Source organism: Ochotona princeps, chromosome 2 (genome assembly GCF_030435755.1).
Source record: "Ochotona princeps isolate mOchPri1 chromosome 2, mOchPri1.hap1, whole genome shotgun sequence".
Taxonomy (NCBI): Eukaryota; Metazoa; Chordata; class Mammalia; order Lagomorpha; family Ochotonidae; genus Ochotona; species Ochotona princeps.
The window spans coordinates 121,512,690-121,584,299 of NC_080833.1; the positions used below are offsets into that span (position 1 = coordinate 121,512,690).

Sequence of the window (71,610 nt, forward strand, 5' to 3'; positions counted from 1 at the left end):
CCTGTAGGCGTACATGCTGACTGGTTCATAGGATGGGGTGAGCTGAGCTAAGCTGCAACACCCATAGATTTGTGTGTGAGCCTGATTGTGATGCAGCACACACTAGTCTGCTGCACATACTGATATGTGCAGGAACCGGGACTAGAAGTAGGCCTGGTGGGGTTTATTGGGGGTCACCCCAACTAGGCTGCAGTTCCCACAGGCATGCACAGGGGCAAGATCTGTGGCAGGCTGGGCTGGGCTCGACCTCAATACTGATTGATTTGCATGGGATATGGGACTGGGGAGCAACTAAAATCACCCCTGTGTGTGTGTAGGCTAATACAGGTGACACACTGAACCTAACCCTGTACTAGCTGACATATGTAAGAATCATGTCTGGGGTCACCCCAGGTGTGGTTTCTTGGGGGATTCCTCCAACTGGACCACTTGTCTCAAATCTCCGGCCACAGAGAGAACCATAGGATTTGTGGTCTGGCTTCCTTAATTGCTAATGTGTGTGCAATGGACAACATGCCCAGTGCATATGGGGGACATGATGCCACCTCATTTAGGCCTACAGAGGCCATTGAGTGCCATATAAGAAAATAGAGAGCAGAACAGGTTGGACAACTCTCCTGGCTGTGCTTTGGCAGGAAGAGTCTGGGTGAGTGAAACACTAGGGTGGAGTCTGTCAGTCGGTGGACCTTGGAAGGATTTTCTCAACCTTGGAGCAGCGAAATGAACAGCATCTTGGAACTCTCAAAAACACTCAAGCAACACCCTCAGAACATTCTTCTCCATGTTGGGGTCTCTAAGGTGACATCAAGTGGACATTCCGATCCTCAGGTACTGATGTAGTTTGGCAGCTGGGAGTGCCCCCCCGCCTTTCCTTCACCCACCCCACATAGAAGAAAACAGAAGAAAAATTGAAACATTTGCCCCACTCATCTTACCCCATGCCAAGACCCTCCTCACCCTATTCAATAGTCCTCATGGGCCTACATTCTTGGCAATTATGTGAACAATATAAAAAAATAAAACTTTAAAAAAAAAGGGTCACTTGAGATTTAAGTAGTGTACCATTGGAGAAAGCCTAGCATTTGTGATTCAGATGGGTTACCACCATCTACTGGGGGCATCAAAGTTATGAATTCACTTTATTAATTCACATCTATCCTTTTATTTTTTTTCTAAAGATTTTTTTGAAAGGAATAAATCCACTGTTTCACTCCCCAGATAGCCACAATGACCAGAGCTGAGCCAATCTGAGGCTAGGAGCCAGAAACTTCTTTCAGGTCTCCCAAGCAGGTGCAGGGTACTAAGGTTTTGGGCCATCTCCCACTGCCTTCCCTGGCCATAAGCAGGAAGCTAGATGGGAAGTGGAGCACTCAGGATACAAACCGACTCCCATATGTGATCCTGGTGCTTTGTAAGGGGAAGATTAGCCAATCGAGCCTTTGAGCCTGACCCTCTAACAACCTTGTAAGACTTTTTTTTAAAGTTTTATTTTATTTTTATTTGAAGGTCAGAGTTAGAGAGGAGATGGGGGGGCGTGGGGAAGAGAGTGTCCTGTTCATGTCCCAAATGGCTGCACTGGCCAGAACTGAGCAGAGCCAAAATTAGGAGCTTGTTCCAGGTCTCCCATTTGGGTGTAGACCCAAAGCACTGAGCCGTCCTCCACTGCTTTCTCAGACCAAAAGCAGGGAGCTAGATCGAACGTGGAGCAACAGGGATACAAACCGGAACCCATACAGGATGCAGGCAGGGGTTTATCATACTACGTCATGGAACTGGGTCCTGTGTTCTTTTATTTGTATTTAAAGTGAGCTTTTCAATTTGCATTTGCTATCATAGCAGGGCAATGTTTTCGACTTTTCACCTACGAAGCCTTGTTCCGTCTGGTCTGAGCCTGCCTTTTCACCTTTATTTTGCCGGTGTCGTCTCTTATTCCTTCTTGCTGGAGGTCCCTACATTTGCTACTCCATCTGCCCGTATCATTCCTTGTTTGCCAAGTTGCCTTCCACTTAGCGTTCAGATACCAGCCTGCACCTAGCCTCCAGGAGGCCTGCCCTGGCCTCCCTGACTCCGTCTTGATGTGTTAAGCAAACTGGCAGTTCCATGGGGGCAGGCGCTGTGTCTGCTTCTGACCACCTTGGAGCTTACACCACTTAGGGTCTCGTGTCATAGAGAACAGACTAAAAAATATTTGTGGAGTGAGTGAAAGTAGGTAGAGGAGCTTGTGGACAAGTGGTTGGACAGCTGTTACCCTGCACCTGTTCTATTCCTGCACCCTGAACTCTCTCATTCCTTGACGTTTTTGGATGGACAAAGGACCTTGCATTTCCCTAGTTGGCCAGGCCCAGCCTTCTCTTGTGCCACGGGTGTGTTAGTGTGCCCTGGGGTACAGGAGCTGGAGGGTGACAGGGAAGGTCAAAGATCTTTGTCAACAGGGAGGCTCGGTCTTTCTCTAACTCTGGATTTGTTTGTTCTCATCATTGTAACAGAATGCATTACAGATACAACACATGGAAACCCAGTGCAGAAATCATGTTTGTGTGGTGTTTCTGGTGAAAACTCCCAGATTTTTGGGAGCCTGATAAATAGTTTGTCCACAGCCTTTCGGACATGGAAAGGGATGAGGTGTTGGCGTGGGAGGGTAGTTCTTATGACATTGTTCGGAACTGACCCCAGACACTAATGAAAGAGTAATCCTCCCTAAATCACCCCAAAGCTAGTAATCCCCAGCGCTGCACGCTGGTGATTAAAAAAGAGAGGTGGGAGCAGCTGTCTTTTTGTTCAGTTTAATTAGGACCAAGGACCTGGCTGAGTGTTAATTTCCTGGTGGCTGCTGAGCGATTGAGCCGGGTGGAGAAGGTGTTAGGTTTCTGCAGGACTGGATGTTCCGAAGGGGACTCTGCCTAGGGTGCACAGATCCCTGGGCACCGTCAAGGCACTCCAGCCTTGGAGCTCAGGTTGCATAGCTTCTGATGTCTGTTCTCCAGGTTGGGGACACAGGTTGCTCTGTGCCAGGGGACACAGCAGAACTATCGGGTGTCAGCTAGACTACACACCTTTAATTAGTTTGCTCATCACCTCTTCTTACCCCCAACACCAGGAGCAGGGCAGCTGCTTGTCCTGTGGGATAGAATTCAAGGCGCCAGATTCCAAGTGGAGCACGTCATTTAGCAGGATCAGTGAGGATTGGGGGTCACTATAGATGAGACATCCCCTTTCCCCAGCTCTCAGTGTACAAGGTGGTGCCCACCCTGGGCCCATCCTACTCATCAGCACTGATGATCCTGCTGGTGGTGAACGTGGATGCTCATGCCTCCCACTTTTCCTCTTCCTGTATCCATTCCATGCTCTCTCGGAGAATTCCTGCCCATGCTCCACGGCTTCCTGTTGCATGCCTGAGAGCTCTTTCCAGATGCTTCTTTCAAAGATATCTCAGTTGCTGCAATTCAGTTGCAGAGCAGGGATGGGAACACACCACCCCCTCTGAGCGTACTATCATGCTAAATGCCCACCCCATGATTTTTCTTACTATTGGTTTCCATCTTATTTCCTCTTGTATATTAAGAAGCAAATCAACAATACTAAGAACAGAGGGCCTATCTGTGCCATCTACTAGGCTTGATAGTTTAAAAAGCATGGGTTTATGATATTGGAGACAAACCAATTTAGCGATTTAACCATAAGACATAGATGTGGGACTTTGTCTTCCAGTGTTGAAGATGTGATGTTGAGTATCATTTCTCACTCGAGATTTTCACTCTATGTTTTGGGGAAGCATCAGGTGGCCAGGACTATGAAGAGAGCATAGGACAGGTGGCTTGTTTTCTAAAAGGCTTGAGTTGTGCTTTCTTACAGGGTCTATGCCGGGGACACACCTGATTCAGAAAGTGGTAACTCCTATGATGCAAAGGCAGAACGTCACAGAGTTTACAGTGACAGGGCCTTGGCTGGTAAGGGAAGCAGCCACTATAGCAGGCACACAAAGGGGTGCTAGACTGGGAGAGTAGGGGAACATCTAGGGCATCAAAACTCCAGGAGCTACCCTCCCATGCCAACAGCTCATCCCTTCCCAAGTCCGAAAGGCTGTGACCATCTATTTATCGGGCTCCCCCTGCCAGTTTCCACTGACCCAGTCCAACGAAGAGTCAAGGACCACTCATCCAAAAGTTTTCTTCCTGGTGCCCTAAAAATGATAGTTTGTACACTGGAGTACTGTTTATAGCTTTTTTCCCCCAGTTCATTGTTCCCTGCACATTAAAAGTTTTTTTTTTTTTTTCACTTGTACCATGGAGATAGTGTTTCCTGATTTTCTGATGAAATTGCTAGAAGAATACTTTCTTGCAGATAAACGGGATAACACAAACCTGTTTGGACTCTGGGACCTGACTTTAACTATTACTAAGTGTAGGCTTTTTAAAAAAAAACATTTTTTAACAGATTTATTTTATTGTTATTTGAAAGACAGTGTTACAGAGAGGAGGAGGAGGGAGAGGAAAAGATTGAGAGATCTTTCATTCACTGGTGCACTTCTCAAATGGCTGCAATGGCTGGAACTGGGCTGATTTGAAGATAAGAGCCAAGAGCTTCTTCTGGGCCTCCCACCTGGGTGCAGGGTCCCAAGGCTTTGGGCCGTCCTCTGCTGCTATCCCAGGCCATAAGGAAGGAGCTGGATTCTTTTTTCCTCTGCAGCCCACTCCTTCACATCTGTGTTTTTGCTGCATGGAGAAGGGAAACCCGTGACCTTGGTTTCCTGAAATAAAGGCCACCTAAATGCTTTTCATTAAAAAAAAAAAAAGAGCTGAATTGGAAGTGTAGTAGCTGGGACTAGAACTGGTACTCAAATCGGAAGTCAACACCACAGATGGAGGCGTAGCATCCTGTGCCATGGCACCAGTCCCTTCTAACATTTTTTTTAATTTATTTAATTATTTGAAAGGAATGGAAGGGAGGTAGAGACAGAGAAGCCTTGTATCTGCTGGTTTGCTCCTCAAATGGTCACAGTGGGCTGGAACAGAATGAAACTGGAAGCCCAGAACTGCAAACAAGAGCTTGAACTGATACTCCGATACGCCAGCATTGCAGCAACTTAACTGCTGTTGTACAAGCTTGACCTCTTTTTTAAATATTTTTATTTTTTAAAGATTTATTTTTATCGGAAATGTTAGATATACAGAGAGGAGGAGAGACAGAGAGGAGGAGAGACAGAGAGGAAGTGGAGCCACTGGGATTAGAACCAGCGGTCATATGGGATCAAGGCGAGGACCTTAGCCACTAGGCCATGCTGCCAGTCCCCAAGCTTGGCCTCTTTATGTCACATTATTAACTGAGAAAATAGGTGCCCTTTAAGATTAGGAAACTGGAAGAAGGATCCACCTCTGCAACTTGGGTGTCTAACGACTTCTTACCAAAAGCTATAGAATTATCCTTGTCCTGTGGGAAGAATGAGCAGGAACATTGTTGTGAAGGATTCTGTTGATTTCCTTGGTGTTTTTCTGCTAATTGGGTGACTTTCTCGTAGCACCCTCTTAATAAGCTAATGTTACTGTTCTTGGCCCTTCAAAAAGTCAACAAACAAAACTGCAAATTTTGTAAATTAGCCTTCCCTAATCTGCTCCATGACCTCTGGTCTTAACCTGTCTGCCTTGGCTTTGACTAGTCTGGGTCCAGGCCTTAGTAGCCACTGCTTTGATCGTGTTTTGTTCTTAGGGTCAGAACGATAAAGTCACATTTCCTCTATTACTGTTCTTCCAAAAATCGTTCCAAGACTGGATCCCAGTTGTGCAGAATTTCCATTGGAAGCTCTACTGTTGTCCGCAGCTGACCTGGGCACAACTGTTTCAGTACCTGTTGAGTGAAAAGTTTGCTTGGTTTTAATTTTTTCAGTCCAATTTTTTTTTAGCTGAACCGATGATCCGTCTATGAGAGATGTTTTCTGTGTTCATCATCCATCTTCTCTGATTAAGGCATAGACGAGATTGATCTTTTTGCACTCCAGTTGATGTGGATAATTTGCCATTGTGGATTTTATCTTTAGAATCATGTTATTCCTACTTAAAATCAGTTATCTATTCATAAACTGCTGGCTGTGTTTGGAGAATTATTACCACAAGTTTTTCTAAAGCATCAATGATTTCCATCTAAGCTCCACCATAAATCTGTCATTTTTTTTCACTTTGATTTTAACAGAATTCAAATAACTCAGAGAGGGATTCTTCACAACAATGTCTTCTTTAAATAAAGATTTATTTTTATTGAAAAGTCTGATTTAGAGAGAAGGAGAGACAGAGAAAGATCTTCCATTTGCTGGTTCATTCCCCAAGGGGCCACAAAGGCCAGAGCTGAGCTGATCCAAAGCCAGGAGCTACTTTTGAGTCTTCCATATGAGGCAGTGGTGCCAGTACCTGAGTCATTTTCTTCTGCTTTCTGAGGCACGTTAGCAGGAAGTTGGATTGGAAGAGAAGCATCCTGGATCTGAACCATTGCCCATATGGAATGCTGGCCGCTCTAACCACTACGCTACACCGCATTGCTGGGTCCTTGTGTGTATGTGTGTGTGTGTGTGTGTGTGTGTGTGTGTGTGTGTGTGTGAGTGAGTGTTTTACTTTTTATTTTATTTTAGACTTCTCTGGCTGCCCAGGTTTCTGTCCCTGGTGTACATGCTCTGTGTTACTGTCTTCTTGAGTGTTGACAGGACCTCTGAATTTGGTGGGATTATTATGTGACTGTTGATTTATTATGTGGTAAAAGGGACTTTGTGTATGTAATTAAGGTTTCTGGTCAGTCAACTTTGGGCTAATAAAACAGAGACTGTCTCAGGTGGATCTGACCTAATCGGATCAACCCTTGTGAGCGATAAGGAGATACAGAGTGTGTTTTCTTGCTGGCCTGAAAGAAGAACGCACGCTCTGTAGCTCCTTATCATTCACAAGGGCTCATTTGTTAAGGCTTCAGCAGGAACTGCAACCCCATCTGAGGCTTTGGTCCCCTTCCAGTTATATTCAGGTAGAAGCTTCTGCCAAATTCCTTTCCTCCTGGGTGTAGGACTGAGGCTTTCAGTGCCTAAAGGCTGTCTATCTCCATTAGCAACTTAGGGAGACAGCAGGTGTCCTATACAGCTAGGTTGTTGGTGGTGCTGATCTTGTCAGAACCTGTTGGCCGTTAGGTCTGGGTGCCACACAGACCTATTTTGACCAGTATGATGCCACAGTCGATATTATTTTCCTGTGGGACCAGTACAATCCACGGAACTCAGTGAGTTCTTGCGAGCTCAGCACATGCGCAGTTCACTGCAGTCCTAAAGCTATTGCCACAGTGTACAAAATGGTGCCTGATGTACCACTACTATAGTTCTTGATCTGCTGGCCGTCAGGTCTGAGGGCTACCCAGACCTGTCCTGGGTGGAATCTGTAGAATGCCATGTTGATGCAGTTCACTGAGTCAGAAATGAGTTCACTCCCAGCTCAGTGTATGCTCAGTCCTTTTCTTGCCTTTGCCTCCTTACGCAAAATGGTGCCCAATTCGGCTCCAGGGGGCTGACTGGGCTGTGAAATCCACCCTGTTCTCGCACTGCTCGTCTGGGATCTGCTACTCTGTCTCTGCTCCTGGTCAAATCAAACAGACCAGCAGGATGGACAGTTCTTTGTCTGGGTTCACCTCCCAAGATCCCAGTGAAAGTCCCTTCCCACCTGGTTGCTGGTGGAGTTTCAGCTGCTGGTGGAGTTCAGATCACCGTTAGCTAAACGCCGCTGGAGTATCAGTCTCTGCAACACCACACTGCTGTGGCCACTGCTTTCCTGTGTCAGTCTCCAGGTACCCCTCTGCTGTTGTTCTGTCTCTCCTATTTCCTGGAATGTGTCCTCTCTGCTTCATCCTGATTAAATGTTTCTCCGTTTGTTTTTTACAGATGACCTGCTTTTCCTTTAGAGTATTTTACTATTTTTCTCTTTATTGCCAATGTTTAAAAGTTCACAATGTGACTTGAAGTAATCTGTTTTCATTTATCGTGTCGTGCCCTGAATTCATCCTCTAATTTGGAAACAAATTCTTCAGTTCTGGGGACTTTCTGCCCTTTTGTTTTCTGCATTCTTTCCATTTGTAACTCTTCATCACTTCGCTTTACTGTCCAGGCTTTGCAACTCTGTCGTCCAAGTTTTTACTGATTTTTTTTTTTTAAGGTTTATTTATGTATTTGAAATGCAAAGTTACAGAGAGAGAAAGACAGAAAGAAATCTTCCATCTGCTGATTCCCTTTCCGAATGTCTGCAAACAGGTGGAAAGCAGGAGCCAGGAGTTCCATCTGGGTCTCCCATGTGGGTGGCAGGCATTCAAGTACTCGTGATATCTTTTACTGCTTTCCCAGGAGCAGTAGTAAGGCCTGATCAGGAGTGGAGCATCCAGGATCTTAGTTGGCACTCATATGAGATGCATTGTTCATATGAGATGTTACAATGCTGGCCCTTGATTTCAAATTCATGTTTTGATGTGTTTTTATTACCAAGAGCTCTATTTTATCCTCCAATTTTTTTCCTTTCTCTCTTCCTTTTCTCCTCCCTCCTTGCCTACCTGCCTGCCTATATCGTGTTTGCTTCCCCCTACGAAATGCAATATTTTGTTTTATTTTCTAGTGAAAGGCAATTACAGCGCTTGTTCTTTTTGGACTACTGTTATATTTTGCTCCTTGCATGAGCCTGTGTTTCCTTAGAAACCATTTCAAGATTTGTTAATTTTTAAAATTGTGTTCATTGAGGGGTAGAGAGAGAGAGTGAGAGAACACTGTTGTTTGCTGGCTCACGATGAAGTTTTGATGTGTTTTTATTACCAAGAGCTCTATTTTATCCTCTAATTTTTTCCTTCCTTCCTTTCTTTTCTCCTCCCTCCATGCCTACCTGCCTGCCTATATCCATTGCAGTTTTTTTTTCCCCACGATGGACATCTTTATGAACTTTTGAAAGATTTCATGTATAGCCAGCACTGGAATTCCCATACACATGAGTAGGGCTATACCCATGTTCGCTTTCCTTATAAGAATGCGGTAGTTGGTACCTGCAGATGGGCCAGTTCATTAAGGAACCCCCAAGCTTCTTACTTAAGAAATGTTCTTTGGGCCCCGCGGCGTGGCCTAGCCGCTAAAGTCCTCGCCTTGAAAGCCCTGGGATCCAATATGGGCGCTGGTTCTAATCCCGGCAGCTCCACTTCCCATCCAGCTCCCTGCTTGTGGCCTGGGAAAGCAGTTGAGGACGGTCCAATGCATTGGGACACTGCACCTGTGTGGGAGACCTGGAAGAGGTTCCTGGTTCCCGGCTTCAGATCGGCACGCACTGGGCCCGTTGTGGCTCACTTGGGGAGTGAATCATCGGACGGAAGATCTTACTCTCTGTCTCTCCTCCTCTGTGTATATCTGGCTGTAATAAAAAATGAATAAATAAAAAAAATAAAATAAATAAAAAAAGAAATGTTCTTTAAGCTCTTTCTCCAGCACGGCTCTCATCTCTACCCTCCAAGCAATGGCTGGGAGTTCTGAGTACAAACTTTTTCAAATCAATTGTCTTCAGAAAGCCAGTGTTATATTTTCTTCTGCAGTCTGGATGCAGGGGGATGGCTGCAGGGGATGGTTGCCTGGCTGAGGGGTGGAGATCTCAAAGGTTAACTGTTTCTCATACAAAGTACAAGATTTCAAGAAAAAAAATTTGTTTTAAAGATTTATTTTTAAAAAGTCAGTTGTACAGAGAGGAGGAGAGACAGAGAGGAAGATCTTCCATCCAATGATTCACTCCCCAAGTGACTGCAACGGCTGGTGCTGCGCCAATCTGAAGCCAGGAACCAGGAACCTCTTCTGGGTCTCCCACATAGGTGCAGGGTCCTAAGGCTTTGGGCCATCCTCGGCTGCTTTCCCAGGCCACAAGCAGGGAGCTGGATGGGAAGTGGAGCTTCCGGGATTAGAATCGGCACCCACATGGGATCTCGGGGTGTTCAAGGTGGGGATTTTAGCTGCTAGACCACGCCGACAGGCCCCCAAGAAATTGTTGTTGTTGTTGTTAGCACTGCTAACACTGCTCTCTTCCCTTTCCGAGCAGTGTGATGTGTCTAGTCCCTAAGATGGGTCGATTCCATGGCTTGCAACTGAGCTTTTGTGTTCTCTTCCTTTAGTTGATGCCCACCTGTTTGTTTCAGGAGTTTTCAAAATCCACTTGACGTCTCTTATCTGTTGCTGGCTCCTCTCCTAAGGCCCATGCCACTGGGGTCTGGTTTATATAAGCTTGGTGTCATTTTATTAGAGGGACTTAATGGGGGAACAGAGATACGACATGAGTAAAAGCAAAAGCATCCATTCAGATTACCTAGCTAGGAGCATTTTGGAAACCTATTTGTAAGGAAACTATGTACACGTATTTGCATAAGTAACAAAAAAATCTATGCTGGACTTATTAGCAGGTATCATCTCTGAATGTTGAGACTATGGGTGATTATTTTTCTCTCTATATAGAAAGATTTATTTATTTTTATTGCAAAGTCAGATATACAGAGAGGAGGAGAGACAGAGAAAATCTTCTGTCTGCTGATTCACTCCCCAAGTGACCTCAACAGTGAGTGCTGCGTTGATCTGAAGCCAGGAGCTCCTCTAGGTCTCCCACATGGGTGCAGGGTCCCAAAGCCTTGGGCCATCCTTGACTGCTTTCCTAGACCACAAGCAGGGAGCTGGATGGGAAGTGGAGCTGCCGGGATTAGAACCGGTGCCCATTTGGGATCCTGGCACGTTCAAATCAAGGACTTTATTGTACTGGGCCCCTCCTCTTTCTGTATTTTTAAAAATTGTATACACGGGGCAGGTGTTGTGGTCTACAGAGAGTACACTGCTATCTGGGATGCCTGTATCCCATGTAAAGTGCCAGTTCAAGTCCTGGTTATTCCATTTTGGTCCAACTTCAGGCTAATGTACCTGGGAACAACAGATAATGGGTTAAATAGTTGAATTTCTGCCACCCATGTGGGAGACCTAGATGGAATTCTAGGCTCCTGGCTTCAACATGCCTCGGCTCCAGATGTTGCAGTCATCTGGGGAGTGGATCAGTGGATGGAATGTGTGTCCCTCTCTGTCTTGTTCTCACTCTGTCACTCTGTCTTTCAAATAAATAAATCTTTGTAGTGAGATACTCATTAACTAACAAACAATTCAAAAGAAATGATATGAACACATTAGGGGATCTTAGAGGCCTGTTCAGGTTTTAAGCCCTACTGTTAGATTAAAGGATATGAAACCGTTGGGTGGCAAGTGACACCCAGGTCAAGTGTCAGCAGTTTCACGAGTTCAATGTAGTACATTTAAGCTAATGCTAATGATGATGTTGGGAGGGCGGGGTCCTTCTATACACACAGCCTGATATGTGGGACGGGCACACCATTTTTTGTTAGAAGGCTCTGTCTCTGTTGTTCACACACAGCCAGTGGACGTGTTGTTCTCTAAAAACTGTGCTTCCTGGATCTACTGACTGACGTCCTCTATCTGTTAACAGGAGCACACTGATAAGAACAAAAACAGTATTATTTCTTTCAATTCTCCCTTAGCGCTGCTTCCAAAATAATTCAGAGTTCTGTGCTGGAATTTCCTGGACTTCTGTCTCTTAGACTGTGCAACGCTTAGTTGTCAGGGCTTCTCCCCTCCCTGGTGTTCCTGGACTATCTGAGACATGTTTTTTCGTTGTATCGTACAGTGTCATAAAGATTTCTGGGAGGAGTTTGTCTCACGAAAGCGACTTGCTGTTATGTTAGAAACAAAGTGTAATGTACGGCAGGTTAGTTTTCTTTACACTGGCTCGGAGCTGCAGTCATACCCAGGGATGACTTCGGGAAATCTCCCATTCAATATTTTAGTTTGGCGCATTAGTTTCTTATTGGTACAGTAAGAACCATAAATGTAATGACTTTTTTTAATATATATATTTTAATTGTATTTTTGTTGACAATCTTTACATAGTTAATTACGGTAAAAAAAAAAGTTCAGGGGGTATAGGGAAGTGGGTAATACTATTATGTCCATATTGTTTCCATCATGTATCTGAGGTAAAGGGGGATATTGATGGAGAAGCCCCACCCAGTTTCCCACCCACCCCAAGTCCCAGATGTGAGGCATGCTCTGAGATCCTTGCTCAAATGGTTTTAATAGTTCTCCAGTTATGAATCGCTGCCAGTTTCACTCGATGAGGTCATCCACTGATTGACACAGTCCATCATAGAGTCTCCATTTGCCCAGTATTTCGCTGCCAATATATAGTTGAGGTGGTTGATTGACTTGCTCTGTCCTCTGTCTTTTCTTGGCTAGGGTTCTGAGTCCAGCAGTTCGATTGGGGAGATCTCCAAAGAAACTTTGAGGTATTCCCAGACCAGATTCTTGTATGCTCTAGCAAGCACAGGGCCCGGCACAGTCCGTCACCATGATCAGCTGTGTAGTGACTTTTAAAAAAATATTTGTTTTTATTGGAAAGTTAGATATACAGAGAGGAGGAGAAATGGAGAGGAAGATCTTACGTCCACTGATTCACTCCCCAAGCAGCTGCAATGGCTAGAGCTGAACCGATCTGAAGTCAGGAGCTGGGAGCCTCTTCCAGGTCTCCCACGCAGGTGCAGGGTCCCAAGGGGGTTTTGTATCATCCTCAACTGCTTTCCCAGGCCGCAAACAGAGAACTGGATAAGCAGCGGGGCTGCCAAGACACAATCCAGTGCCCACATAGGATCCGGGCCAGTTCAAGGCAAGGACTTTAGCCACTAGGCTATTGCACTGGGTCCATATGCAGTGACTTTTAAAATTAATTTATCATCTTAACAGTTTTGGAGAGCAAAAGTCTGAAATTGTGGTTTCCGCGGGGGGGGGGGGGAGTGTCTGAAGAACTCCTTCTCTTTGCTTCCTGCAGCCCCCAGAGGCCATGTGCATCCCTTGACTCGGAAACTTCTGCCCACCTGCAAACCAGCAGTGGAGTTTCTTCTCCCCCCGCCTCAACCTTCTCCACTTCTGCTTCTGGTCTTGACCCCTCTGCCTCCTTCCTGGAGGACCCTCATGATTCACCCAGGCTCTCCCAGTGATCCACCTGGTCTCCCTCTGTCAAGATCCTTACAGTGGCAAAGCCCCTTTTTGCTGTGTGGCGGCGCACCCATAGGTTCTGGGGCTTTCGATGTGGGAAGGGCCGTTCTCCAGCCAGCCCACCACATTCTTTCCAACATTAAACATCTGTAGCCACACTGTCCTGTGCCTACTCTTCTGGCCGCCTCCTCTGTCCTTTTTTTTCTTTTTTTTAAAGATTTATTATTATTGGAAAGCCGGATATACAGAGGAGGAGAGACAGAGAGGAAGATCTTCCATCCGATGATTCACTCCCCAAGTGAGCCGCAACGGGCCCGTTGCGCGCCGATCCGATGCCGGGAACCAGGAACCAGGAACCTCTTCCAGGTCTCCCACACGGGTGCAGGGTCCCAAAGCATTGGGCCGTCCTCGACTGCTTTCCCAGGCCACAAGCAGGGAGCTGGATGGGAAGTGGAGCTGCCGGGATTAGAACCGGCGCCCATATGGGATCCTGGGGCTTTCAAGGCGAGGACTTTAGCTGCTAGGCCACACCGCCGGGCCCCTCCTCTGTCCTTTCTTAGTAAATGACCCCAGCAGCTACTAATGGACCACATGTCATCATTGGTTTCTCTCTCTCGCTCACCTTCATGCTACGTGCTTGGTACAACTCCCTCACACTGTCTGCTGAATGTCTTTGAGACTCTACCCCAACCCTGTGTGGCTGCTGCCGCCTCCTTAGGGTAACCATCATCATCTCTAGCCTGACCGCTACCGTGACATCCTAACTTCTTTCTCTCTCTCTCGAAATGGTATTTATTTCCTTATCTTTATTTGCAAGGAGGGGAGGCAGAGGAGGAGCCCCTTCGAGCTGAGGTTCACTTCTTAAATGCCTGCAGCAGCTGGGGCTCAGGCAGCCCAGCCGGGAGTCTGGGATTCAGTCCAGGTTGCCAGCACGGCTCACAGGGATCCTGGTCCTGGAGTCTTCACCTCCTGCCTCCCAGAGCGTCAGTTAACAGGAAGCTGGATCAGAAGTGAACCCAGACACTGCAATACGGAGGAGCTGGACGTCTTAACTGCTGGCAAAATGCTGTCCCTCCCTCTTCCCTTTTAGTCTTCTCTTGCCTTTTTCCGATCTGTTGTCTAAAATCAACTGGATAGGGCCCCGCGGCGTGGCCTAGCAGCTAAAGTCCTCGCCTTGAAGCCCCGGGATCTCATATGGGCGCCGGTTCTAATCCCGGCAGCTCCACTTCCCATCCAGCTCCCTGCTTGTGGCCTGGGAAAGCAGTCGAGGACGGCCCAAAGCTTTGGGACCCTGCACCCGTGTGGGAGACCCAGAAGAGGTTCCTGGTTCCCGGCTTCGAATTGGCGCGCACCGGTCCGTTGCGGCTCACTTGGGGAGTGAATCATCGGATGGAAGATCTTCCTCTCTGTCTCTCCTCCTCTGTATATCCGGCTTTCCAATAATAATAAAATATTTTAAAAAAATAAAATCAACTGGATATGCTTTTTCCCTGCTTCACACTTTCCAGTAGTTTCCTTTGCTAGAGGCATAAGACCCTGACCTCGGGCCCTGCTCGTCTTTCACATCCTGCTCCCTCTGTCGCCACACTCCTGACCCAGCCGCTGCCCACATCTGTGACCTCTGCCTGGCCCTCTCCCCGGCTCTTTCATGTCTAGATCCTCACCAAGCATTCGGGACCAGCTGGAGTGTCCTATCCTCAGATGCCTGCGGAGTCAGGAGCCTCCCCGCCCAGCCTCAGACAGGGGTGTCGGTACCACTCACTCTTTCATGTGGTTTTTCAGACTTCACTGCCATGGGCAATTCCTTAGCTACTGTTCATGATATTTACTGTTTCTGTCAGATGAGTTCTACGAAGGCATGGCCATTTCTGTTTTGTTCAGGACCAGAGGTGATGCCTTACGGCACCAGTGTGTGTACTGCTGTGTTGAAATCAAATATACTTTCTTTTTTCTTTTTTAAAGATTTATTTATTTTATTACATATTCAGATATACAGAGGAGGAGAGACAGAGAGGAAGATATTCCATCCGATGATTCACTCCCCAAGTGAGCCGCAACGGCCGGTGCTGCGCCGATCTGAAGCCGGGAACCAGGAACTTCTTCCAAGTCTCCCACCGGGTGCAGGGTCCCAAGGCTTTGGGCTGTTCTCAACTGCTTTCCCAGGCCACAAGCAGAGAGCTGGATGGGAAGTGGAGCTGCCGGGATTAGAACCGGCGTCCATATGGGATCTCGGCGCGTTCAAGGTGAGGTCTTTAGCCACTAGGCCACGCTGCTGGGTCCTCTTGTTTCTTTTTAAAGATTTATTTATTTATTTGCTTGAAAAGCAGAGTCACAGAGAGAGGGAGAGAGAGATCTTCTATCCTCTTTTTCACTTCCTAATTGCCCACTGGGCTGGAGCTGGTCATTATGAACTCAGGATCGAGGAGCTTCTTTCAGATCTTTCATGTAGGTGCAGGAGTCCAAGAACTTGAGCCATCATTTGATGCTCTCCCAGGTACATTAGCAGGGAGCTGGACCAGCAGCGGAACAGCCATCGGCACCCGTATGTGATGGGGAGTGGCTTTACTAGCTAAACCTTAGTGCCTGTTTCTAGAAATATTTTCTGTAACTTCCTTATCCTCAATGTATCTCACTGTTTCTAAAAATTAAAAAAGATTTATTTGAAATTCAGATTTATAGAGAGAAGGAGAGACAGAGAGAAAGATCTACCATCCACTGGTTTACTCCTCAAGTGGCCACAATGGCTGGAGCTGAGTCGATCTAAACCCAGGAGCCTTGATCTTCTTCCAGGTCTCCCATGTAGGTGCAGGGTCCCAAGACTTTGAGCTGTCTTTGTCTGCTTTCCCAGGCCACAAGTAGGGGGCTGGATGAGAAGCTTCAGCAGCTGGGATGGGAACTGATGCCATATGGGATCCTGGCACGTGCAAGGCGAGGACTTTAGCCACTAGGCTATCATGCCGGGTGCCGGGTCTATTCTTTTTTTTTCTGTGACTTCCTTCTTTTTGGACTGTAATAGCAGGAAAAAACTCATAGCCCAGGCTCTACTCAGGTTAGGGGTTGGGAAAGCAGAGCTGCTTGTTCCTGCCCCTCCCCTCCCCCTTCATTGGTGCTGGGAGTTCTGGGCGAAAGAATCAGTTTTCAGCTCACTCTGCTTCCGTGGGCCTGTGGGGATTCACTGGGGACCATGGGAACAGGCCACTGTCTGAAGGGACAATCAGCATGCCTTCATTGCTCCACATCAGCATTTTCAGAGTTTATTTGAACTCACTGGACTTGAGGTGTCTCCTTAGAGAATCACATGATCTAACTGCTTTGTTCCCTCTGACTCTCACAGGGCTGAAGACAAGAAAAACTGGGACCCTGGCTTCTAGGGAGGCCTGGGCTGAGAGCCCTTCTGCTTGAGGGAGGCCAGCAGGGACTGAGTGTGTGTATGGGCTAGGGACAACCTGGAGGGGAAACCCTGGGGGAAAGGGTCCTTGCCCTGTTTCCTTCCTCCTGAGTTCTGATCCTTCCTGGGGGTGGCCAGACTGTCTTCCTTTCCTGTCTGGTTCAACGGTCAAGTAACTCTTGGCCCCAAGTCTTTGGCCTTCTGTGGACATCCTTCTACTCTGCAGGGTCCCATCGTCTGCCTGTGGTGCTGGAGAGTGGCTGGGGGACCTAGGCTCTCCATTGCCCGGCTTGGTCTCCAAGTTGGCCGATCCTCCCCGGCAGCCCCTTCCCTTCAGGTGCCACATGCCTTGATTTGTACACAAACATGATTTGCCTGATTGTTGCAGTCTGGGCCTGGAATAATTTTAATTAACGGGAAAATGGTCCTCAATACACCGATTAGACCTCTTCAGGTACAACAAGATAAAAGCCTGATAATTTGGATGGAGTACTCTTCTTAACGTCTACTCTAGGCGCATCAGCCAATGGGGAAGCCAGGCTCTCTTCCACCTGATCCAAAGAGTAATTAAGAGAGGTCTTTTTCTTCCCCACCTCTCCCCTCCCTCCACCCCGCTCCCCAACGCAAGCTTAACAGGTTGGTGGGATAATTTGGAGACTTTCAAAGGTGTCGTACTAGGGGCTTAGGCAAGAGCTGAGGTGTTTTCTCCCAGCTCCCTGGGCGCTGTCCAGCTGGGTTTGAAAAGCAGGCAAGAGAGGAACGGAAGAAAGAAGTGAGAAGCAGGCAAGGACGGCGAGGGCTCTCGGCAAAGCTGGAGAGGGGCCTGAGGCCATGAGCGAGCTGGTCTCCAAGCAGAGCAGCGAGGGCATGGTGTCCCGCCTGCTCCATGTGGTGGAGAGCGAGCTGCAGGCCGGGAGGGAGAAAGGCGACCCTACAGAGAAGCAGCTGCAGATCATCCTGGAGGATGCTCCGCTCTGGCAAAGATTCAAGGAAGTCACTAACGAGATGATCGTGACCAAGAACGGCAGGTGAGTCTGGCTCCAGCCCAGTAGCGGCTGGCAGGGCTTGGCTAGGGAGGTGGCAGCCCTTGGCAGAGCTGGTGAGGTCTGACTGAACACATTCGCCGGCAGGGTCAAATCCCTCGTTCCTCTCCAGCTAACTTGGTGAAGTTCTCTGAGAGCATCAGAGAGATGCCAGATGAAGCCACCTGTTTACCTTGCATTGTAAGTGGAGAAATTTGGAGAAGTTATCCCCGAAAGGGAGGGGGCCTGGCCAAGGGCTTGGGAAATGCACTCTTTGGACTGACCGCACGCCCTGAGCAGACCCTGAGTTCCAATTCCATCCAGATAAAACAAAAGCCAACTTTATTTGGCAGTGGGGCAGTTTTAAGTCTAGTAAACACGCCAGTCAGTTTTGACTGCAGGGCCTTTGGGAGCCCAAGGGCAAATGGAGTCCCGTTGTCTGTCGCTGCGAGTATTCATTTGAGGTGCTCTGTGTGTGTGATGAACAGTTGTGGCAGGAAGAGTGAATGGCCCATCATATTTTGTCTTAGACCGGAGAAGGGACCGTCTTCTTTCTCACTGCAGCTGACTAGGATGAACAGCCACTGGTCTCTGCTGTGTTTATGGGATTCTATTAACTCCAGTCTGCTAAGGGGTCATCAAGCTAATACTAGAAAGTTTCAATGCGATGTTGGTGCCAAACATTCAGTTGCTGTTCTCAGATCTTGGGGTGCACATGAACAGTGAAAGGCATCTGCCGCGGGTTTCGTTTTGTTTAATTGTGACACCCTCACGAGAACTGCTGCTAATAGCAGAAAGTCCAGACCACAGGCTTTTTTGTCCTTGTGCAAATTACTTCCAGTTCTGATCCCTTGCTTTTCTGCTTTTGATTAAGGTGCGGTATAGAAAAGAAAGTACTCCTTGACCATCTGGGTGAAACATGAACTTGTGAGCTCTTGCATCATGTTGAAATGCTTCTCAAGTGAGAGTTGAACCAGAATTAAGCTCATTTCAACACATGATCATTATGCTAGTGGCAGAAATGTCAGCCTTGCTTAGCAATTTATGTTTTCTTTCTTTAAATAGGTCCCATACTTATTTCATATAGATTTATTGCTTTTAATATTTGTAATTACATTTACACTAACTTCTTCAGCTGTGTCTATATATTTTCAGCCTCTGTTAGAAATGTAAGACATGTTTTTAGTTCTTTTTAAAGATTTATTTTTATTGGAAGGGCAGATATACAGAGAGGAGGAGAGACAGAGAGGAAGATCTTCTGTCCGATGATTCACTCCCCAAGTGAGCCGCAACGGTTGGAGTTGAGCCAATCCTAAGCCAGGAGTCTCTTCCTGGTCTCCCACGCGGGTGCAGGGTCCCAAGGCTTTGGGCCGTCCTCGACTGCTTTCCCAGGTCACAAACAGGGAGCTGGTTGGGAAGTGGAGCTGCCGGGATTAGAACCAGCGCCCGTATGGGATCCTGGCATGTTCAAGGCGAGGACTTTAGCCACTATGCTATCACGCCGGGCCCCAACATATTTTTAATTTGAAGAGTCACCCCAAAGTTTTAATTGGGTTCAGCCTTTTTCTTTTCCAAGAGGATTGTTGAGGCAATTAGGAAAGTGTCATTGTGCTTGGGACATAGAACTTTGTTTGATCTTGTTTGTGCATGTGGTTATGTGGATAACTGCTAACATTCATGCTGGTCTCTCAAAATGGTCATGTATTAAAGTAAAAGTAGGTGTAACAAATAAGTAAAAACACAGCTCCCCTATTTAAACAAGGAATGAACAAGACGAAGTTCTGAAACATCTTAAAATCTAGTTTAATGACGCTCTGTTGGAATATACTTTCACCATTTAAGAAATTTCTCTTGCCCTTTTGCACTGATATGAATGTTTCTCCTGATTTAAAATGTAATTTTTTTTTTTGTATTTTGAGGTTACTTAATAGTAACTCTGAAAAATAAGCCATGTGGCCGATGTCTAATCGTGGTCAGATCATTTCTCCCTGGTATTTGTAGCTGTCCTATGGATGGAGTCTTTACTGTGGGTCTCTTAAGGTCTTTGAACCTTGTAGGATCAGTCAAGATTTTAGCAGGAGATAAAGGTTCCCTTTACCCTTCTGATAAAGGGGAGAAGATCAGTCTTGAAGAGGTAGATCTGGTGAGTAATGAATGAGCTTGGTCTGGAATGACTCTCAGTCTGTTCAGTTTCTCAATGGAACCGCTAGCACACATTACCGTTTTTCATGAAGTCAGACTGTACATTTCCGTTTTGGGCTCTTTCCTCCTGTCCCCTCGTCCCTGCCGTCTGCTTCTCTGTGTTGGCTTTCCCTGTTCCCTCATCTAACCTTAGTGGTCTCCACATCCCTGCTCTCCGATCTGAGGCCTGAGGCTGGCCCAGAGCTCTGTGGCTCCTCTCAGCTGGAGCTGCTCCTAGTCCATTGTCCCTGCCTGGCCCTGGAGGTGGTCGACCTTTTAGATTTTTAGAGGAAGCTTCATGTGGGGGCAACTGAAGTTCTGGTGAGCTGATGGAGGAACTGGCAAGGGGAGGTCTACTTCCATACCTGCACAACACAAACTTGCCGGGAAATGATATCTTCCCTGAAAAATATTGAATTATCCCTTGATGGTAGGTATCTGGAATCAAACCACTACTTTACCTCCCTCCCTCCCTCTCTCCCTTCCTCCTTCTTTTTTCCCTTCCCTCATCCTATTTTCCTGCTTTCCTTGCCTCCTCCCCACTTTACTACTTCCTCCTTCAGATTTTTTTCATGTTTAGCTCTTAGTGGTCACTGGTGTTTCAGACACAGCGGTTGCAAGACCTTGGTAGAGTTTATTCCAGTCACTTCGAGTGGATCCCACCTGTATTTCTTTTCCTTTCCATCTTTTAAGCTACGAATTAGACTTCAGAGTGCAGAAGAAATTCATTTCTGACTTCAGAGGCAAATAAATTAAATCTCTTGCACCTGCAACTCTCATTCTCACACTCAACTCTGAAAACTCAGGTGAGAAGTTGACGCGTATTATGACATTGTGGGGAGAAGGCGGAAGCTGTGTATGAGTGACGTTTCTGAATTTCGCTTTGAGTCATTTCTGCTGCTCTGCCATCTACAAAATCTGCTTGTCCTCTGTCCCCTTGCTTTCTGAAACCCCACAGCCTTTCCCCACAGAGCTGAATTGCCTGACCACTAGGGCTCCTCCAAGTTTGGGTTCTTGGGGAGTGGTGTTTACCCTGCATCCCTGTGCCTACTGCCAGTCAACTTTTTTCCGGGGAGGGTTATGTATGGAGTTATGCTTTAAGAACTGACTTATGGGCCTGGCGGCATGGCCTAACGGCTAAAGTCCTGGCTTTGAACGCCCCAGGATCCCATATGGGCGCCGGTTCTAATCCCGGCAGCTCCACTTCCCATCCAGCTCCCTGCTTGTGGCCTGGGAAGGCAGTCCAGGACAACCCAAAGCTTTGGGATCCTGTACCCACGTGGGAGACCTGGAAAGAAGTTCCTGGTACCCAGCATCAGATCGGCACAGCACCGGCCGTTGTGGTCACTTGGGGAGTGAATCATTGGACGGAAGATATTCCTCTGTCTCTCCTCCTCTCTGTATATCTGCCTTTCCAATAAAAATAAATAAATCTTTTTTTTAAAAAAAGAACTGACTTATGTCATGTGTTAACTCCTCAAGGACTCTTGGGTTTCTGTGTGATTAGTCTCATCTTGGGAAAAATCAACTTGATTAGAAGTGCAACTCACTCTTAGTAATGAAGCTTGGCCAGAGGAGTGTCTTGGAAATTGTATCCTGGCCACTGTGAAGTGAGGCAGCAGAAACAGTGCAGGTGAGCTGGGAGGAAATAACCCTGCCTTAAAGACAGTGTGAGTTCTGCTCTCAGTTACTCTTATTTATTTCTCATTGGCATCATGGAGAGTAAAAACAAACAAACAAACAAAAAAAACACAACATTTCATGGTTCATTTATCTGGTGATTTAAAAGCAAAAATAAATTTCTTGGCAAATGAAATGCTGAAGACAAACAGCAATGAACATTTCTACTATTTTTCAAAAACCTGTTCCTGCTAAAATAACACTATAGCTTCTTTGTTTTCATTAAGCCTTATTGTGATGTAGTTCACCCATCATGCAACTCGTCTGTTTAAGGTACAGCATTCCATAATGTTTGTATACTCACAGAACACTGCTTTCATCTCCATGCTTAAGGAAAGGATATTTTCATTACTCCAGAAAGAAACCATGCATGTCGAAGCGTTATTTCCCAGTCCTGGCATCTATTAATCTACTTTCTGATTCTACAGATTCATCTATTCTGGGTTTTCACATCATTGGATTCACATGCTCTGTGTTCCTCTATAAATGGCTTTTTAAAAAAAACTCAGTATAATGTTTTCATGATTCATCCATGTTACAGCATAAGTCAGTGCTTTATTCTTCCTTTGTTATTGAGCAGTAATAATACTCCGTTTTTTATTCTGCAGCTGATGGACATATATGTTTTTCTGCCTTTTGATGATTGTGAGTATTGCTGCTATGAACATTTGTGTGTGTGTTTTTAGGCGGAACTATGTTTTAACTTTTCTGACTTTGCCTCGGAGTGGAATTGCTGGGTTGTTTAACGAGGCAAGGACTTCCACACGGTTTTGCCAAGTGACTACCATTGTACATTCCCATACGAGTTGTACGAGGGTTCCAGCTTTTTCTGTATCCTTGCCAATGCTTGTGGTGATTCAGCTTCCTGTTACAGTCACTCTTCACTGCACTTTGGGTTTGTATTTACCTGTTTGTGTTTATCTAGAGCTAACGCTGGGAAGCATCTTTTCATGTGGTCATGACTTCTTTGCAACATCAAGTATAGAGCTGAATGTAGCATGAAAGAAGAAAAGCTATTCACGCATTTTTAACTGGAGTGAAAAGTGTTTTGCATTCTCTGAGAGACCCTCAGCATGGCAGAGTTTTAACAGAGAGAGAGAGAGAGAGAGAGAGAGAGAGAATTTTTTACAATGCAGGTGAAAAATTTCCCTTCATTTTGCCTTAGTCACTCTGACCTTCTTGTTTAATTTATCAGTAGACCATCCTTATTTGAATTTCAAGGCTGTTATACTTGCTGTTCCCTTTGCCTGGCATTTAGCATGGCTCACTTCTCATTTTTTAGGTGCTAGCTGAAATGTCACTTTGCTAACCGACCCAAGGCCTGTTCCGATCTGGCTGAAGGAGCTCCAGTTCTCTTAGTCTGCCCCTGTGACATCGCTCATTTTAGTTCTTTCGTGGCATTCATGTGATCTAAACTGATTTCCTGCATTTAAAACTTGATAGCCATTTGCATTTTTGTGACCTGACTTCTTTATTAGAATGTAAACTTTGTAAGCTGAGCTTGTAATGTTTAAAATCATTGCATCTCTACTTAGAACAGCTCCTGGACTACAACAGGTGCCTAAAAAATCATTGTCAAATGAGTAAATAAGTCTATAATGAAGTATTAAGATTTGGAACAACATGGAAGGAGCTTTTCCTTTCGCTGTGGCCAGACCATGTGATAGACGTAATTCCAGAGGCAGCAGTGGAGGTGGAATACAGCAGAGCATGTGCCTATGTGTCCTGAGCCCCAGTATCTTCATCTGTTAAATGAGAGTAACAGAGCTTACCTCCTTGGGGTACAGGAAGACTTCAATGGAGTACAACATACCAATAAGTCCTAGGTATGGTGACTGTTAATAGTAGGTCCATGTCACAGAGCGATATGAAATGCTCTCCTAGCATTTCATACTGTAAAGATACCGTGTGTGCTGCTGTCCCTTTCGGCTTCCATTCTTCTTCTGGCGGTTCAGGACATGGGCAGGCAGGTGTGGGGACAGTGGGGGCAGGGGTGGAGCGAGGATGAGTGCGGGAACTAAGTGGGGGCGACGGGGGTGCGGTCATATGTTCTATGAGCTCTTTTTCTTTTTCTTCCTTTCTTTTTTATTTTATTTTTAAACTTTACTCACTTTCTACATTTCTACTGAGAAAACTTTGGCAGGTTTAAACTTTAGTGTACGAAATGGCAGCTATACACATAACTCTCGTATTTTTGAAAAAGGATTTATTTATTTGGAAGTTAGAGTTACAAAAAGTGAGAGAAAGAGAGAGCAAGCAAGCTTCCATCTGCTGGTTCACTTCCCAAATGGCCACAATGGCTAGAGCGGGGCTGGTTCGAAGCCAGGAGCCAGGAACCAGGAGCTTCTTCTGGGTCTCCCATGTGGGTGCAGGGGCTTAAGCACTTGAGCAATCAATCCTTTGATGTTTTCCCAGGCTTTAAGCAGGCCCCTGGATTGGCAGTAGAGCAGCCAGGACTCGAACTGGCACCCATATGCGATACTGGTATCACAGGTGTGGCTGTACTTAATAAGTCACAACATTGGCCCCAGATATTCTTATATTTCTAGAAAATACGTATTTTAGGGGTTATATAATGGAAGTGTAGCAGGGACTGATATGTTCAGATATGGAGGAAAAGTGCTGTATGTCTCTATGCGTACGGACCAAGGATGGACTCCCTGTGAAAGAGTTGAATACATCCTAACAGTAAGATGATGGACTCTCTGTCCATGCTTACATTGTCGGGAAACGCTTCAATAACAGCATGATGGACTTATGACTGTTTGTGAAGGGCATCCGTTGTAAAACTGGAGGAGAACTCAATGGGGAGGAGGGGAAAGGCTTGTGGAACTAGATCATAAAGTAAAATATTTTTAAATGTAAAAAACACAATAAAAATAGAAAAATAATAATCTTTAGCATTTTAGAAAAAGCGCTGGAGTGGGAGGCAGAGGTACACTGTGTGTACCTCGTAGAAACAGCCAGACAGGGATCCTGTGGTCATTGCTGCCGCCCACCTTCAGGATGCTTGGCACATGATGTCTGTACTTGCAGGGGGCCTTCTGGTGTTCACACCAGGCCAATACGATGGGGCTTCAAAAACCTTGTGGAAAACTGAAATGAAATTTAAAAGACAGTGCATGATGTGATCATTGAAAATATTAAAATATAAATGAAAATAGTTTAATCAGAAGTCAGAGGAAATGATGGAGAAAAACCTTCTAGGGAAGAAAGAACGCAGGCAAATGCGGTTGGGAAGATTTGATATGATGTGGGCAGCCGCCCTGAAGGAAGTCATCATCTTAATTGACAGTGCAGGGACAATAGTCTCTTCACTATGGGAGCTGAGTAAGGAGTCCTTACTGGATTGGGATGATTCCCTACTAGAAATTTCACTTGATTCATCTGCTTATACACAACTTGAACAAACCTAGAAAGCCTTGTAAAGTTCTTGGAGGAATTCTGTGGAGTAATTCCTGTGAGGTGTTGTTCCCGTACCGGGCTCCTAATAAGAGCTCTGAGTGTGTGGCTCTGTTGCCAGGACAGCCAGGCCCTCCAACTGGCCACGCTGTTCCTCCATGGTGTCTTGGCCAATGATTTTGGAAGCTGGAAGCACGACGAACATCAACTCTGCCACTCTTCTGCCTGTCTGGCAGGAATCATGTGTCTGTTTTCTTTCTAGAGGTAAGGGATCAAGGGTGCATATGGGAGAGACTGTTCATGATTATGGAGGTCCTTTTAGGGGTGGCGAAAATGTTCTAGAATGTTGGCTATTTGCATACCTTCTGCAAATATCTGTGAGCATGATCTTTCACTCTTAAGATTTTACATGAAAGTTAGAGAGAGACATCTCCTATGCTCTGGTTCACTCCCCAAATGGTTTCTATGGCTAGAGTTGGGCCAGTCAGAAGCTAGGAGTTAGTAGCTTTTTCCTGATATTTCACCTGGGTGCAGGGTCCCAAGGCTTTGGGCCATCCTCTGTTGTTTTCCAAGGCCAAAAGAAGGGAGCTGGATTCAAAGTGGAGCAGCCGGAACTTGAACTGATGCCCACACAGGATGCCAACACAATAGAGGATTAGCATGCAATGCCCATGCTGGGCCTTAGTCTCTCTCTCTCTTAAAAAAAAAACCTTATATATTTATATTTTTCACATGTCTACCACTTCATTAGGTAATGATGTCAACAAATGGCAAATAGAATATAATAATAATAACAAAAAAAAAAAACAGAAAAAAAGGCAAATAAACTCGAAGAACCTGTTATGCCTCAGGGTAATAAACAAGGGTTGTACAATATGGCCGAATGCAGAGTGTGTCATCTTACTGTTATTGCTCTAGAGGCTGGAAGAAGGCCCAATTCACAAACCCACATCCTCTTCTTCAAGGTTCACAGTATGCATTAGTATAATGAAGGCTCTGAGAAACTGTAAGAAAGGAACTAGTCTAGGGGCTTGATGCAGTGGCTCAACTGGCTGGTCCTCCATCTACGGGCATGCATCCCATACGGTGCCGGCTCACACCCCGGCTGCTCCACTTTCCTTCCAGCTCCCTGCCTGTTGCTTGGGAAAGCAGTGGAGAATGGCCTGAGTCCTTGGAACCCTGTGCTCACTTGGGAGACCCAGAGGAAGCTCCTGACCCCTGGCTTTGGATAGGCTTAGCTCTGGTCATTGTGGCCATTAGGGGAATGAATCAGCAGATGCAAGATCTTCCTGTATCTTCTCTCTGTAAATCTGCCTTCCCAATAAAAATAAATAAAATTTTTTTTCCCCTGAAAAAATATAGGAACTAGTCTAACTTTGCTTTACCAAGAAGAGTTCCTGTCACTTGCTTTACTATGAAATTAGGTTTTTGCTACTGTCGTGCAGTGGTAGCATTCTTTGTGAGATTGGGACGGGCTGGGGTGTGACACATGTTGCTAGGTAGAGAGCTTTGACAAAAGGCCTCTATGAGAGCATCTTGGCTGCAGGCTCCTCCGGCATCAGTGACTTTTAGATGTACAGCATTCTAGGTCAAATCCCTGCAGCAAGTGCCCTGATGAAAAGAGGCTCTGGAAGTGGATTGGAGGCTACTGGCTTGGCCCCTGTTTTCTCAGGCCTCCCCTCCCAGGGTATTCCTTGAAAGATCTTAGAGAGGACAGACCACTAGACAAGAAGAAGGAGTCTGCTAATATTCCTCCTGCCACTCCACGGATTGGTTAGCATTTTGTGGCATGTGAAGGAGCACCTGAGGCAGTTAACTAACCAAGAGAAAAGATGTATTTAGCTCATGGCGTGGGAGGTCCCCACTGATTTGGCATCTGACCTAAGTGGTGGCAGGAAGTGGCAGAGCTCAGCACAGGGTGGATCTCAAGAGGAGGGAGGGAGGGCAGTACAGCCCAAACTTCAGTGTTTGTAACAGTCCCCTGATGGGACACATCATCTGAGCCATGGTCCAGTGATCCAATGACCTCCCTGCAGGCCCTACCCTGTCCCCCATGGTGCCCTCCTGTGGACCCAGAATAACTCTTTGCAGGGTCATGGCAGGGATACCCAAACTGTATTGAAACCAGAGCCTAATTTTCTGCTTTTCTTTTAGACGGATGTTCCCTGTCCTAAAGATCAGCGTCACGGGGTTGGACCCCAATGCCATGTACTCCCTTCTGTTGGATTTTGTGCCCACGGACAGTCACCGCTGGAAGTACGTCAATGGCGAGTGGGTGCCTGCGGGGAAACCGGAGGTCTCCAGCCACAGCTGTGTCTACATCCATCCCGACTCCCCCAACTTTGGAGCCCATTGGATGAAAGCTCCCATCTCCTTCAGCAAAGTGAAACTGACCAACAAGCTCAACGGAGGTGGGCAGGTACGGGCAGGCCGCCTGGGCATTGGGCTTGACCTCCTCATCACACCAATCAAGAAATATCAAGGGTGCATTTAGGCAATTAGAGGGGTCCTCACTAGCCTCTTCTTCCACAGAAACCAATTATTCCCTGGAGCCCAAATGTAAACAGGAATAAACAGCTCTTAATTGGTGCTTTCAGTTTTTAATGGACTTCCTGATGTGGAGAGTGCGGGAGTGCAGTAGTTTACTTAATCATCAGGGCTCTTTTCATAGTTTTGTCTTGTGTGCCCTGCTTTTTACCCAGGCCCTGCAGAGAGATGTTTGCAGTACCAGGGTTTTGTTATTCCCCCCCTTCTTTTTTTTTTTTTTTTTTTGGTGTAAGTGGCATGTTGGCAAAAGACAAATACCTTAATAAAAGCTGCTCCTAAATGAAATAATTACTACCTCCACTTCGGCATTATGATAATTATCAATACAATATTCAATCAGCTTTAGTTTGTCAGAAAAAAAAAGATAATCCAAACCAACCTTAAATAAGGAAGGTTTTATGTAAGGTCTCCAATTAGAGTAAACAAGATTTGGGGGGGCTTTTTCCTCTCATTTTCTGTGGACAGACCATGAATGTTCATTTACAGGGTAAGGCTGGTTAGATATTCTACACCATGCAGATTGATACGGGGGATTGGAAATGTAGCTGGAAATGTGTGGCCCAAGTCCTCTTTGCTATCCCCCCTTCTTTGCTTGGCCTTGCCCTTGGTTTTGTGCCCTATCCTAACTTCCCCGAGCTTAGCTGGCAAGGAGACGTGGAATTCATGTGTTAGGCCACCCAAGCCTTTGTGAGATTCTGAAAGCTCCAGTTCTTTATCAAAGTAAGAAATAAAATTGTTATTGCCCAACAGACTTAGTCACCGGAGGCTTTGCATAAGCCCTTTACATGAATCATAAACCCAGCAATCGCTTGTAAAATGCAGCCATTGTCAGTGTTCTGAGTTATTAGGGTTTCTCATATGAAGGAAAAACCCAGTGTGTTTCAATGACTTGCGATCTATGTTGTACTAAAAAAATAAGGGAAGGTTTAAAAAGGAAGCCAGGCTGTAGGCAGAAAGTGGGACAGGCTGAAGAATGGCTGTTAGGCAACCCATCCCATGCACCTGCCTAAGTTTCAATGAAATGCCCCCTCCCTGGGATTTTTGAAAATAGTCTCTCCCCTCATTCGTTTCTTAGATGGGGGTGCTGGTGGCTCAGGTCATCTAGGATTTGGTTTTGTGTGTCCCAAACCAGGATGGGTGTTGATCTTGGGACTGGTCAAAGGTTTTAGTCCATTTATTAACTGTGAGACACAAGCTGTGGCTTGGTTTCTTTTCTTCTCCTGCCTCGACAGATAATGCTGAATTCTCTGCATAAATATGAGCCACAGGTTCACATAGTGCGCGTTGGAGGCACACACCGCATGGTCATGAACTGCTCCTTCCCTGAAACCCAGTTCATAGCGGTGACTGCCTATCAGAATGAAGAGGTAAGTGTGTGTGGGTGTGGGTGTGATGTCAACCCAGCGAGTGTGGCTGGGTAGGGCCAGAGAGGTCCTTTGATTGCCATGATCAAGCCTGGATGCTGATGCTTCCAGGCTTGAACTCCAGGGTAGCTATTCTCCACTTCCTCCTGCTTGTTTGCTCCAGTCTCAGCGTGGGTCCTGTCCTGATGCACAGCCAGGCACTGTTACACAACTGATTCTGCTGAAACTCAGGAGTCTTCATTCTTGGGTCCCGAGTGCTCTTGGTCTGCACAAAGCCGGGCAGTCTGGGATGGGTCGCCCGGGACTACATTCTCCTCTTCTATAAGCAAATCAATGGGACTGATCCACGGGACATTGTCCTTGGGGTTTTGCTAAATGATTACCCTATTAGTTTTTAATGTCTGAGCCTGGTCAGGGTCTTGCCTGCTCTCTGGCTGAGTGGTAGGAATGTGGAGTCTCTCTGAGCTGTTCTGGGGTCCAACCCTGTTTCGAGGGACTCCTAGGCATGATCATCTGGAGAGGCTTGGGCTTTTCTGATTTAGATCTAAAAACATTCAAAAGTAATATGTGTTTATTTGAAAATCATATAATAAACCAATAGTACTTCTGACATATGTATTATAAGAAAGGAAAAAAGGTAAAAAAATGCCCTACTTAAAAATGTTTATATATTTATTTGAGAGGCAGAGTTAGAGAGAGGGAGATCCTCCATCCTTGGGTTTACTTGTGTTGGGCCAGGTTGAAGCCAGGAGCTCCATCTGGGACTCCCACATGGGTAGCAGGGGCCCACGTATTCGGGCCATCTGCTGTGGATTATCCAGGCTCATTAGCAAGGAGCTGCACTGGAAGTGGGACTGCCAGGATTCGAACTCATAGGAGATGCCAGGTGTAGGTGACAGTAAAACTTGCTGTGCCCACAGTTCTGGTCCCCAATATGTACTATTTTTTTTTGCCTTTACAATCCTATTTCCTATGTACCTAACAGATAATAGCTCACTATGCTTTTTCCCTCGTTCATTTCCCATGTGTATATAAATATATGAGGGATCTTCAAAATGTTTGTGGAAAATTTCATCATTTTTAATGCCACTTTCCACAAACTTTTAAAAGCATCATAATATATACAACTATAGATTTTTTCCCCTATACATGGACTCATCTTCTAGATATTAAACTGCAAAATTTTCTCCCAATTTAGCAGTCCATTATGGATGTTTTCAATGTGGTCATATTCAGCTCTTTCTGCAAGACATGCACAGTATTAAATTACATGGATAATATGATATTTCATGTAATTGCCCCCCCCCCCCCACAAGTGACAGAGATCGAATTATTTCCAGTTGTTTGTTTTTTATTGTTAAGAATTGCTGCTCTGGGATGTCCTGGTATCTCTACCTCTTTGCTTACATGAGTGAACACTCAGATAAGGAACTGTCTGTCAGCGCAACAGGTGTTTGAGCTTACGGCAGACGCTGCTGCTTTGTCTCCCCCCAAAAACTGTGTCTGCCGAGAGTCCTCACCCCACGATCAACAGTGGCCATTGCCCATCTTTTGCAACTTGCATACTTTGAGCGGTCCAAACACAACATCTCACAGCTTGAATCTGCATGTCTCTATTTGAGAGCTTTCAAAGACCCAACCACATGAGGCCAAATCTCCAAGGATGCGCTCTAGAATCTGTGTTTTTAAGGACTCCGGGGATTGTCCAGGTTTGAAAACAACACTCTGGGTGATTAGGTTGCAGAGTTAGCTCCCAGCACTGAGGTCCTCCTTTGAAACACTACTTTGGCTGCCTGGCAGAGCCCCTGCCAGAGTTTGTGGGAGCAGAAATGAACCCACAGTTACTCAACAGGTGCCTGGCAGCCATCCCTACTCTGCTTCTTGTCTCCAGACAGATTCTGGGTGTAGGAGGGGAAGGTGTGGCTGTTGTCTGGTCTCCTCAGTCTCCAGGGAAAGCCCTCTTCCCATTCCTGTGGTGCTTATTCTCGTAGCTGAGAGTTGGCAGCTGGATGGGGAATACTTTCTTGAAGTGTTTTCTGGCTGCAGGTGCTGGATGGGCCTCTCTGATGCATGCACCTGCTTGAATCCCGCCACCTGATCAGCAAGCTTCCCTGCCTGGCGTGTCTACTGGGAGTTTTAAGCATGCCCCAGGACAACAAACTCTCGGCATCTGCCCCGGAACCCTTAGGCAGTGTTTACTGAGGCTTTGGCAGGGTGGGAACAGGGGCAAGGACAGCCTCTTCCCTGTGCCCATTGTTAGTGTTATTTTTCAGCCCGACCTCTTCAAGATTAGTGAAGAAAATGACCAGGTCATACCTATCTGACTCTGTAGTTCTTCCTCTAAATTCTCCCAATTTCTTTCCACAAGTTTTGGGCCAGAGAGGGATACGCTTTCATTTTACTTGGCCTCCTTCATCAGAGAGCAGTGATTCTCAGGCTGTTGGTGACAGAAATGTCCTTCCCAACGTTTATCTAAGTAGCCCATGTTTGTTGGGTATTGTTCTAGATGATGCAAATATTGGAATGGATACATAAATGTGTTCTTACCTCAGGGCGTGTATGTGGCAGTAGAGACAGATGACAAATAGCCCAGAGCCAAGTGGGACTGTGTCATAAAATAATAAAATAAATTAAAATATTTCTCTCATTTTGTCTCTGTGTCTCTCTCCCAGCATCCGCAGCCTCACCTCCATCCAACGTCTCCCTCTATCTCTCTCTCCATCTCTATTCACCCTTTATCTCTGCTTCTGTCTGTGCCTCTGCCTCCCTCTATCAAAATCTCCATCTTTCCCTCAGTTTCTAACTCTTTCTCTCTCTCCATCTTTGTCTCCATCTCCTCTGTTTTTTCCTCTCTGTCTTGGTCTCTTTCGTCTCCATCTTTCTCTGTCTCCCTCTGTTATCTCCTTTTTTTTTTTTTATTGGTCTCAGTGTCTAGCTGTGTCTTTATTTTCATGTCTATCTTCTGTATAAGCATCTCCATCTGCATGTCTCTCGCAGGATATATCTGCTTCTCTCTCTTCATCTTCACCCGCCTCTCCGTCTCTACCAATCCCCATCCTTATCTCTAGCTTGGTGTCTCTGTTCCCATCTCTGCCTCTTTCTCTATCTCCTCTATGTCATACAGCTCTAAGGAGGAATGAAGCAGACAAACCAAAGTGGAATAAAGCTGGTTACAGTGGATGGGAGCAATAGTTTATTTTTTCCCATTTTTTCTAATGCCCAGGGCATTAGTGGTTGTTTAAGCACGAGGAAATTGACGCTATGCTATACTCTCCGAGGTGAGGTCACACCTGTGCTATTCTCCCCTGACCTGGGCTGGTTGCTCAGTGATTGCTGAAAATGAATGATAAATTTAGTACGGAAGAGATTTGTTCCTTTCTAATGCTTTCCCTGTTCTTTGGTTACTTTAAATGCATTTACCATTTTCACCATGTGTCATGACAAAATGTCCTTTGTCAGAGATGGTGCAGCAGTGACTTATTGCAGGAATCAAAACAAAACATGAAGAGGTAGGGCATCCCGTCTGATCAAAATTCACAAGCGAAGACAAAGGGTTCTGTTACTCCTATGTCACTAACACTTCTTATCTTTGCAAATTCAAGATAACAGCTCTCAAAATCAAGTACAACCCATTTGCCAAAGCCTTCTTGGATGCCAAGGAAAGGTAAGTAGAGAAATTTTAGTAAAATCATATTAAGTTGACTACTAAAAATATCAAATGAATTAGACTATTTAGTGCTTACACTATCTTGACATAAATGTGTTTTTCAATGCTTCATTAAGTAGTCAATAAAACAAACAAAACTAAACTAAATTATAATGATCTGTTCCTTATAATAGATCTCAGAAGAACCCTTAGCTGGAAGTAGTTTTTCAGTCTGCCTTATTGTAGATTCTTGAAAGTAGTGCAACCACATTTTTAAAAAGTGATTTCCATTAAAAATATTTATTTAGCGGTTTGAAAGGCAGAGTAACGGGGGCAGTCATGGTAGTGGTGGGGATACAGAGATCATCTTCCATCCACTGGTTCTCTTCCCAAATGGTTCACCGTGGTTGGAGTTGGACCAAAGCAAGGCCAGGAAACTGGAATTCCTTCCGGTTTCTTCCATGTGGATGGCAGGGGCCCAAGCTCTTGCATCTTCTTCTGCTGCTTCCCCGGGTGCATCAGCAGGGAGCTGGATTGGAAGCGGAGCAGCTGGTGCTCACATGGATGCAGTGACAACTTGCTGTGCTAGGATGTCAACCCTGACTTAGATTTTCAAATAGTGTACTCTACCTTTCTCCCAATCACATCTGAATAACATGGCTTTAATAAATTGTTCTTTTTAAGGCCACATTTAGCATAGGCAACTATGAGGTGTGGTGGGAGGTTCATCTTGAGCAGGTGAGAGATGTCTGAGACTTCTGGGCATGTGAGAGATGATTCCAGCACTTTGGACCAATAACTTGACATCTCTGTATCTTTCCTTTCCATTCAAGGAAAGAGGGAAAAAGAATGGGGCTTATGTGTGATTTTCTTATGTTGATAGGATCTAACACGTAAATATAAATGCCTTTGAAGTCTACAGATTTCACTGAGTGTTGAATCATACTTGTAACTGTCTAACCTTTCCTTTTGTCTTAAAGGATCTGGATGAATGCAGAGAGGTTTATAATGATGTGTCACAGCAATTTGTCATTCAATATTTGAGGAAATTTTGATGATGCATCTATAACTTTTTCGGATTAAAAAAATTGGTGTTTTAGATGACAGAATTTATATTTAAAATGATAGCAGTGTAGACTCATGAAAGTAATTTAGGACTTTGAGGGAGAGGTTCTGAGTCTTAGCTTTGTCGTTTCCTGGCTGCTTGATCTTACAATTTGCCTACCGTTCTATTTTTCTTCATCCCCTTTTCTTATTTGTTATGCATTGCATTCCTAGGAAAAGAATCCCTGGATATTTCTTCCTCTGTGGTTTGCTCTTTTTTTTTCTTTGTGGCTATTGATGCCAGGTGAGGTGTCAGAACAATAAAACCCAGCTGGAAGGATGAAAGATTATTCTGCCATTTTTTCCCTAGATATTTGGGTTCCATGTCAGATCTGAGGATGATTGTTGCATACTTGTTTATCCTGTCTGTGAGGTTCATAACAGATTCTCCAGTTCAATGATTTAAATTTGACCCACTGAGCCCTGCTTCACCACCACAGTTAGCAACTGGTCTATGACTTCCTAAGAACCTGGATTTATTTATTCAATTTGAAAGAGTTGTTGTGGGGAAGTTGACACTCTAACTACCTGTTAGCCCATCTGACTCCTCACAGAATTACAGAGGGGTTGGGGGAAGAGAAAGAGAGAGAGAGAGAGAGAGAGAGACATTATTCTATCTGTGGGTTCACTTTCAGATGGCGCAACTGCTGGGCTGCCAGGTTGGGCCAGGCTGAAGCCAGCAGCCAGCTTCATTTGGGTCTCCCACATGGCTACAGGGACTCAAACACTTAGCTTATCTTCTGCTGCTTTTCTCAGGCCATGAGCAGGGATCTGGATTGGAAGTGGAACAGCTGGGACTTGAACTGGCACCCACATGGGATGCAGGCATCAAAAGTGGTGATATAACACTGGCCCCAGACCAACTTTTCCAATACAAAAAATGGAATCCTCTCAATGGTGGTTGGTATTTACACCATACCTGTGATTGTATCAGAAAGTCCTGTGCGAATCATACTTATTATTTGAATCTTTTCAGGCAGGGTAGCCTTTTTTTTTTAAGGATTTATTTATTCATGTTTGAAAATCAGATTTTACAGAGAAGAGAGAAAGATCTTCTATCTGCTGGTTTACTCCCCAAAAGCTAGAGCTGAGCTTATCCAAAGCCAGAAGCTTGGAGTTTACTCAGAGTCTCTCTTGTGGGTGCAGGGTCCCAAAGCCTTGGACTGTTCTCTGCCAGGCCACAAGAAGGCAGCTGGAAGGGAAGTGGAGCTTCTGGGATGTGAGCTGGTGCCCGTATAGGATGCTGTCGCTTGTAGGCTGAGGATTAGCCAATTGAGCCATTGTGTTGGCCCCAGGCAGGAGTATTAAACACAACTCAAGAAGACTAGAGTTAGTAGCTATAGAGTTAGTAAAAAGAGTAACAGTAAAAGTGCAACCCACAGAGCAAGTGTACTTCTTAGAAATAGTGACTTAGAGGAAAGATGAGGGAAGGACAATAGCTTCAAGTAAAAAAGGTCCTTTCTTATCTCAAGAAGCATTGCTTGGGCCTGCACTGTGGGGTAACAGGTTAAGCCACTGTCTCCAGCGCTTGCGTTTCACATGGGTGCCTGTTTGAGCCCTGGCTACTCTACTTCTTCTTTTCTTTTCTTTTCTTTTCTTTCCTTTCCTTTCCTTTCCTTTCCTTTCCTTTCCTTTCCTTTCCTTTCCTTTCCTTTCCTTTCCTTTCCTTTCCTTCTTTCTTTCTTTCAAGATTTTATTTTATTTCTATTGGAAAGTCAGATACACAGAGAGCAGGAGAGACAGAGAGGAAGATCTTCTGTCTGATAATTCACTCCCCGAGTGGCTGCAGCTGTGCCAATCTGAAGCCAGGAGCCCAGAGTCTCTTCTGGGTCTTCCACGCAGGTGCAGGGTCCCAAGGCTTTGGATTGTCCTCGACTGTTTTCCCAGGCCACAAGCAGGGAGCTGGATGGGAAGTGGGGCCACTGGGATTAGAATCGGCGCCCATATGGGATCCTGGCACATTCAAGGCGAGGACTTTAGATGCTAGGCTACTGTGCCAGGCCCCAAACTCTTTTCCTAGACTATGAAATCCCTTTGCCTCTCTCTCGCTCTCAGTCACCCCAACCCTAACAGATGGAAGACCTTGCTCACTCTCATTTTCCCTTTAAAATAAGGAAAAGCACATCTTAAAAAAAAACCAACTTATTTCTCTCCATAGACAATCTGCTTATGCTGGACTTGTAGAAAAGTCCACCCACAGTGCCGTTTCATTGCTTTTTCAGAAATCACCTCAAAGACGTCCCGGAAGCAGTCTCCGAGAGCCAGCATGTGACCTATTCTCACTGTGAGTTGGGTGAACACTGGCTGGGAAGTGAGTGGAGACGTTCCTGGGTTCACTCCCTTGCACACCCACACCACCTGGCACAGCTGTATAAGGTCTGCTCCCAATCTGGACTGGACATGGTATTCCGCTGCAGACAACTTCGTGCCCATTCCAGAATGCCCAGAGACCCTGTGCTCATCAGCTTATGGGGCTTCTGCGAGTCTAGATGGGGTATAAGAATGGAAATGATGAACCACTTGGGCTCTGCTTTCTTTTCTTTTTTTTTTTTAAAATGGTTTATTTATTTTTATTGTAAAGTCAGATATACAGAGAGGAGAGACAGACAGGAAGATCTTCCATCCAATGGTTCACTCCCTAAGTGACCGCTACAGTCAGTTCTGCGCCAGTCTGAAGCCAGGAGCCCGGAACTTCCTCTGGGTCTCCCACGCAGGTGCAGGGTCCCAAGGCTTTGGGCCATCCTTGACTGCTTTCCCGTGCCACAAGCAGGGAGCTGGATGGGAAGCAGGGCTGCTGGGATATGAACCAGCACCCATATAGTATACCAGTGCAAACAGCCAGATATGGGCCAGACTAAAGCCAGGAGTCAGGAAACAGATCTGTGTTCTCTCCCGTGGTACCAAGAACCACTCAGCTGGCACATCTTCTGTAGCTTCCCGAGGTGTATTATTAGGAAGCTGGGTGAGAAATGGAGCAGTCAGAACTCACACTGGCACTCTCAGCTGGGGTGCTGGCATCACCAGCAGCGCTCAACTTACTGCACCATCACACCAACCTGCACACTTTATTTTGTTGTCAAGAAAGTATTTGAAACCCATGCCTACTGGTTTCACACTATTGATTGTCTGTGAACTTTTTTTAAAAATAAATTTTATTATATTTTTAAAATAATGATTACATGGTTGATCAAGTTGGGAAGGGTCAAGGTTTAGGGAAAATTGGGTGAATTCATTGCTTCCAAATTGGCCATTTCTTCTTGTTGTTCCTGGGGGAAGGAGAGAGACAAACGGGGAAACCACTCACGCCTTTGCACACATCCCAGTACCCAGGGATGAGGAACCGCCACCTCGCATCAACCCAGAGTCTCAATGTGCACATATTCCGAGGGTTCTGTCCAGGTGGTTTGGATAGTTCTGAAATGCTGCCGATTTCGCCAGTGTGAGCGTCTGAACTTTTGAAAATCCTTCATAGGGATGAATTCCAAAAAAATTTTTGCACCAAATTAAGCTTGTCCTCATGCCTGTTTCCCCAAACTTTCTGAGATACCCTCATGCACGCTGCCTCCTGGACTTTTATTTAGTGCCAGTCCAAAGTAGCCCAAACTTTGGATTTCTATGAATGTCTGCATTCAGATAATACTTGGATATGCCCTGTTGTCATCTCCTGAGCGGCAGGTTCCCTGGGGAGGGGGCATGATGCCAGGTGTGGTGGTGTCTCTACAGGGGGTGGAGCTGGTTCCCTGACCCTGACTGTGGACTCTGTTTGTTCTAGTGGGAGGCTGGATCTTCTCCAATCCTGAGGGCGTGTGCACAACAGGAAACACCAACTATCAGTATGCTGCTCCTTTGCCTCTGCCTGCTCCCCACACCCACCCTGGCTGTGAGCACTTCTCCGGCCTCCGAGGACACCGGCCAGCTCCCTACCCCTCTGCGTACATGCATCGAAACCACTCTCCTTCAGGTGTGTGGCTCTGCTAATTAAACCCATGGGACGTGGGCGAGCAGGGAGAGGTGGACAAACACCCGGAAGGAAGGAAGGAGTGAAGAAGGAGCACCTTTCTTTCAACGAATGTGTTACGGGCACTGTTATTATGTATTGTTGTTGTATGTTTCATTTGATTGTTTATATGCTAATCAATGGTGACCTAGTTATACTATGTGGGTGTCTTGCAATTATTTTGTAAGAATGAGCATGAAAGTCCTCCTCTCTGGGCTCCCAGCAGCCTGGCAGTTTTGTGCTGATCTCTAAGAGCCGAGTTAGGTTGTGTGGGTCAGGGAGCTTGGCTCGTTGCTGCCACTTGGCTCTTCTCTACAGGTGTAATTGTGGCTCAGTGCAGAGATTGCTGGGTTCAGTGTCAGACATCTATTAGGGAGGCCTTGGGGAAACTGTATCACTGTACGTGCAGGCCTTAGCTTGGTTGACGTGAAGGTTGCAAACTCAACCTTGAGTACTTATTTTTTTTAAGATTTATTTATTTTATTACAAAATCAGATACACAGAGAGGAGGAGAGACAGAGAGGAAGATCTTCCATCCGATGATTCACTCCCCAAGTGAGCTGCAATGGGCCGGTGCTGCGCCGATCTGATGCCGGGAACCTGGAACCTCTTCCGGGTTTCCCACGAGGGTGCAGGGTCCCAAAGCTTTGGGCTGTCCTGGACTGCCTTCCCAGGCCACAAGCAGGGAGCTGGATGGGAAGTGGAGCTGCCGGGATCAGAACCGGCGCCCATATGGGATCCCGGGGCGTTCGAGGCGAGGACTTTAGGCGCCAGGCCCTAAGTACTTCTTGCAGTCATTATTTTTGTGAGTTGGGAGTACTGCTTGCATACCTTATTTGTTTATTTATTTATGCATTTTTATTATTTTTGTTTGAAATTTATTGTGCAATTCTTATAATCTGGGATTCTCCTCAATATCTACCCCCCCCCAGTTGACTTTTCTCTTATTGTCACAAGTCTTCATAAGGAGTTATAATTCCATCAGTCTGCTGTTGAAGTGTGCTCTGACATTGTTGATACAGACATTGTCCATCCTTCCATTGTCTAGATATATCCAACCCTTTGATTGTCAAAGAGTCAAAGGGTTCCTTTTATTTGGAAGCAGAGATGCATGTTGCAGTGTGTCTTCACATCTGGATATGACAGTCTCTATTACTTCACCAGTATACATTAAATCTGCATCATAAATTCCTTGTATTAGAGAGAACATGTGGTATTTCTCTTTTGGTGAGTGACTTATTTCACTGAGCATAATGGTCTCTAGTTGGGACCATCTAGTTGCAAATTGTATCATTTCATTCTTTCTTTTCTTTTCTTTTTTATTAATTACATTGTATTATGTGACACAGTTTTATAGGTACTGGGATTCCCCCATCCCTTCCCCAAACCCTCCCCCCATGATGGATATCTCCACCTTGTTGCATTACCACAGTTCAAGATCAGTTGAGATTCTTTCATTGCAAGCATATACCAAGCATAGATTCCAGCATCTTATTGTCCAGACAAATTCAATGGCTTGTTGGAGTGTTTATTTATTTTAAAGAGGAAGAAAGGGAGGGAGAGAGAGAGAAAGAGATGCTCCCGTTACTGGTTCACTCTCTAGATGCCTGGAATGGTGGACTGGCCAGCAGTGGGTCAAAGCTGGAAGCCAGAAGCTCCACCAGGTCTGCCATATGCCTGCCAGAAACCTAACATGAAGTGTCACACTGCCTAAGACTCTGTTAGCAGGAAGCTGGAGTCAGAAGCTGATCTGGGAGCAGAATCCAGGCACTTGGATGTAGAATGCAGGTGTCCTAACTGTTGCCTTATTTTTTTCCCTAAAGTTTAAATAGTTTCCTTTATTTATTTACTTGAATGGCAAAGTTAGGGAGAGAGATCTGTCATTCCCCAAATGGCTACAACAGTCTGTGTTGGGCCAAATGGGAGCCAGGAACTTGGAATTCCATTTGGGTCTGCAGCATGACTGGCAGGGGACCAAGCACTTGAACCATCACTGCTGCCGTCTCCCAGGATGGCCTTAGCAGGATGCTGGGCTGTAAGCAGATGGGCCAGGATCTGGACCAGGCACTTCTATGAGGTCTGTGATCCTCTAACCACCATCTTAAGCACTAGCCAGCTCCCTAACCCTGAGTGCATTTTCTTTTCATTGATGCTGTGTCTTGTGTGGCTTGGCCTTGTGTATGCCCAAATCTTGCCTTGCGTATGCCCAGTTTTGCATTCAGTTACTCAGGCAACAAATATGTATTGAGGAATGACTGTGTGCCAGGCTTTGTTTCAGGCACATGAACAAGGTGGATGAAGATTCTGCCATTATGGAGATTCTTTTATAATGTGGAAAGGTGGATACCAAAAGAGACAAATAACTACAGACCATGGCTAGGACATGGAAGAGAGTGTGGAGCTTCCCTCCTTTGTTAGGGATGCTCTGAGCTCTGCATCTGCAGGTGACTTTCCTGGTTACCAGCCACCTGTCCCTGTGTCCCTTAACCCACTCCTCCCAGCAACCTCAATAGCTGCTACCAATAGGGAAAGAATATGGGGCTTAATGATATCCGAAGCTGAGTGATGCCTCATCTCCTTCCTTGTTTCCTGTGGTCCTATAGAAAACACATGTTCTGAGCCCCTGCCTTGCACAGTTTTCTAGGCGGTGGGCACAGGAGGGTGATTTAGATGCAGGGAGGCCATGGGAGGAGCACAGGGCTACAAAAATACTTGCACATAAATAATTTTCTTTTTTTTTTTTTGGGCCCAAAGGCTTATTTTTTTTTTTTAATAATCTATTTTATTGTGTTGTTGACAATCTTTACATAGTTAATTACAGTTAAAGAAAGAAAAAGAAAAGAAAAAAAAAAAAGAAAAAAAAAAGGTTCAGGGGGATAGGGAAGTGGGTAATACTATTATGTCCACATTGTTTCCATCTTGTATCTGAGGTAAAGGGGGATATTGAGGGGGAAGCCCCACCCGGTTTCCCGCCCACCCCGAGTCCCGGATGTGGGGCATGCTCTGAGATATGTGCTCGAGTGGTGTTAATAGTTCTCCGGTTATGGATCGCTGCCAGTTTCGCTCGATGAGGTCGTCCACTGATTGATATGGTCCATCATAAAGTCTCCGTTTGCCCCATATATCGCTGCCAACATATAGCTGAGATGAATGATTGATCTGCTCTGTCTTCTGTCTTTTCTTGATTAGAGTTCTGAGTCCAGCAGTTCGATTAGGGAGATCTCCAAAGAAACTTTGAGGTATTCCCAGACTAGTTTCTTGTATGCTCTAGCAAGCACAGGGCCCGGCACAGTCCATCACCCCGATCAGCTGGTGGTTGCAATTGCTGGGTTGGTTCTGTTTTCACATAAATAATTGATCACAATAAATACAACACAGTTGGGGCTCTGGTGTGGTACTTGGACTGGCAGCATCGCCTGGGAACTTGTTAGAAACAGAGTCTCAGGTTCTACTCCTGGAGTTCAACCTCCATTTTAACAAGTTCCCCTGGTGATTAATTGGCACATAATTTGAGAGACATCCTGTAAAAACATGCAAGCCAAGGTGCCATGGGAATTCATGAAGAAAAGAACAGCTAGATTTGTCTGGTAGGTAGCAGAGGCTGTCCAGAGGAGTTAAGATTTAAATTTGGGGAGCTAAGGTTGTGGTGTACCAGTTGCAACATTGGAATCCCATATCAGAGTTCCAAAAGTTTCCCTTCTGATCCAGCTTTCTGCTAATGTACCTGGGAAAGTGGCAGAGGATGACCTTAGAGCTTGGAGCCTCCGCCGTCCATGGGGAGACCAGAATGGAATTTCTACCTCCCGATTTCAGTTGGGCCCAGACCTGGCTGTTGTGGGCATTTGGGGAGTGAGCCAGTGGATAGGAGAGATCTCTGTCTGTCTAATCTTTCATCTCTCCATATAATTTTGCTTTTTGAATACATGCATATGTAAATATGTCTTCTAAACAATTGAAATTGAACCTTGACTAGAAAAGGACAGAGGTGTGAGTGGGCAGGCCATTGTAGGTGGAAGAAATGGTGTGAGTTAAGGCGCAGTAAGGAAAATGCATGTGGGCTGGCTGGGGAACATATTTGCAGCAGGGTGTAGAGGCGAATGGGGCCTGAGGGAGACACGAGGTCTGATGTTGAAGAGGCTGCACCTGCCAGGTCATGTGCAGCTGCAGTTCTACATTTTGTACCACTGTGACACCGTACCATAGACTGGGTAATGTATAAAGAATGGGAATTTATACCCTCCAAGTTTTAGAAGTTGGGAAATCCACGATCAAGGTGTTGGTCTCTGGTGAGGGCCTTTTTCCAGCACCATAAGTGGTGGGAAGCATCTTGCGGGTGGGAGAGAGGGAAGGGGGCTGAAATCCTCCGTTTAGGACCAATCCACTTCTGAGAGAGTGAACCCACCCTTGTGATGGATCCACTCACAGAAGCAGAGCCCTCATGTCCTGGTTACCTCTCATCTCCCCACACTGCTGTACTAGGACTTAATCTCCAACACGTGACTGGAACCACAGCACCAGGGACCACTCCCCTTCCTTCTGCCTCCTCTTCTTCTTGCTCTCTGTTACATTTACATTATGTATGCAAGTGGAGAGTCAAGAAATAGAAGGTGCTGTTTCCTCCCACTTCATTGCATGCCCTTGAGGTTGCATCACGATGCATGTTCATGGATGACTGTGGTCAAGAAGACCAACTTGCCCTTCTCCTCAGAGTTACCCCTTTTTGACTATGGTGAACGCATCTGGAACCTGTTCTCCCAGTGAATTTCCAGAACACGGTGCAATACTATGGACCATGGCGGTCACGCTGTTCATTGGATGCCTAGACTTTCATCCTACGCAACTGTTGCTCTGTATCCTTTGGCCCACTTCTCATTGCCCCTCAGCTCTGGAGACCGCTGCTTTTTCTCTGTGCATGTATGAATTCAACTTTCAAAGATTCCCTTTACAGTAAGGGAGACCAGTTCTGTATTTATTTATTTATTTATTTATTTATTTATTTATTTATTTATTTATTTATTTATTTTGTGAGAAGACAGTATTCTTCAGATGCTTAAGTCAGCCTGAGATGTTGTCATCTGCTTGGGAACTGCTGAAAAGGATAAGGTCTTGCCTCTCAGAAATCTCATCTGGGCCCTGGTGGCCCTTAGCTTAGCTTGAGGGCCTGACTCTACAATCCATCCAAATAGGGGAGTAACTGGGATGAAACGTGACACAAAGCAAGTCCCACCTCTCTGAGCCTCATCCGTAAAATGGAGATGGGAAGCTGTTGCTGTGAAGAAGCAGTGATAAGCAGCACCTGGCGTATGGTTGCCATGTAATAGACATCAGTGCCCTCCTGCTTTTTGGCTTCCCTCAGAAAGTGCTAACAGACTGTAGGTCCCTGTAGCCCAAGCCATGGTTATGATTTTACCCCAGGATGATGTCATTGCCCCATGGGCTTTTGTGTTCCATGTGCTTTGTCAATTGAACTGTTGTTGTTTTCCCAAAGTGAATTTGATAGAAAGCTCAAGCAATAACCTGCAAGTTTTCTCGGGTCCCGACACCTGGACTTCCTTATCCTCGACACCGCATGGCAGTATCCTCTCTGTACCCCACACCAATGGACCAATCAACCCAGGGCCTAGGTAAGAGCATCATCTTCAACCTGCTTGGTACCAGTTATCAAGGTTCATTCTTTCCTCATTCTTCAGTCTAAACATTGCGCCCCTTGGAAATGAAGGTGACAATAAGATGGAACTGCTGTCCATTGGTTCACTCCCTATGTGGCAGCAATGGCTGGAGCTGAGTCAGTTTGAAGCCAGGGACTAGAAACCTCCTCCAGGTCTTCCTCTTGGATGCAGGGTCCCAAGGTTTTGAGCCATCTACTATTGCTTACCCAGGCCACAAGCAGAGAGCTTGATGGGAAGTGGTGCAGCTGGGACATGAACCAGCACCCATATGGGATCCTGATACTTGTAAAATGAGGGTTTTAGCTACTAGACCTCCACACCGGCTGGGCCTGGTAGAAAAGTTCTTGTTGGGGCATACTCTCTTTCATGATATATATATATATAATTATATAATGTATATAATTATACACAAATATATACATACACACATATACATTATTATAATATATAATATAACATAATATAAAATGTATATTATATATTTTTAACTTTTAAAAAATTGTTATCATCATACAGTTCCATAGGCCCTGGGATTTCCCTTGCTCCATCCCCGTCCACCGAATTCCCCTGTATTGTTACTATAGCATAGCTCTTCATAAACAGTCACATGTTCATCATTGCGGGCATGGACAATGTTTTAAAGAAGAGACATTATGGGTAGGGTTGTTTTTGTCTGGAACAGAGAGGCATTAGGCTGTGAGGATAGCAAATATGTATGCCTGGAGGGGAACACAAGAGGAACAGAAAGGGAAAAAAAAAAACCAAACATGCCCCAGGAAAGCAAGAATTCTGAGGTCTGCTTATGTTTAAAAGGGTTGTAGGTGCTTGGCTCACAATCCTGGTGACAGGGTTAAGAGTGGTATGTTGGTCTCCTAGTATAATTCCTGTAGTGGGGACCGATTGGTCTGACTTCTGGAAATCCATACGGTGAAAGTAGAGAAGTAAGACACCCTACAATCTGGCAGAGCTGGGTTTGAGTTTCAGTTCTATCTCTCACTGAATTTTTGACTTTGGGTGACTTTTTTTAAAACTTTATATAAGCTTTAGCTTTCTTATCTGTAATGGGGATACAATTTGAGCTGCTGCTTTGCAGAATTACAGATGGCCGAGGAGCAAAATGAGAAAATGTGCTCAAATGCTTCGAAAACAGCAATGTTTTACGCAAATGTCAGCTCTTACATTTCTTACAGACATGCAGGACTTTGAGAAGATCCAAAAGGATTCGAAGCTGGAGGATGGGACCTGTGGAGATGTCAGATGACCCATGTCCCACTTGTATGTGCATCAGAACCATGTGGGGTTGCTGTTAAATGCAGCATCTGATGAGTAGTTCTGGCTGGAGCCTTGGATTCTGCATTCCAAATATGCTCTTAGCTGTTGTGGCTCATGAGCATTGAGAGCCGTGCTGTCCCATGCAGCAGCCACCAACTGCTGCATGCAGCAAATTTCCAATATGTGGTACGATGGCTGTGGAGCACTTGAAATGCAGCTGGTGCAGACTGGGCTGTGTTGTCAGTGTCATATACTGGTGCAAGAAGTATAAAGCAAGAAGTGAAAATCTTGGTACTATTTTTGACATCAAATGCATGTTGAAACGTTATTTGGAATATTTTCACTTACATAAAATATTCACAAAGAATTCTTTTTTTTTTCTAAATGTGGTTAGTAGAAAATGGAAATTTACATAGGTGGCTGGCATTTGTGGCTTGCTTTTTATTTCTTTAGGGTAGTGCTGATCTGGAGGCTCCAAGGGGAAGCATTGATTTGGGCAGTGGTAGGAAGTGAGAAAGAGAATCAAGATGAGCAGAAGATATTAAATAATCATGTATCAAGTTCGGTACTAGCTACCTTACAGAAGTTATCTATAGTACTCAAGAAATCTACCAGGCATGTTTTGCAATTCCTTTCTTTATTGCTGAAGAAACTGAAGTGCAGGAGCTTCTGGTCACACAGTTGTGTACCTCTGCTCATGGCTTTTTCACCAGCCCAGGAGGCATCAGACATGACCCCAAAGGATGCTGAAGAGCCTCTTCTGGAATTCCAGCAGGCTGGGTAGGCTCAGATAGCTGTGGCTGGGCTCCTGCATTCCGATTTGGCCCAAGGAGGTCTATAGTAACTGAAGGATGGTCCAGAGGAGGGTGGCGTCTCTACCTTTGGTTTCCTCTTTAGTGTGTTTAACTCGTTCCTTTTTCCATGAAGATTTTGCAGAGAAAAAGCAAACGTATTCATCGCCAGCATTGGATAACCAGCCAATTATCAAGCCATGCACTTATCAGTCAGTATGGAAAGTCCAAGATGTCAGGATGTATTGATGAATAAAGGCTTAAAAGTTTGGCAGTTATTCTACGTGTCCCAACTGCAGTCGCACACATCTGGGTTCTAGTTTAGCAGGAACATTTTACTGTAACTAGTTGGGAGGTTTTGAAAGGTCCCGACACCCAGGCTGTTGACTAGCCAGAGTTAAATCAGAATTGCTTAGGGCGGGACCCAGGAATCAGGCTTACTTTTTAAACATTTGCTAAGTGATTCCCAAGTGCAAGCAAGTGTGCTGTAGTGCTGTACTCTCAGAAGTAAAGAAGGCAAAGGAAGTGGTCCAGTTCCCTAGCCTGCCTGCCAGGGACCAGAGCTGACCGGAGGAGTGCAGGAATGGACGGACTGATCCCAGCGATTGCCTGAGTGCCAAGGGTTAGGCGCATGTACTTACCTTCTCACAAGCCTCATAACATCTCTGTGGGTTACGTGAAATTATTTTACAGATGAAGATGGTATAGTGGATAAAGGGATGTCAAGATGAAGGTGAGGAGACTGAGGCTCAGAAAAATCCAACAGTCTGGTCAACATCACGAAGCCAGTACTGGGACAGCGCAGATTCTTCCCGGGGTTTTTGGACAACAGTATGTCCTGGTTATCGTTACCATGTCACCTCTCTAGGTCAGGAAGAGTGCACACTCACAGGTCACAAACTTTCTGTACCTTCCTCTCACTACCTACATCATAAGGGTTAAATGGGAGGCCTAGAGAGATGAAATGCCATGTTCAGAATCCAATAACTTGTCAGCAGCAAGGACAGCATTGGAATGTGTATCTCAGAACAACTCGTTTCATCCTTATTTCGCTTATTGCTTCTCTGGGTTTCTCTGCAGAAGCAGGGCCAGTTTGTCACAGCTAGAAAGAAAGCCATTGCCAGAAGCCCTCTTCTGACCTGTGTCCCTGGGTACCACTGGGTATCTGCTTGTCCCACGTGTTAAAAGAAAAAAAAACTGAATCCAGTTAAATGGAACAAAGCTTACTTGAGCATGCAAACGTTTGCAGAGCAGGGCAGCATCCTGGATCAAAGAAACAATACCACCTTCTCCTAACAACATGGTAATTGCATAATCAGGAAACAATAGTACAGGGAGGACCTGATTATGCAGTCCAAACATCTATCCTCTTTGGGCATAATTTGGCAGTCTTCAGCCTGGGGTTAGGCTTGAGGGGTTACCTGCCCTGACTGGTTGAGGCTCAGTTGCTTGGTGACAGGGGTATATGCTTAGGCCAGGGTATAATCTGTTTGCCCGTCATGTTAGACTGCAAGTCAGTATATTCAGAAGCCACTTTGGGCCAAGTTTCATCATCTAGGTAAGGGAACTGACTGACCAGTGTGTCATCCAACATCACCTCCCTCTGTGTCTCTGCAGTGCCTACCCGTGTCTGTGGACCATCAGCAACGGCGCTGGGGGCCCCGTGGGGTCAGGCCCAGAGATGCACGCCAGCGCCCCGGGAGCATTTCTTCTCAGTAACACAGCCGTGACGTCACCCCCGTCTGTGCTCCCCGCTCAAGTACCTGCTTCAGCTGGTGTGGAGGTTCTGGGGGAGCCCTCGCTCACCAGCATCGCCGTGTCCACCTGGACAGCAGTGGCCTCGCATCCCTTCCCTGGCTGGGGTGGCCCAGGTGGGGGTGGGGGCCTTTCTCCCTCCTCGTTGGACAGTTAGAGAGGATCCCAGGACCCTCCGTCAGCAGAGAGCTTGTAAAGCGCTTAGGAATCCACCTGCTGATCGCAGTGCGTCAGCCAGAAGCTGGAGGGCAGGGTGGGCTGTGGCAAAGCCTGCCGGGAGACGCCTTCACATCTTTTCTTTCGCATCCTCATTTTCTCCTCAGCTTATCCTTATGCTGAAGTAATTAAACATCACTGAGTATCTTTCTCGTGTTCTGGAAGGCCTAGCCTCCTTCTGTGTGGAGTGGCATGCAAAGCTCACAATTCACCTCGCTAACCCTTTGCCTCTAAGCCCCGTGCAGCCTGGAAGGGAGGTGTGGCCACAGGCCCTGGCTTTGGCTTTGGCTTTGACACCATAAGAAGGTGTGAGTGCGCAAAGTAGAGGAAATCCCGGGGTCTATGGTACTGCATCACAAAATAAATACATTAAAAAAAATCAGAGGAAAATCAAATGGATGAGATAAATCATGTGTGCTTCACAGCTGTGGACCTGGTATTGAAATGAGGTCATGCCGTTTTCTTATTCAAGAACAACTGAAATCCCATCTCGCCTCTAACTAACGAGAGCCTTCACTCTGGCCCCAGGCTGCTCCTCCAGCCCCGGCGCCTCTGAGAGCAGGGCAGACAGCGCTCTGCTCTCAGAACACTTCCTGCCCTTTGCCTCCTCTGTGTGTCTGCCGGTGCCTGAGGCGCCTGTGTGTCACCTGTGCCAGGCCTGCACACCTCCGAGGGAGTGGCTGAGATGCCACTCCGTTTATCAAACACCTGCTTCCTGGCCTCTGTCAAGCAGCCCACTGCATCCTGCTTTGTATTTCTGTTATCTGTGAGCGCGTGTTCTCCCCACTGTAAGCCTCCGGAAGGTGAGGCCCAGCCTTCCTCGCTTGCACCTCACAACCTGCAATACTGTGCCTTGCCTATTGTAACTGCCCAATAAACATTTGCTGAATTGAATTGGTGTGAAGTGCCTGTGTGTTAGCAGGGCAGTGTGGAGCTGGCTGGAAGGTGGGATTCTGTGGCACGTGTCCTATGACATGGCAGTGTGACCAAGCACAGTCGTTGGGTGCCGTTCTGGCTTCTCCGCTAAGCCGCAGCCCATTCTCAGTGGCTGCTGAGACATCAGGCTGTGCCCCGTGCTCATTCCCAAACACCGGTCCTTCGGTTCCCCGTGCCGGGCTCACCTGGAGAAACAGACCCAGATCTCTAAGCATGCTTGGCATTCATGGGCATCTCACACCCACTGCATCAGAATCTTTGGGGCTCGAATGTGGAATATCCATTTCAAATTATTCTAGGCAACATTTACGGAGCCAGATTTAGAAACCACTTGTCTAGAGAGGAGAATGAGAACAAGAACAAGGATCCTTATTTCACTACCTCTGCTGAAGTCAAGGTCATTTCTATAAGCAATGAGCAAATCACTCTCTTAGACTTCCTTTTCCTCTTCTACTCAGACCTGGATGTGCTAACGAACATGGGAGTGAGGGTTCAGGGTTCAGGGTTCAGTGGTGAGCAGATCTTTAAGTGTAGCTATCAGAGTATATTCTCTTTCTTTATTTAAAGATACATTTTATTTATTTTTTATTGGAAAGTCAGATATACAAAGAGGAGGAGAGACAAAGAGGAAAATCTTCCATCCACTGATTCACTCCCCAAGCAGCCTCAAAGGCCAGAGCTGAGCTGATCCAACACCAGGAGCCTGGAGCCTCTTCTCAGTCTCCCAGGCTGGTGCAGGGTTCCAAAGCTTTGGACCATCCTCGACTGCTTTCCCAGGCCACAAGCAGGGAGCTGGATGGTTGGTGGGGCAGCTGGGTTTAGGACTGGTGCCCATATGAGATCCTGGTATGCGTAAGGTGAGGACTTTCGCCTCTAGGCTACTGGGCTGGGCCCCTACTGGATTCTTGACATTGTCACTGAGCTAGACTATGGCTCCTCTGAGAGCCTAAAAGTGGTTCAGCTGTGCTAGCATTCTTCCCCTGGCTAACCACACCACTCTAAGACTTCACCTGGGGTCCAACCATGTGCTATTGAGTCCTTGGCTCTTTCTATTGTGAAAAGTCCTTTAACAAACTGTGGTTAGCTCCTGTGGCATATTGAAGATTTAGATCTTTGGAAACAAGCCATTCCACCTATGTTGTGTCCCGGGAAGTCACCTTACTCCACCAGTGGTTGCCTCGTCTGAGTTCTGGCATGGCTAAATGGCTAGTGCATGAGTGATTAAGTGACAAGATCAAGGCACAGTATGTTCATATAATTTTCAAAAGCTGTCTGTTCAGCACACCCACAAGGCAGTACTGTTCTTGCTTCCTCAAGCCCCTTGTGACAGCATTAGAAGCCATTAGAAGTCTAATCTATTAGCATCTCTGCAGGATAGTTTTAAGTGGCCATTTCTCATTCTCTGAGAACTTTGAGCTCTTGTGGCCTCCAATTGCCCAGCCAAGGCCTCCACCTCTGTTATTACAGCAGTTAGTCAGATGCCAAGTATACAGCAGGTGCACTTAGCTCTATGAAAACCCATCTTTAGATTCCTTCTGCCCACACCTCCCCTAACCTGAAGAAGAGAGAAACTGCAGCCCAGAGGCACAGAACAGAAACAGGCCAACAGCTTCTGCTATTCAGGTGACTTGACTTCTCTGCAGAACCAGGAAAGTGAATATTGGCTCAGTTAGGGGGTGGTTGTGTCTCATGGATACAATCTCACTTGAAATTTGTGGTGATTAGCTTTTTTTAAAGATTTGTTTTATTTGAGAAATAAGTATGTGTGAGAGAGGGAGAGGGGGAGAGATACCCAGAGAAAAACCTTCAGTTTTCTGTTTGACTCCCCCAAAAGCCTGCGACAGCTGGGGCTGAGTTGGGCCAAAGCCAGGGGCCAGGAGAACCTTCCCGGAGCACCTCCTTGAGCCATCCCCTGCTGCTTTCCTGACTGAGCTGGGAGCTGAATTGCAAGGAAGCAGCTGGGACTCTAACTGGTGCTCATATGGGCCATTGGCAATGCAGGTGGTGGCTTAACACACTACACCACAATGCCAGCCCCTGTGATGATTCTTAAACACGCAGCATTAACAGAAGTGTAAGTATCACATATGTGAGGAACACGAATTCTGTTTTATGAAACTGTGGGTTAGCCAACCTTGGGGAAGGACAAGGGAAGCTTCACTGGGGCTTCCCTCCCTCCTTCCTCCCCTCTCTCCCTTCTTTTCTTTGCTTGTTCTCCATCCTCCTTACTGAGCCTCTTGTTTGACTCCTGGCCAAATTGGCAAGAAGAACTTCTTGCAAAGTACAAGATATACACATATATGTATATACACATATATGTATGCATACATACATATATACATGTATATGAACATATATATATTCATCTAGAGGAACTGTACGATGGGCATTTTCATATAGACAAGGAAGATAAATAGCAGTGTGCATCTCTACTCTTGAATAAAAGATGAATTCCTAATGAAACTGCTACCTACATATATCTTGACAATAGGATGCTGGACGCTCTGCCATTGTCTACACCTATGATACACTTAAATAGCAGAATGATGGGCTTGTGCCTATTGCTGAAGAACTATGCCATTGTAATAATATAGGGGGAAACAGTGTGGGGGGAGCGTAGTTGGGGAGGGTGGGAAAGGAAATGCTTGGCTTATGGAACTGTATCACGAAAAATTAATAAAAAGAAGACAGAGTGTGGACATCTTGGAACAGAGGTTATAGTTGGAATCTCTGGTGCCGTAAAGACGTAAGGGAGGACTTTGGGGTGATGGTGTATCAGGCTAATCCTCCATCTGTGGTGCCGATATCCCCTATGGGTGCTGGTTTGAGTCCAAGTTATCCCACTTTCATTCCAGCTTCCTACTAATGGTCTGGGAAGAAGCTCCTAGGTCCTAGCTTCAGACCAGCCCAGCTCTTGCTGTAGTGTCCATTTGGGGAGTGACACAGAGGATGGAAGATCTCTTTCTCTATATATCTCTTCTTAACTCTTACTTCCAAATAAATAAATGGTTTTAAAAAGGCACTAGGGAAGAGCCTGTGTGGCCTGAAGATTACAGGACCTCATCACTGTGATACTGCCCATCTCACACAGCAATCTTCCAGGCCCCAAAACACCTTTGGGGGAGCAGCCTTATCTCTTCCCAATCTACATGTTTACAATAGGAGCCACCATGCTTGCACTTGACCCTGCCCGTCTGAACATGGTTGGCTGATTTGGAGGTTCTTGGCACTTGCACCACACAGTCCCATCTCCGCAGGAAGAACAGGAAGCCCAGATCAGGCAAATAGACATAGATTCATTCATTTCAAGTTTCACTGTGTGATAGGCTGTGTCAGCCCTGCTCTCTGCTCCTCCACCAACCATTCCCATCACACCATTACTCTGAAGATGCCCCCAAATGGAGGAGATGGGGCTGAAACGTGACACTTACTACGTACAGGAATAGTTTAAAAATAGTTTTAAATTTTAATTATTTGAGGACAGAGAAAAAGAGAGAGAGAAATTCTCCATCTGCTTATTTATTTCCCCAGTACCGATAGTAGCCAGGACTGAGCCAGGCCAAAGCTAGGAGTCGGAAACTTAATCTAGTTCTCCCCATGAGGGCAGAGACTCAAGTTTTGAGCCATCACCTGCAGCCTGCAAGGGTGATACCACCTTCATCTTACCTGGCCGAAGAGGTGGATGTTGAAAACAAAACAACCCACCCAGATAAACTCTTCGTGGTTCCAATGACATGTTTGCCTCTGATGCTATTTAGGAATGACTCACTAGGGTGGATTGTGGTTGCATTGGGGGCTACTACACATAGGTGCTAACAATTATTGAGCACCAATTGTGGGCCAGACATTGGGCTAGGCACTTTACATGCATCATCTAATCTAATTCTTTTTTTTTAAGATTTATTATTATTATTATTATTATTATTATTATTATTATTTTAAAGCCGGATATACAGAGAGGAGGAGAGACGGAGAGGAAGATCTTCCATCCGATGATTCACTCCCCAAGTGAACCGCAATGGCTGGTGCTGCGCCAATCCGGTGCCGGGAACCAGGAACCTCCTCCGGGTCTCCCACGTGAGTGCAGGGTCCCAAATCTTTGGGCCGTCCTTGACTGCTTTCCCAGGCCACAAGCAGGGAGCTGGATGGGAAGTGGAGTTGCCGGGATTAGAACCGGCGCCCATATGGGATCCCGGGGCGCTCAAGGTGAGGTCTTTAGCCGCTAGGCCATGCCAGTAATTAGATGAGATAGGTACTATTAGTCTTTCGGTAGCTTGTTGACAAATAACTTAACCACTCCAAAATGCACAATTCATTGGTGGTTTTCTCATATTACAGTGTTGTGCAGCCAACATCAGCACCTGTTCAGGATCTCACACAGATACTTTGTGCACACTGTAAGACACTCCCCATTCTCTTCGCTCTCTTCTGCCCAGCAATAGGCAACAACCATTCTGCTTTGTTTCTGGATAGATTCTATTTCTGGACATTTAATTTTTGAGCTTATTTATTTGGAAGGCAAAAGTAACAGAAAGAGGGAAAGTCAGAAATTGGTCTTCTATCCATTGGTTCATTTCCCAAATGGTTGCAACAATCAGAACTGGACCCATCCAAAGCTAGAGACCAGGATTTCTTCTGGGACCACCATGTGGGCCCGAGGAGTTGGGCCATCCTCTACATTCACAAGGTACATTCACAAGGATCAGGATTGGAAGTGCAGCAGTAGGACTTGAACCAGAAACCATTAAATGCCAACACCGCAGGCAGCTTAACTGGCCATGTCTCAGTGCTGGTCTTCTGGACACATTGTTTAAGTGGCTTCATGTCCGGCATCATCTTTCATGACTGGTCTCTTTATTCAGCATGTTCTTTTTTGAGGTCCATTGATGTAGCATTGTCTGAACTTCATCCACCTTTTGTTGCCAAAGAATGTTCCTTTGTGTACGTTCTTTGGGGACATTTGAGATCTTGCATTCTTTGAATATTTGAGTACAAGTTTATGTGTGGGATGGTCATCATCTCTATCCCCATTTTACAAAAGAGGAAAACAGGCCTGGGAATTTTGGATTTTGTTTTCTTTTTAATGTCACTTGGCTTCTAGGAGGCAGAACTCAGACCCACTTGGTAGCCAAGGCCATGCCTCTACCCGCACCTCAGTGCCGCTTCTGGACTGAGAGAGGACCCAGGCAGGGTGGTGACATGTCTCTGACTTCAATCCCTGCCAGTTTACACCAGGTCTCTAGGGCTGATGTGGTCATTAGGGCACAGTCTGTGCTGATGCTTGGGAGGAGGTAGGCAGGATGGAGTGGCCTGGAGATACGAGGTTCTGGTATGAGGAGATCCTTGTGACTGAGGGGCCTGCTGGTAGGTGGCTGGGCTTCCAAGAAGGCCTGGGTGGCAGAGAAGCCACTCTAGTGGATTCTCAGAAACCCTCTGGAACAGATTCTGGTACAAAGTGAATTCTCTGGAGCAGCAGGATGTGTATGAGTCCATTATAATTTAGACTATTAATGGAAATGTGAGCTAAAGGCCAGTGAAGTCTGGCCAACTTTTTCAGTGATTGATTTTAGGGTAGATTCAAAACACACACTTATTAAAACTTGAGCAAAGTTGTGCCATGGAATTTAGGGATATGAGAATTCACTTCTAACAAATTAGAGGCCCAAATGTCTAAGTTAGGCCACTATTTGGCAAGCCCACTGCTAGAATGGCCATGAAAGTTGGTGCCATGAATTTCTTGCTGTATAGAAAGGGTGAGATACAGGGTGCTGTTGTTACCTTCTTATCCAGGAGGGAAGTCTGTGCCCGAAACTGAGGGTTCGCTTGGGATTCAAGTTTTTTGATTCAAACAGTGAGTGTTTGGTGCAACAGTTAAGCTACTTCTCGGGCTGCCTGCATCCCATTTTAGAGTGCCTGGTTCAAACATGTTTCTGGTCCAGTTCCTTGCTGCTGTGCACTCTAGTGGGTAGCAATGAGGGCTTAGGTAATTGGGTCTCTGCCACCCATGGGGGAAACTCAATTACGTTCCAGTTTGCTGCTTTCAGTTTGGCCCAAGCCCAGTTGTGAGCACTAGGAGAGTAAACAGCGGATGGAAGATTCTCTTGGTCTTTCTGCCTTTTAAATAAAGTGAAAATACATTAGTAATTAAAACAAGATTAAAATGAAAATCTGGGGAAGCCTGGGTTTTTCCTGAATGGGCTGATCAGCCTCTAACCCTGGGACATCGACTCACACAATGACCAGGAGAAATCAAGGATACTGCTGTTTTTTTAAATTTTTAAATTATTTTAATTTAATTTTATTATTTTTATTATATTATTGACAATCTTTACATAGTCAATTACGGTAAAAAGGTTCAAAGGCTATAGGAAAGTGGGTAAGACTATTATTTCCATATTGTTTCCTTCATGTATATGAGGTAAAGGGGGATATTGAGCGAGAAGTCCCACCCAGTTTCCCACCCCAGGTCCCGGATATGGGCCATGCTCTGAGATTCTTGCTCAAGTGGTTTTGATAGTTCACCAGTTATGAATCACTGCCAATCTCGCCATTCCAAGCACAATGAGTCACTGAAGAATCCACTGATTGACATAGACCATCATAGAGTCTCCATTTGCCCAGTATTTCGCTGCCAACATATAGCTGAGGTGGTTGATTGACTTGTTCTGTCTTCTGTCTTTTCTTGGTTAGGGTTCTGAGTCTGGCATTTCGATTGGGGGATCCCCAAAGAAACTTTGTCTGAGGTGTTCCCAGACCAGATTCTTGTATGTTCTAGCAAGCACAGGGCCCGGCACAGTTCATTGCCCCATCAACTAGTGGTTGCAATTGCTGGGTTGGTTCTGTTTTCAGTCCCAACTTCCACTGGAACCAATGGGTGTTGCAGTCCAGCCTGGTTCTGCCCAGCACATACTAGGCCCTTGCATAAACCAGTGGGAGCCGCAGCCCAGTCAGAGTGACCTACAATAACCCCCACCAGGCCCGCCACCTACCCTGGTTTGCCAGTCTGTGTAGCAGACTAGTCCAGTCTGTCCCACATCCCATTTGGCTCTCGTACGTGCCGTTGGGTATTGAAGCTTAGTTCCATCTAACCAGCTCAACTATTCAACCCTCACAGATGTTGTTGAGTGCCTCTCTGTCTAGCCAACCCAGCCCTTGTCCTAGTTTTCAAGTCCTCCTGTGGGAGTGGTAACCCAAGAGGGAGGAGCCCACTATTTCCCTCCCAGGTCTCTCCCACTCCTGGATTATGCACTCTCCAGGTGGTTCTGTGGTTTGACTTGACAGAATTAGACCCCCAGTGCCAGCTTCTGCCAGCTGATGCTGTGGCTAAGCCCAAACAACCCACACCCACTCTAATTGTAGATTGCACCAGTAGGAATAATCTGCCCAGCCTGGCTTTTCCCTGATCTAGTCCACATGAGGCACACAGGTATTGTAGCCCTGCTTAGTCTGGTGTGCCCCCATCCCAGCTCACGCTCCCCAGTGGGAGTAGCTGCCCAGCAACAGAACCACCCCTTATTCCACCTGCCAGCACTGCCCCCTCCCTTCCTGGTTCTCACGCTTGCTGGTTGGTCGCTGCAACCACATCTGGTACAGGCAACATCACCTTGACATTCCGTATTGTGCACTGGTTTTTCTAGCGACCTAACCTGGCTCGACCCACACTCTGTTTTGGTGCTCAGATTTGCCAGTGGATGATGTGGACTGATTCAGCCTGGTCTTCCCCTGACCCATGCCAAATGTATGACAGTGGGAAACTTTCCATGACCTATTTTGGGCTATTTCCTATCATGCTTCTTGCATTTACCTGCCAGGTCTATGTCCTGCCAGAGGAGTTGTCCAGGCTCCTCCATCAGAACCCCTCCCAATGCCAGATTTTGTGCATACCAGGGGGTCCATGGGCCAGCCCTACTCAGTTCACCTCCTGTCCTAGCAGCGATAGTAGCTTTTCCTGACTGGCCTTCAACCTAAACTGGCTCTTGTTGGATGTTTCAGCCCAGTCACAGCTCGTCCATACCCACATACGGCTCACATATGGCTCAGTAGGGGTTGAGACCTAGCCTAGTCCATCCCACATCTACCCTGGTCCTCCAGGACACCAGACGGTGTTGGGGTCTGGCCCAACTTGGTGCATCCAGCCACACCACACTTGTGCCAAGGGAGACTACAACTGTTTCCTGATAGGAATGGAGCCCCCATTCCAGCACATGCGCCCCTTGGTGGGAACCTCAACCCAGTTAGGGTGTCCGCTTAGCTCCCCAACCAGGCCTGTTCCCAGCCATAGATCACGTGCATGTCAGTGCTTGCTCTGACTCAGCTTGTCTCAGTCCCTCACTTGTCCTGGCCTCATCTTTAGATGCTGTGGCTTAGCGTCCTTGACTCAAGTAGACCAGTGGGTGCAAGAGCATAGCTCGGCCTGACCTGTGCTCCATACTGGTTTCTAGTTTCGCTTGTAGGCTAAGGTTTGCTCAGTCCTGCCCTGTACATGCCATTCCATTACCAATTTACACATTAGCCAACTGTTGGAGCTACTTTACCCAGCTTGTCCGACCCCCAGGTCTGGACCACATGTTCACCAGCGGGAGCTGAGACTCCCCAGGAGAGTTTCCCAAATTCCTCTACTTGATCCACTCCCAGACTCAGTTCTCATACATGCCAATGGGTTTTAGGCCAGTGCCCGGCTCAGTTTGGCCTTCCATTTGGCCTTGTGTGAGCTGGTGAATGTTGCAGCCCGGCCCACCCCACACCCTTTTCAGGATGCATTTTCGGGTGCTGCTGCCTTCACAAATCTAGACTGTTGCGGGTTCCTTTACCTGTGATTGATGGCAATCTCCTTGATCACACATAGTTGATTAGAGCACAAAGGGTCAAGGGATACTGGAAAGTGGGTAAAACTATTGTTTCCACATTATTTTTTTCTGTATCTGTGGTAAAGGGGAGAAATAAAGGGAGAAGCCCCACCTAGCCTCCCACCCATTCCAGGTCCCCGATGTGGGGCATGCTCCAAGGGTCCTGCTCAAGTAGTTTTAATAATTCAACAGTTATGAATTGCTGCCAGTCTTGCCATTCCAAGCACGAGGAAATCACTGCCGAATCCACTGGTTGACAGTCCATCTTAGAGTCTCCATTTGCCCAGATTTTCACTGCCAACACATGGCTGGGTAGTTGATTGATTTGTTCGGTCCTCCATCCTGTGTTGTGGTTTCAGGTGTCCTCTGCAGACTCCAATGCATTGCCATATCCTCCATTCAGCTGGATGTGCTGTCCACTGCTGTGTCTGAGCCTCGGAGGAGGCTCAGCTTTGACACTTGCACTCTAGGGTCAGACCATGGAACCTGCACTTCTTTTCATGGTTGTGGTTTTGAGTCCAGTAGTTCGATTGTGGAGATCCCCAAAGAAACTTTGTCTGAGGTGATCTCAGACCAGATTCTTGTGTGTACATGCCAGTACAGGGTCCGGCACAGTCTGTTGCACCCATCAGCTGGTGGTTGCAATTGCTGGGTTGGTTTTGTTTCCAGCCCTGTCTTCCACACGAACCAATGGGTGTTGCAGTCTGGCCTCATTCTGCTCAGCACACACTCGGCCCTCACACAAACCAGTGGGAACTGTAGCCTAGTTGGAACAAACTGCAATAACCCCCACCAGGCCCGCCCCCTACCCTGGTTCCTGTGCTTGCCAGTATGTACAGCCGACTGATTCTGTCTGTCCCACATCCCATTTGGCTCTCCTACATGTCAATAGGCATTGAAGCTTAGTTCAACCCAACCAGGATATTGCTGTCTTAATCACACAGGACACGAGTGCGTCCTTGAAAGGAAGCAGGGCAGGGGCTGGTACTGTAATGTAGTAGTTAAGCTTCTGTCCTCTGCCTGAGGTTGCTGATATTCCATATTGGTGTTAGTTAGGGTCCTGGTTGCTTCATTTCCAATCCAGCTCCATGATAGTGTGCCTGGGAGAGCAGCCAAAGATGGCGCAAGTCATTGGGTCCCTGTGCTCACGTGGGAGGCCCTTCTAGAGCCCTGAGTCCCAGGGCTTTGAGCTAGCCTACTCTAGCTGTTGTGGTCATATGAGGAGTGAGCCAATAGATGGAGTCTCTCTCTCTCATTGTCTCTTCTTTGTGCAAATCTGCTTTAAAAATAAAAATAAACACATCTTAAACAAACAAACAAACAAACAAAAAGAAACAGGGCAGAAATGAGCAGAGAAGGAGTGGAAAGGTTAGCAGATGAGTCACTCTTTTGTGTCCTGAAATTCCAACTGCTGCACTTTTCTTAGCATCCTGTAGGTGGGCCTATTGTTTAGCATAATTATTTATGCACACTGAACCCCATCCAAACTCTACCCTGTTTGCATATTTAATTAAGGTACCTACCACTCCACACCCCCTACTCTCTCCTTGGGGGCAGCTGCCTGTCCTCAGAGGTATAGTATCTCTCTCTCTTTTTCTTTCTGATGATGAGCATCTTTCTTTGAGGGATTACTGGAACTTATGTTGGAACAAGTAACTTACTTCTGAGTAAATCTTGTCCCATTTTTGCACTCGTGTCCTTGCTTTGAATTTTGGCCTCATGTACAGGCGAGAGCCTGAAACAAAACTGCCAGGAATCACATTCCTTAGTTCCTGAGACCCAGTCAGGCCTCTAGACGTGATCTAAAGTCAGCGAGCACTGGCGGATTCTCCTGCAGTTAGGGCTGCCTGTGTGCAGCAGTGGTGGGGAGTGGTGCTTTCTGCTTACCTCTGCCCAGCCGGTGGGCAGCATGCTGCGGGGAGCCAGGAAGGAGCGGTGGATGCTGGCTGCTTTGCTGGGATGGGTTTTGAAGTTTGGGTGCTATTTGAGGGTCTCATCCCTTCTCACCTCTTCGCTGGAGTGTTCCTTCAGTCATCTTCTTGGTTTTGTTGTTTCATATAGAGAACACTTTTCCTGGCAAGATGATGTGCCCCTGATGGGGTGTCGGGGTAGGAATGGTGGCGGAGTAGACACTTGAGTGTGCCCTGTGGGTTTTTCTCTTTCTAACTTTAGGCTGCTTCATGGTCTCAATCTGCTTGCCATTCTTGTTGCTTCTCACTGAGGCTTTCCTGAGACTATCTTCAGGAATTGTCCTTCTGGCTTCTCTGCGTGTTCTCCATTTAGATGAACGACACCATCTTTTATGTAGGTGCTAACATCAGGAATCAGGGGATTTTCAAAGATTTTACTTCTTTTATCTTTCTCATCTGATTAGCTAATAGCCCTGGGGTGTGCTACTTCAGATTCAACCCCGCTACCTCCTTCTCTAGACCCCAACTGCCATCATCCTCATTTAGCAGAAATGAAAACAATTAGCCTCGTGTCTTCCCACCCAGCCCCAGAGCTGTTTGCTTTTCCAAGAGAAGGCAAATCAGAATTTCTTTTGAAATACAAGAAAAAGAAATCTTTTTGTGTATCCCAAGACCAGCTGGAAGCTCCTTTGTGAGCGCTGGAATGAAGAAGAGGAGTCTTGGAATGGAGGTGTCATTGAAAAGGGAGAGAAGTTTCTAGAAATGCCACCTTGGAAGAACCTGGGTAAGGAGAGATTGGAATTAGAGTCAATAGCACTGAGAGGGCACCTGGCTCCACGTAATTTTACCTTTAAAAATGTTTCAATTTTCTTCAGGAGTATCTTTGAATTGTTGAATATTTGAAGCATTTAGAGTAATATGGTATAACTAGGCAGTCAAAATTAGGTGAGGGACTGGTGTGATAGCCTAGAGGCTGAAGTCCATACCTCATGCACACCGGGATCCCATGTGGGCACTGGTTCATGTCCTGGTGTCCCCACTTCCCATCCGTGCTCTCTGTTTGCTGCCTGGCAAAGCAGTCAGGGATGGCCTAAAGCCTTGGGACCCTGCACCCGTATGGAAGACACAGGAGAGGCTCCTGGCTCCTGGCTTTCGAATAGCTTAGCTCTGGACGTTGTGACCACTTGGGGAGTGAAATCAGCAGAGAAAAATCTTCCTCTCTGTCTCTCCTCTCTTCTGCACATCTGAATTTCCAGTAAAAAAAAAATGTTTTTAAAAACACATACAAAATTAGGTGAGCTGGAAACTCTTGTACCCCTGCAGAATAATGCTATCTCTTTAACTGCGAGTTTGACTTGCCTACTTTCCAGGATGCACCTGTCACATTCAGCACCAGGGTGCAGGTTCTGATGGGGGCTCCATCCCTTTCCTTCTGGAAAGAGGGGAAAGGCAGAAAGGAGCTCTTTGGGCACTGAGGAATGCACTTGGCCATACCTGTTGTTTTCTCTCTCTTCGGGGGAGAGCAGAAAGGCCTCTCCAGGGGTGGACCTCTTCAGAAACTGTCTAGAGGTACAACTTTTGGTTTTTTCCTTTTTATTGTTGACAAGCAACTCTTAGAGCCACTCATATTGGTTGTTTTTCAATGTGGAGGAGTCCACACTTGTGTGTGAATGTGTATTTATTCCCTCACGGTTAACGTAATAAGTTCTATTGCTGTTTGCACACAATACTAATTTCTGCTTAGTATTTTTTTTCTCTGCAAGAAGCAAGGACTTGGATTGGATTTGAAATTAGCATGTTCATTGCCCGTGGCAAGAGAGGTATAATGCAGTAGACACATATGTCCTTAATACACACGTGAAACAGATGTTAAGATTTCTCTATACCTAATTAGAAACTTCTTCTATTTATGTTTTTTTCTTTTCTTCAAGAGCGTAGTATTTGTGTGAGCAGTACTGTGTTATAGTGAGTTAAACCACTGCTTGTAATATCAGCCCCTCCTAATGTCCTATATCAAGATACTGGTTAAAGTCCTGGCTGTCTGCTTTGATCTGACCTTCTGCTAATATTCCTGGGAAGGCAGCAGAATATGTTGCAGGTACTTGGGCCCCTGTCACCCATGTGGGAAATTCAGATGGAGTTCTTGATTCCTGGATTGAGCCTGACCCAGCTGTGGCTGTTGCAAACATTTGGGAGTGAACCAGAGAAAAGATCTCTCTCTGCGGTTCAAATGAATAAATCGCGCCCCCCCCCCCAATTCAAGTCCAGCTGAAGTGTCGCATCCCAGTGTATTTCTTCACCTTTCCCCATGTTTTTTTTTCTTCCTGCGAGTGAGCGATAAGTCTTCAATTTTATTTGTCTAGTCTGCCAAAATGGCCCTTCCAGCTATTCCTGTCCCAATTCCTGCTACTGCATCCGATGGTATTAGCAAGGGGGTGAGTTGAAAATCCCTCTTGATGCAGTTAGTTAGAGGGACAGAAATAAATGCTAGTCTGGTGTATGGACAAAGGACAGGGTGTGTGTGGGGGGAATAAGGAAACAAAAGTACAAGCCCCTGTCCACTCGGTGACAAGACAGATGCACTCTGGATTGCCACCAGGAGAGAACACTTCCGTGTGCTGGCAAGGAGCTGTTGAATGGACTTAGCCTGGCTGCAGCCGAGTTTTACAATAGTCTTGCAGGTGGTCTTTTATATATATATATATATATATATATATATATATATATATATATATATATTCATTAATTACATTGTATTACGTGAAACAGTTTCATAGGTACTGGGATTCTCCCCACCCCTCCCCGCACCCTCCCCTCATGGTGGATTCCTTCACCTTGTTGCATAACCACAGTTCAAGTTCAGTTGAGATTCCCTCTTTGAAAGCATAAACTAAACATAGAGTCCAACATCTTATGGTCCAGTCAAGTTCCTCGGCTTCTTGGGGAGACCCTGTCTGGTCCGAGGGCAGAACCAGCAGAGTATCATCCCGATCAATTAAAAGCTCCAACATACCATCAGCAAAAATTTACATCATTATGGAATTAATTGACATAGTATTGAGTAACCAATATGTTGAAAACAAATGTGATTTCTTAACCACATTCTGTGGTCACCTCAGTGACATTTCAATTTCAGTTTATACACAACATATAACATAACATACAAAACATAACATGTTTTACATAACATCATATCATCTTAAATTAAGGCAAACATGTGGTATCTAACCTTTGGGGATTAGCTCATTTCCCTTAGCATTTTGGTTTCCAGTTTGGCCCATTTGGCCACAAAAAACTGCATTTTGTTTTTTTTAATAGCTGAGTAGTATTCCATGGAGTAGATGAACCATAGCTTTCTTACCCATTCCTCTGCTGATGGGCATTTTGGTTGCTTCCATGTTTTTGCAATTACTGATTGTGCTGCTATGAACATAGGAGTGCACGTTGGTTTCTCATAAAACAAGTGTTCTGAATATATTCCTAGGAGTGCTATTGCTGGATCATATGGTATGTTGATTTTGAGTTGTTTGAATGTTCTCCATACTTATTTCCATAGAGGTTGCACCAACCTGCAGCCCCACCAACAGTGGAGTAGGGTTCCCTTTTTCCTGCAACCTCGCCAACAAGTGTTGTTGGTGCTTTTTTTCATGTGGGCCAGTCTTACTGGTGTTAGGTGGTACCTCATTGATGTTTTAATTTGGATTTCCCTTATTGCCAGGGAACTTGAGCATTTTGCAGGTGGTCTTTCAGCATATCATACTATTACCCCAGGCTCTCGGGGTCTAGCTCCACAGTCTATTTTGTCTACTGACTCAGTACTTAAGAAATGATTTTGTATTTGTATGTTTATCTTAAGAATTTATTTTTTTATTTGAAAAGGCAGATTTACAGAGAGAAGGAGAGATGAAGAGAAAAATCTTCCATCTGTTGGTTTATTCCCTAAGTGGCCTCAATGGCCGGAGCTGAGCATATCCAAAGCCAGGAACCAGGAGCTTTTTCCTGCAAGACTGCAGGGTCCCTAGGACTGGGGCCATCCTCTGATACTTTCTCAGGTCATCAGTAGGGATCTGGTTTGGAAGTGGAGTAGTCAGACACAACCAGGCATCCTTATGAGGTGCTGGTGCTTGGAGGTGGAAGATGAGCTTGTTGAGCCACTGCACAGGTCCCCTACTTGTGTAATTGTACCCTTAGTTGGTAGCTCATCTTCACTGGAGGCACACTCTCTCTCTGACTCTTTGTGCTATGTCTTTTCAAACATTTTCATTTTTTTTCCATTTTGTAACTCTGGTGTAGCAACAGCAACTCCAGTTACTATTGCTACATAATCAACTGTCTCAAGCTTGGTGGCACGTATCCACAATCATTAACTCCTGGGTTCCATAGGGCGGGAATTCGGTAATGGCACAATGGGGATGGAAATGTATTTCTGAAAATTTTAGGAAAAAACAAAACAAACAATGTGTCATACCACCCCAGGGCCAATTTTAATATTAACTTCTCAACTTGGGGTGTCCCGGCCTAATATTTAAGCCAGTTAAATCCAATGTCTCTGCACCAAAGCTTTAAATTATGCAACTCAATCCATCATCTCAGCTTCAGATTTTAAACTATGAAGACAGAAGTCATCTTTCTCCCTCCTAGAGCCCAGGCCAACCTGGGAAAATCTTCCACATTTCTTGGTGGATAATCGACTCACTTATTGCTAGTGTAGACATTTGGAGGTCTTGGTGTCATTTTTGTAAGGCATCTTTTTCACTGAATGAAACTTCCCACGGCCCCTTCCATCTTTTTATTTCTTCGACTAATACAGAGAGTTCAGGGAGGGTTTCTGAATGGAACTGTGCTCTCTGCTCTGTTGTCACGTTTCTGTCCTTTACTGATGGTCCATGCATTCTCACTGACTTCATTATTTTATGTTGGCATTACTTTTCAAACTTGTTTATTGCTTAAAGACTGCCTGTGACTTTTGGAGCTTTAGGGCCATAAATGTTTGATAAATTAATAATGCTATGAGTTTAACATTTGTATGACTGTATTTGTAATAAAGCAAGTATACATGCTTCAGTGGAATACGTTTAAAATGTGCTGGGGTAGAAGAGCATCTCCTGGGTTCTGTGCCACCATGGAATGAAGTTTCCATTCTTGTTCCTGCACCAATACAAAAGAACATACAAATCCCACCCTCCTTCCCTATAGTTCACCCTCTGTGGACACTGAAAGCCCTGTGAAATGGCTGAGGCCCCCAGTACTGTGCATGGTCTAGGGGTTTAAGGGCTTTTCCTCTCAATCCTGGCTAAGTTACTGCTTCAGCAAAGCAACAGTGCATTGCTTCTTGCATAGTGTGACTGTAGATTTCAAAAATGAAGAGTAGAGGATGAATAAAATGAGGAGAAATAAGAATGGAAAACACATTTTACATAAAACATTATCACACTAAGAATATATTTGCCATTACTTAGGGGAAAATCTTCAACAATCCCAACCCCGTCTTTCCATCCTCTATACAAATTTCCCCATGGTTCTGATGGGGTTGACTCTGAATTTTCTGCAATAATGGCAAGAATTTAAACACTGACAGTCCTAGAGAGTTTGCAAATCATTGACAGTGACAAAAAGTTCCCAAATCTCACTTTAATTATTGGTTTATTCTTTTACCTCCCACCTGCCGCAATATTGGCTTATTTTACCCCCTTCCTTTTCATTTAATAATGTTAACAATAATAAAAATGACGGCTGGTGTTTGTACCATACCTTGGAGTTACAGCACATTCTCCCATCATCTGGAAATCTGAGCCGTGTGAGATCCATGAGGAGTTGTCTTGCCACACTGCTCTCATTCTAGTCCTTGCTGCCATATTCCTGGTTGTAGGCACACTTCCCCTCCCTGCCTCTCACACCATCCTGCTGTTGCTGCCAGCGCCAGCTTCTCAAAGCCCCATTTGGGCAACATGCTCCCATGTCACCCCAGACTAAATGCGAATGTAAAGGCCCTATTCCATAGCTTGCCATTGAAAAGCTTCCAGAATTGAACTCAACACACCATTCTGGTTTAACCTGCCATTGTTCTTTTACATGAAGCATGTGCCCCAACCAACCCATCACTTCCCACATCTTAGTTTCGGCTCTTACTACTCTCTTCACATGGTATTGTCTCTCTTAGTATTTCCTACTAACGCTTCAAATAACTTAAAGTCCAGCACTTAAGGACCATCTACTGCAACAGGCTTTCTTCGATGACAAAATAGCTTTCCCTCTTTCGCTTCCTTTATCACATTGCTCATATGATCCCTGTCTTTCAAGTGAAACGTGGATAATTCTACGTGCCTCAATTTCTGAAGGACCCCCAGCTGCTGTGACAGAGAACCCCCGACCACCAGTGGCTCCACACGGGGAGACTCGGGTTTGCACTCATGGGATGTCCCACTGTGGTTCTGCTGAAAGGAGTCGGGCAGTAGAACCATTTTCAACATAGGCTTTTGGACTTCCTGGGCTGACAGTGGTGGCTGTCTTCTCTCTGGCCCAAGGACACGGACATCTTCGTATTGGATGAGTCTTCTCAGCCAAAGCTGGAGACAGTGGCCTCCGCTTGCTCTCATGTTGCATCAGACACTTGATCTAATCCATGGGAGAGGATGGGAAATGTCCAGTTTGGTGCTCACCAAGCAGAGGAAGCGAATTGGAGGAGATTGGTTTCTTGGCAGATTGCAACATTTTCCCTTCTCTCTCATTCCTGAAGGAAAGATCCTCTCTCAAATGTCTTTCCCATAGGAGATATTCGGGGAAGAAAATTTCTGCCACCTCTCTCCCAGGGGGAGAGAAAAGCAGTATCCCTTAGGGAGATGAGTGACATCAGACGTCCACTGGGCAGACAAAGTAGACAGCAGATCAAGGGAGAGAAGTGGGTGGTGTGTGTCCTGAAACATCACACTTTCGGAAGCACATAAATGGCATCCCTTGAGGCCCTGCAAGAATCTTTGCTAAGTGAGGGCTCTGATATCCCAACCTCATTGCCATATTGATAACACCTCCCGAATCCCACACTCCCCAAACAGGTTTCTCTAGCTCCAATTAGAGGTTACAGGCCTTCCTTGAAGTCTGGGATGAGGCAAGAGGCTCATTTTGACATCGGATCTAAGCTACTTTCTCCAGCTCTGTGTGGTGGCTTTGTCAGATATGAACTTGGTTGGTGTGAACTCTGCTTGCCAGCATGTCTTTTCTGTTTACTTAGAACGGGCTCCAGGAGAGATTCTTAGGGGCAGGAGTGAGGCAGCAGCAATGCCATAACTCAACCACATTCTCAGTTACCAACTGGCTCCCCCCAAGGCAGGAAGCAATTTGCTTGATTGCTGAGAAACTGGAAATCTGAGTGATCTATTATTCAGGTGCATGAATTTTAGGAAGCTTTCAGAAGCCAACTATAATTTTTCTTATTTTTGTTTTATGGTACAGTTGAATAGGCTCTGGGATTTCCTGTTCCCCTCCCCAAGTTCCCTCCCTCCACATTGATTTTCCCTCTAGTATTACAATGAGTTGTCCTTCATGAACAGTCACAAGTCCATCATGGCGTTATTGAAGTGTTTCCTGACATCGTAGGCATGGACAGTGTCAGACAGTCCAGCATCCTACTGTCAGGATATTTTCAACTGTTTCACTGGGAGCCTGTGCTTACACTGTACGCATAGAGACATACTGCGCGTTGTCTCCACATGAGAACATATCAGTCCCCCTACACTTCTTTGTACACCCCCTTAAATACAGAGCCAGTGAGCACAGTCCACAACAGGGAGAAAAAGAGTAAATTTTCACCAACATGAAGTTGACGAACATACTACAGAATTACCAATGCATCACTAAAGTGATGAAAAAGAATAGAGGCTAGTGCATGACCCATGTGGCGCAGAAGAAATGACAATGAAAGCTAGGACATCATTAATGAGATGTAGCAAAAACAGTGCCAAAAAGGACATTTACAATCTCAGGTGTTCAAAGCAATCAGTCTCTTATGGATTATCAGTTAGTGAATCTCAAGAACTAGAGAAAGATACACACAACTAGCAAGTGCGGAAAGGTAAAATTCACAGCATAAATAATTAGCTATCACAACTCAAAACTGCACATTGAGAGGACAAAGAGCCATTCCCTAAGAAGATGAACAAAGCAAGCCCTAACCCTATCAGCACTGAGCATCACCAGGAGACAATCACTTGAGGTTAGAGATGAAAGAGAAATGGTTCCAACTTTCTGCCCTTCACGTGGGCCATGCCATTGAGGAGGAACCCAATCTTCCTGGGGAAGGATGTACTGGACTAGTGAAGCGACAGTAACGTGCAGTCTTAGGTACCGATGTGCTCATGCCGTGTGTCTGCGGGCACTTCATTTTCACATACATCACATCGCACTGCACATTAACTCTACCCACAAAGAAGCTCGAGCGAAAGAAGGACTGCACAAATGGATCCCATGGCTCTGAGTCATGGAAGAAACTCCTTTTATCAAGCTCTATTGAGCGCTAATGGAGATGCATAAGAACCAAACATAAAGGAGAATTGAACAGGGCTTGCTCCTCTTGTTGTACTGCCTGCCTGCTGTTGAGCTCAGGGCAATGCAGTGCCACAGGGACCTGCTCACGGCTTCAGCCACACACAGGGCTGCGGCCGCTGAGTGGAAGAAATGCGGATTTCCATAGAGGCCATGGCATGGACGAGGCCTGTGCACTCACCTGAGGGTGAGCATGGAGAGGGAGGGGAATAGGGCACATTCTTTCCCCAGGATTGGTAATTGTAATACATTTTATTTATTAAAAAATAAATGTTTTTGTTTATTAAAAAAGTCAGAAAAAGGCGGGATAGTTACTTTTAAGTGTAATCCTGACATAGGATGTCACTATATTTCATATTCCCCTTGGAAAGTTCTGGAAATACATTAGATGAGGCGAATAGGAAGCAGCTGAGGGTATTTAAGACGGAAGAACAAAGACCCTGGGGGAAATTGGAGAACAGCATTCAAATATGTGCATTGTTGGTCATGGGAGAGGGAACAGATTTAGGGGTGCTAGAAGAAATTTTTGAGTCATGAGTCAGATGGCACTTATACCAGAAAATTCAGAACCCTCTGTTATGTCAGCTTGTACAAGAAAAAAAAAAATACACAGTTGATCTCTGACTCTTCATCAGTAGGTTACACTAACCATGCAGCAAAAGTACTCAGGAGGGGCAGGTGCAATGTGTATGAGGCTAATCCTCAGCCTGTGGTGCTAACATCACATGAGGGCACTGGTTCAAGCCCTGGCTGCTACACTCTTTTTTAAAGATTTATTTATTTTTATTGGAAAGACAGGTTGATAGAAGGAGAGACATAGAGAAAGATCTTCGGTTCGCTGATTCACTCCCCAAATGATCCAAAGCCAGAACCCAGGGTCTCCCTGGCTTTTCCCGGTCTCCCATATGGGTGCAGGGGCCTAAAGCACCCGTGTGAGATCCCGGTGTGTACAAAGACAGGATTTAGCACTGAGTCATCACGCTGGGCACTGGATGCTACACTTTGGACCCAGCCCCTGTTTATGGTCTGGGAAAGCAGCGGAGGATGGCCCCTACACTCACATGGGGTACCGGGAAGAAGTTCTTTCTCCGAAGGGCTTGACCTCACACCACCATCAGGCTTGTTCTAACTGAAATGAGCCTTAGCTCTGATCCCCAAGTGTATGCTTCTAACTGGTTCACAGGGTCCTTTCCAGCAGATCCTATGGGAAGCCATGTGGAGCCTGACAGCCTATGGTTTATATTTCCCAGAAATTTCTGAGCGGCTGTCCTTCAAAGTCACTGTTTCCGTACTTAAAGCTCTCTGCAGGGGAATACAAGAGCCAGAGGGGGGGGAAAAATCACATTTCCTACACATTGATTCACTAGAGAGGGCCTTTTTTGAGGTGACAAGCACAAGACCCAGGAGGGAGGAGGACGCTCTCCTTCCCCACTCCACCCCGCTGAGACCCCGGAAAGGCCAGCGGATGCGGTGCCTGTTAGGCTGGAGGTGGGATGTGGCGGAGTGCGTGCGCCCGCAGCCCGGGGTTTTCTGGCTGCGGGTGCGTGTGGGCGGCCATCTGAAGCAGTCAGAGCTCCGGTCTCGGAGCCTCACCTACGCCTGCCGCAGTGCAGCGGGTCCCGCGTGCTGCTCACGACGTGGGGCAGGTGCGGATCTGCGGGGCGCACTCGGCCGGGCCCTGCGTCCTCTCCGCGGCGGACTCGGAGCTCGACGCTAGATGGCAGCAGAGCCCGACGCACTGGGCGCCCAGCCCTGCGTCTGGGAAGGCGGGGATGAAAAACCACCCTGCGCCTTTTACCCTTAAAGAGCTGTCCTTGCAAGACTAGACACGCGACACTGCAAGCGCCACCAGGAAGAAAGTTGCCGCGAGAAAAACAAAAAGCAAAACCCCAAATCAAGCAAACAAAATGTCCCCAAATCCCACCTCTTCGAGGAAGCTGCGAGCGGCAGGTCAATTTTAAGAGTGTGTGCAAGGATTCGTGGTTTTCTGGGGGCTCCCTTCCGGCTGCCTCGCCGTGGGAATTAGCTGGCTTCACGAGCTGTTTTTGGCTCTGGAGGCGGTGGCTCCGCTTGCGTTAGTGACTTCTAGGATCTTCCACGATTCTAGGGTGTGCATTACCCAGGTGCATCTTGTAGCTAACACAGGGACCCAGGCGGAAGTTCAGATGGAGCCGCTAGAGAAGCTCGCTGATCAGGCGGGGCTTGCCCTGGAGGAAGCGCCCCTCTGCACCTAAGGCATCTGAGGGGGATAGCTTCACGGTGAGGCATGACACAGCCCCGCTGCCTTGCTGGGTCCTAGAGAAAAGAAGAATAAAGTGGCAAAGCGCAGAACGCCTGAGGCCTTCCTCCAGGGATGGAGCACAGGCAGACCAACTGGTTCTGAGACCATCGTAAACTCACCCTGCTCTCAGTTCCCCCACTCCCTCCCACAAACCCTGCTGCTTCTACAGGATTTTATTTTTAGAGTTTAATCAGAACTCTTGGGGAAGTCAGCTCCCTGCAGTTGAGGCTGTTGGAAACAGGGAGTTTCTGTTCTCTGGCTGGCTGTTTGCATGGCTCCAGAGACCTCCAGGAGACTCCCCTGGGCCCTGGAGGGGTTGGAGTTGTGGTGCGGTGGGGTAAGCTGTGACCCACCCAGCTTCTTATGCCTGCACACCCTGGTTGTCTCTCAGCTGGGAGACCCGGATGGAATTCCCGGTCCAGTCCTGGTTGTGGCAGGCATTTGGAGAGTAGACCAGTGGACTCAAAAGCTCTGTAAATCACTCCCACTGTTTTATGCCTTTCAAATAAGAAAAATAAGGAAAATTGTAAAAGAGCCAAAGTCAGAGTAATGGTGATAGACCCTAAGACGATGGGGGGTTCCCCCTTACTTCTTGGCCATCTAAGTATTGTAGGAGTAACAGAGAGCTATACATTGACCACAACCAGGAGTCTGATTTTATCATGTGTGGCTCTGAGCTGACATTCCCACCCTTCAAGGTCTTTCTGGGACTCCTGGTGAAATGGAGGATGTGGTATACATAGGTGCTGCCTGTCTTCCCAGCCTGGGTGGTGGCAAGAAATTCATCTATCTGCAACGCATACAAATGTTCACCTTGCTGTTATTTAAAATATCACCAGGGGGCAGGTGATCCTACTGTGGCAGCAGCATCCCCTATGGGGGCCGGTTCTAGTCCCGGCTGCTCCTCTTCCGATCTAGTCCCCTGCTAATATGCTGGGAAAGCAGAAGAGGACAGCTCAAGCCCTTGGAACCCTGCACCCATGTGGGAGACCTGGAAGAGGCTAAGAGATGGAACATTCCCTTACTGCTTCTGCCTTTTTTTCTGTAACTCTTTCAAGTAAAAACAAATCCATCTTCAAAAAAAAAAAAAAATCATCGCCAGACGTGCCTCCTTCTTCAGGAAACCCTGGTCTAACGAATGAGACTTGGTTAGTAATTGATTCCTCATCCACGCACCAAAATAAATTGATTCCTTAGCTTACACAGGAAAGGATTTCCCGGTAAATCTCTGTGTGCAGGTAAGCTTCACTCACACTTTACATTTTCTGTATGTTTTCAGAATCGCTGTACTTTGTCCCAGATTTCTGTTGGCCAGAAGGCATGCAAATGAGGAGGGTGTTGAATGTTAAGTAAATCATTTTAATACACATAATGTCTCAGGATACAGGCTTCATGCATTGTAACCTCTAGAGGGAGAGTTAAGACATTTTATCTCATTTTATCTCAGCACTGCGAGGGAACATGTTCTATATTATCTATATGTTCTATATTATTATCATGCCCAAAATGGGCAGCTGAGGCTCAGAGGGTTTCGGGAAGGTCTACAGAGAGGAAGGTCTTCTGTCCATTGGTTCACTCCCAAGTGGCCGCAATGGCCAGAGCTGAGCCGATCTGAAGCCAGGAGCCTCTTCTGGGTCTCCCATGCGGGTGCAGGGTCCCAAGGCCTTGGGCCATCCTCGCCTGCTTTCCCAGGCCACTAGCAGGGAGCTGGATGGGAAGTAGAACAGCCGGGATACAAGCCAGAACCCATATGGGATCCCGGGGCATGTACAAGGAGAGGACTCTAGTCACTAGGCTACCACACTGGGCCCATGGAATACTTTACAGATCTGACTGAATCTTTGCCTCCTCATCTGCAGAGTAGCAGTGACATGTAATTAAGTTGCAGGGCTGTTGTGAGATTAAGAGAGATGATGCTTGTCAAATGTCTGGGTTGTCAGCAGTGACTCAGACAGAAGCAAGATGACCCAAGCTCCCGTGTGATGTCGGAGTAGCA

At 46.1% G+C, this 71,610-nt stretch overlaps 1 protein-coding gene across 1 annotated transcript; it reads left to right on the forward strand.

Annotated features, from left to right (window-relative positions):
• Positions 1 to 17,247: 17,247 nt before the first annotated feature.
• TBX19 (T-box transcription factor 19) lies at positions 17,248 to 47,126 on the forward strand. Its single transcript, XM_058660955.1, has 8 exons — positions 17,248 to 17,485; positions 26,897 to 27,161; positions 28,522 to 28,656; positions 32,256 to 32,317; positions 35,626 to 35,687; positions 37,176 to 37,364; positions 42,889 to 43,024; positions 46,750 to 47,126. Exons 1-8 carry the CDS (start codon positions 17,289 to 17,291, stop codon positions 47,042 to 47,044), a joined length of 1,341 nt encoding a protein of 446 aa, XP_058516938.1. The 5' UTR covers positions 17,248 to 17,288; the 3' UTR covers positions 47,045 to 47,126.
• Positions 47,127 to 71,610: the final 24,484 nt, after the last annotated feature.

Excerpts from the sequence above, each read along its gene's own strand:
- TBX19 (XM_058660955.1), top strand. The coding sequence starts at position 17,289 with ATGAGCGAGCTGGTCTCCAAGCAGAGCAGCGAGGGCATGGTGTCCCGC. Across the intron at positions 27,162-28,521 it reads AGCTCAACGGAGGTGGGCAG|ATAATGCTGAATTCTCTGCA; the intron begins GTACGGGCAGGC and ends CTGCCTCGACAG. Across the intron at positions 28,657-32,255 it reads CTGCCTATCAGAATGAAGAG|ATAACAGCTCTCAAAATCAA; the intron begins GTAAGTGTGTGT and ends TGCAAATTCAAG.